This window comes from Ptychodera flava, chromosome 3 (genome assembly GCF_041260155.1).
Source record: "Ptychodera flava strain L36383 chromosome 3, AS_Pfla_20210202, whole genome shotgun sequence".
Lineage (NCBI taxonomy): Eukaryota > Metazoa > Hemichordata > Enteropneusta > Ptychoderidae > Ptychodera > Ptychodera flava.
This window is the reverse complement of record NC_091930.1, coordinates 40,471,069-40,537,423: the sequence shown is the minus strand read 5'-3', so window position 1 is coordinate 40,537,423 and position 66,355 is coordinate 40,471,069. Positions and strand designations below refer to the sequence as shown.

The following is a 66,355-nucleotide window of genomic DNA, read 5'->3' as shown; positions in this document are numbered from 1 at the left end:
CATGAACGTCGGTGTCAAGAGAACCAGGTATATGGCGCGCTACACTCGGCTGTGGAGAATCCAACTCCACTACGAAGTTTACCCCGTTGGGGGTGCAAACGAGAATTCCGAGTACAGGTATCAAGTCAAGCGAAGGACCTTTCATAGGTCTTCTTGTTATGTGGGGGTTATCTCATTTGAAAGAGGATTCATACCTACCCGGCAATCAGGAGATACAACAACGAAGTTTGCGTAGCACCGGTAGGCCTACACAAGCTACACCATGTGAAGTGTTCCGTATCCACAGACCTATAGCAATATCCATTTTGATGGATTCTTACAGTATGCAGCAGAATCCATTAGAGTATCCATCATTATCCAGTACTGAGAATCCAGCACCGGAATACATAATGGATTCTCCCCAGTATCCAGCAAAACTAAGGCTGCGGGGAATACATGCCAAAATCCATTTGGATACTAATGGATTCTAGTGTCACAATGCATTGTGGGTCTAAAAACACAGACCTGGCTAGATTTTGAGAATCCATAAAAGTATTTATGATGGATACTAGCCTAGCCAGTGTAACGGAAAGTATGACTACTGCAGACACTTTTTTATGCTGAGTGAAAGCGTTGCAAAAGTTGAAACACCTAAAAATATTACCACTTGTAAATTCGTTTTGCAATCAACATTGGCAGTGTCAAAAACGCTTTTTCCTAAAGATCCTATACACATACAAATAAAACAAAATTCCAAAACTTAATGTACGTCAAGAACTACAACGTTAACGATAGAGGACTATGGCCTTTCATGATCAATCATTTGAGTCAAGACATGGATTGCTTTTATACTTATCAGCTTGAAACCCCCTCTCCCGATCAAATTGACCCCTCTCCTGCTGCAAGTTTACGTTTATCGATACCAGGTTTTGTTCGAGCTCGTTACAATTTGAGACGGTATATAGTGGACGGAATCGTTCATTACCATCTGTGTAATAAAACCAAGCAAATATGTCATCGTGACGACGAGCTATACTCTCAAGAACTTGCGTCACATTGCCGAAAAAACTAAGAATATCGCAGAAATGTAGAAGCACAGTCCCTCTATCCCTCTATAGAGGGACTGTGGATAGAGGGACTGTGGTAGAAGTGACCTTTACTAGCTCACTGGATGAAAATCCAAATTTAACATTCTTTATGCAATTGCATAAATTTGCATAAAGTTGGTCAGCTCCTTTACGCCCCTTTATGCAGTGCATAAAGGTGTGTAAACATGGTGTCAGTGGTGGTGCCTATATGCATCTTTATGCACTTGTATAAAAGGGTTTAATGGCTTACTAAAATTATGTACCTTTATGCAATCCAATAAAGTTGCATAATTTTACGTGTGAGGTAAAGATTGTAAAACAACACTGAGGATGACAATTTACAGTCTCTACAAATTGAAAAGGACTATATATGTTAAAGAATAGCTGGATGTATAGTGAGAAACATATAATCACTTCCCTGGGCCACGGTCCCGGACCGTGCCTGGGCTCCACAGGCGTGCTGTTTTCTGGGTAGTTTCTATAAGTGTAGTTTATTCTGCGTTTCGACGTTCTCTTCCGTAGCCTACGGAAGAGAACGTCGAAACGTAGAACTACACTTATAAAACTACCCAGAAAACATCACGCCTGTGTTCAATTCTTATCATTTTGCAACTGTCTTTTTATCTTTTGACTGAAATAAAGCTTGCGTTTTGTATACCACAGTATATGTTGCTGCAGTCATGACGAAAATAGTGATAGGTCAGGCCATGGAGGTACTACTACCTCCATGGTCAGGCTATGGCAAGTCATGCAGGGCTCTGATTCATTGCTCCATTGTCTCAAGGTGTAAATAGCCATATGTCATTAGCATATCAGGAAGGTTGCTATCGATATCGCCACAGCAGTTACACATGGGATACTTCCCTTTTCGTCACACATCATTCATTCAAATGACAAATGTGTGGAGTCAGTAGACGACAGCCTATCTTGTGATAGTATTTGGTAGCCGGTATCATGACAGTTTGTGTTCGTGTCGGCTACACAGACGATCTGCCCTCTTGCGAGTTCGACTTTGTGAAAAAAAGATATGACCTGCGACCAAAATTGCTTATTTGACACATAACCAGGAGACCTGCATTACATTTTGCACCGGTATGTCATGAAGAAAATAGTGATAGGTCAGGCAATGGCAAGTCATGCAGGGCTCTGATTCATTGCTCCATTGTCTCAAGGTGTAAATAGCCATATGTCATTAACAACAATCAGGAGGAACCCCTTGAATGTATAAACAAAAGCGGTTTTCTTGCTTCAGTCACTGTTGCTAGAAAGTTTAACTGAAAATAGACTTTGTTCAAGTCTGAAATTTGCATCAAATTCTTGTAAACTTGTTTTCTTTTCCTTAACTTGTTAAAAGTTGATTGAACGCATTGTCATTGAGTTCACCCGAATCACATTTGCAGGATCGCTGTCAGCCCTACTGCACTATGGATGAAAAAAGGAATGTTATAAATTTGAAAGATTTTTGTGATGCATAGAAAATTATGAGTGAAGTTTGTGTGTGTGTGTGTGTCCCTGGACGTACCACAGATACGTCCATGGAGTGTCTTGGCCGTCCTGATCATGCCACAGCTGAAAAGGCCAGCGTCGACAAAGATAAAATAATAGGTGTGAAAGGGATTATCAGGCCCTCCTGTACCCTTACATTCATGACTGCACAGACTCCACTTCTAGTGCGTTCTACAACTTTTAAGAACGTCTACAGTAAAAAAAGTAACTTGAGTAGTTTTGCGTGAAATAAAGATGACCGTGATATAGCCGTGATTAAAACAGCCTTTGTTTGCTGTCTTACTCGACCTCAGCTGACTACCATGGCAAAAGTCGGAGACTGCTGAGACGGGAAGGCCATTATCAAATTTGAAAATTGTGAATGTATCGGTCGTTTTTTTATCCAGATGATTTAGTGTCCTTTTCGATATTAAGTGGTCGAACCAAAGCCCCCGGTACGCACTCTGTGGTCACAATGCATATGCAGTACAGTCAGGGTGAAGTGTGCAACACAGACAAGGGGAATTATTTGTTTGTGTGTGCAACAAGCATTGTCAGGGCAGGGACTTCCCTAATTACCGTGGTCACGGTCCCTCCACAAAACCGTACCGTGGTTAATGTCGGAATGTGGAGAGTTGCCTGATGTCCTCCCACATTACGTGTATGGCATAATGTTATGAACACTCTGGTGCACGAATGCTTCAATCGTTGTTTGTGTGCAGAGGGTCTGTAGCTTGACGAAAACCCTATGATACAACTTGTCATTTGCATCGTGCGGGTTTCGCATAGTTACTATCAAATCGCCTGTGCCCTGGCGAGTGCATAGCAATTATCCGGCGAATCGACTACCTTTCAAAATCGAACAACGAATGTTTTAAAATAATGAGTAAAATTAAATGCTGAACACAGAATCGACAATACTGAAAATACTTTGCTGTAGCTGATGGCATCAGTAATTTGAAATACGCTCAAAGGGAACCTACTATAGTCATAGTTTCCGTATGAGTAAATCGGTACAGCCAGCCATCGGTAAGCATGAATGTGAAAAGATACATCAATGCTGTAAGGTCAAATTATTTTGCTCTTGTAGGTAAGATGTGTCCTTTTTTTAATTTTTTCCTTGTGCTTCCTAGTGTACCAAGTATTTTCTGGTCAGATTTTAGAGTTGCAAACGTTGTATCTCATATAACGGTATGACCGCCAGGTTTGTCTATTGGGTATGTAAGTGTAAGAGTATCAGGGATAGACTTCTCCAAGTCTGTGGGCATATAAGTATCAAAAAATAATAAATTGAAGGACTAAACATCGGCAAACCGTTGTGTTAATGGTAGGCTATTGCGCAGATCGTGGAGTGAACGCCGCCTGGTCAGCAAGTAACTCAACTGAAGAGAAAGCGCGACTGGGGGCCAGTCTACACCTGGGACTGTGTTCCGTTAATAAATCCTGGGCTAAAATTTAATTTCCTAATAGTATAAAACAGCATCTAATGTGCCTATCAGATATCATGAAGTTTGACGCTTGATTGTAAAATATTAGTGCATGTTGCTTTCTAATGCTGAATTCTCATTGAGAAAACAGAAAAGTATCAGGAACTTATTATGCTTTTCATATGCGCTGCAGGGGTACAGTGATTAGTACACTTTGCAAAACAGACGTTCAATTTACAGACATCAAAATGTTTTTATATATTTCTGATATATTAAAGTACAGCGCCCGGAGCGCCCGCTGAAAAATATTAACATCTGGATATCACTGATATATATGTCTGATATATGAAAGTCATGCGGCTGAAGGGAATGCTGAAAAATAAGTTCGATATTTTATTAATGCGCTCGAAGGGCGCACCGACAACATTTTAAACATACAGATATCTCTGACATATATGTCTGATATATTAAAGTTTCGTGCTAGCTTGAAGGGGGCTCTGAAAAAGTATTATTAATATTAAAGTTAAGCGCCTAAAGGGCGCGCCATGAATGCAACTGAATGATGAAATTTGTCGCTTGCACGATGCATTGTAGGCAAGTTTGAGTCCGTGTCAAAATTCTAAAACAGACTGAACCCCCTCCCGAATTGGACATTTCAAAAAACATGGTGACCCCCTATCATCATAGTCAAAAACGGGGTGACCCCTATGAATCCACTGCCCCCCCCCCGCCGAATAAACTGACCAGTCCCTTTAGTTGACTTTAGCAATTATGACTCTCAAAGGCAGGCACGTTTATAATAACGACTAAGATCATAATCTTTCGCAAAATGCGCTCGTTCTTCATGCAGTCTCATAACGATTTATAGGGTTGTCATCGATATCGCCACAGCAGTTAAACATGGGATACTTCCCTTTTCGTCACACATCGTTCATTCAAATGACAAATGTGTGGAGTCAGTAGACGACAGCCTATCTTGTGATAGTATTTGGTAGCCGGTATCATGACAGTTTTGTTCGTGTCGGCTGCACAGACGATCTGCCCTCTTGTGAGTTCGACTTTCTGAAAAACAAGATATGACTTGCGACAAAAATTGCTTATTTGACACATAACCAGGAGATCTGCATTACATTTCACACCGGTATGTTTTTGAATATTGCCAATATACTCTTCGCCAGTGGTTTAATTCACCAAAGGACCGTGCTTCAACCATATCAAAAATCGACTCGGAGGCGAGTCAAGGCTGTTCAGTGGCAATGTTAGCTTCACCGCTCGAAAGTTATTCTCGAAACAGGACGGCAGCATTGGTCAGGGCCGGATTTCGCACATTATATGGAAAGCTGTGGTTATTTCTTCGAAAATATGTGATTGGACTGCATACTTCTTCTTTGGGCCTTGGACTTTCGCCGCCGAAACGTCAATTAGCAAACAAATCACAAGATAGTTCAGTCACATGAATCCGTAAATTTTGATGCATCGATCTATCGTGATGAATTCTGAACTAACGCGCATTAATTTCAGAGTTAGGGGAATTATTTGTACTAGTTTCGAGAACTTATAATATCAGTATATACCATTGATATAAAAAATAGACCGTACTGCTGCGTATCAAATCAACTTTTAGACGATGAACTTCGAAGTTTTACATTGTACACATTTTTATATTAAAAACACTTTTCCGGAAAAGCGGGTGTATGGGAAAAGATACCGCGACTGTAGCGACTATTGCTCAAGAAAATGTCTTTTCCACTTTCTGCATTTACCTTCGTGGTCATTAAATCCAACGTCAAGTCATAGTGAACTCTGAGCTCAGTCCCGCATGTAAATTGCGACCGTGATATACGATGATGGATTTCATAAAAAGTGCTAGAATTTCGCTTTTCCCGTCAGTAGGCCTACATGTACAGGTTGGTAGTTATTATATCAGACTGATTTCAAACCGTGTTCATATTTCCCAAAGTTTTAATTAGGCCTAATAGCTGCTATATTTTGACCATCTTGATAAAGATCTCGCCACCGGAATATTCATGAAGGTAAAAAATGCGTAAATCGAAATCCCATTGTGTACATGCTGAGAGGTAAACTGCCAGCTAGCAGCCTGTTGATGAAAATTGACCCCCTAGCTAGCTCGTAGCCTGCTGCTCTCTTTCTTTCTACCTCCATGCTTTAGCCGGCGAAAACGAATATATGGTTCAGATAGCAATATTTTTATTTAACGAGAGCAAAAAAATAACATTTTCTTCAAGATTGAGTGAAAAGTGATAGTTATCAAATTCTGTGCAAAGTTCGTTTCGTGAATATTTGAGCACTTGGGGAGCCATACTCAGAAGACGCCATTTGTATGGATAGCGTCGCGTCGCCTACTCAACGTTGCGTTGCGTCGTCTATATATTTTAGTACTGACACGTCCCGCCGGTGTCTAGGAATGTCCACTAAAGACTCTAATCTTGAAATCCTGGACCGTCTCGACGACTATGCGGTACGTTTGAATCTAGTGCCAGTGTGGTGATCGCCAAAGAGTCCTGCATCAGCTGAACGTTCTCGTGTAAGCTTACAATTTACCAGGTATGTATGTACAGTTTGTATAGCTATTCACTTATTCTTGACCAGCCAAAGTGTCTGGGATACGTCTACTCCTTCTGGTATAAACGTGTCCAGCAAAATCTGTATCTGGCAAAGTATCGAACGTTTGTTTGTTTAAATCATCGATATTCCTGATAATTTCAAACGAATAATGAACATCGAATTTCCGGGTCACTTTATGCTAATGAGTGTTGATACCTGTCAGGGACTGGACAAAAATTACGGGCGGGGGGATTGATTGGTGTTTTTAGAGGCCTGTGTTGGCACCAGATTGTCTCACCAGAAAATTTACCAACCAGATTACAGTTTCAATGGAAAACAAAAGGTAGTCCTCCTACATACTTATTCTCCTCCTACATACTTAAACAAAGGCAATCCCAGGGATCAGCAAAAGTGCCTTATAAAATGGAAAATAATGACCCTTCAAAAAGTGTTAGCAAGGAAAAGATTGTCCCTCCAAAATTTTCATGTGCCCTGTGAGTCACAGTCTGTATAAATGATATCTTAATAATTGACATATAAGTTCTCATTTAACTTTGAACTGTTAAAGAATACTTTTAACCTTTACAAAAAATCACTAGGGTGAAAGTCCAATATCACATTTGTTGTTCACATCTGTTCTTTCAACCAATATTCTCATTGTGCACACCAAACATTTATATAAGCACAGATTTAGCTTGTGTTGTATTTCAAAATACCTTTTCATATTTTCTTCAGGACCAGAATGTACATGTTTAGTGAATCAACATTCCGGTGAAATTCCAAAATCAATTTCTTGCACACACATTCACTAGTAACCAGATCAATCTAATCAAGTGCATTAACTGTGTTCAAAATAACACCTGTCCGACAGTCCGAGACTGGTTGTTTTTCTGCAGGACTTGTAAAATAAAAAAGTTCCCAGTCTGGCGGACAGGTTGACTTTAGCGTGGGGAGTCTTCTTTAAAACTATGTCTGCTATTTTTTCTCTGGGCTCCCATTCAAATTTTATGGCAAGACAGTTTTCTTTCCCGTAAATTCATCCTACTCAACAGCGCATAACAAAAATACTTAGGCACAAAAAGCAATCGCAGTATCAGGACTGGTAAGTTTTTGGCAGGACAGGCAACTTTTTGAAGTTACCAGTCCTGGTGACTGGTTGATTTTTTCCACAAATTTCGAACACTGGCATTAATTCAATAATTAAGCATCTATAAACACACAGATATAGCTATTGATTTATTGCAAAAAATCATGGTTTCCTCATGGACTACAATGTATATTGAATAATCAAAAATCAAATTTTTTGTACACAGATGTATTTTGCATCCAAATTCCAACTACTAGAATTACATAAATTATCAAACATGGATAAATGTACATATAATGCATGTTGCATAGGGGAAAACTGTCAATATTTTGCCTAACAGATTCCAATGTATTAAATTTGATATTTTTTTGGTAAAGCACTGTATTGGCCACATCTTCAATGATCTTGTTTTCAAATAGTTTCAATAGTTGCGCAAAAATGGTAACCCTGCCCCAAAGGCATGCATGACAATTCAAAATGCTTTTTTAAAAAATGGACCCCAAAAAAGGCCTTACCCCCTGTAATTTCTGTTCAGTCTCCATGAAAAGTAATCCAAGGAACACATGATTTATACGCTCTATTGTTTGTTGAACCTCTACTCAAAATGGCTGTGCATGAAGGTTAATATAAGATAATGAAGATTTGCTATCCTTTATTTTCTTTTGAACTGTAATCAGTTGAATGTTGGCCGATTTTTTAATTCAATCCCACAAGTCCACTTATTCAAGCTCAAATTTATGTATGTACAATGGCTCAAGGACAGAATAGGGCCCATTGATATTTTTTGACCTTTTTTTCTATAGTCATAGGAGACATTACATTTAATGATTTATGTTGTCAATTTATTTCCTTTGTCACAATAATAGTATTAATTTAGAAGGTTATAAATAATGCAAAGTTACATTACATGACGACTAGCATGTTTAACCCTTTGCACCCTGACCCCCTGGTACTCTATGACGTCATCAGACATTTATGTCTGAGCCGGGTTCAAAGGGTTAAAGAACCACTAGCTGTAAGTCTTGAAATTTGTTTACGTCAAAATACATGTATCTCCCCATTTTGTCCTGGTTTCTCTGAATTCTACCCTATAGTATTGTTTATGTAACTTATGTGACAAATTATCGATATGTTGGACTTGCACAACTCTACAAATTGCTAAGGACTGTGATTTTTACTTAGCGCACCGGTAGGACTTCTCCGAGAGTGCCCCCGCTTTGCAAAACATAGACAATTGCTCATACACTGCAGCACAAGAGAGTTACCTGTACGACCACGGATAAGGCTAATTCACGTGCCGCGAGCCAAAGTTCAGTTTGCATGATTAGCATTTTAAGCTAGTAGAAATAGGTGAATTTTCACTCTAATTCACTTTATCGATTAATCTTCACTGTTAAATCACATTTAATGAGGCCTTGTATGTGCATAAAGTGGTGACCTGTGATATGTGTGTTCACGAATTCAACCTGTGCTGGCCGGTAAGGGACTGGAAAAAATTTATAGGGAGGGAGGGCGAATTTTTCAAAACGATGCTGAGAAAAGTGACTCTCCCCATCGTTATGCTGTCCCTGTACGTGCTATAGTCAACATCAATAACATTTTATTTGACAGATCTAACTAATTCATAATGTGACGCCTCACCCCACCAAATATGAAGGCTATTGCACATATACTGGCAAATAAGTTAAATTGAGGTCAGAGGTCATCCTTGTTACTTTATATTTTTGCTGTAAACTTTCCTCCCATGATGGCCGTCCAGCAAAAATCAGAACTATAGCCATATTTGCTGGGTCAAATTTCATCCTGGTCGCTTGATGTTTTAGCAGAAATCTTAGTTAACATAATCAATCATCTCTTTCCACTAAACTTCAGACCTCCACCTCTGTTAGCTACAGTGTTGGGTATTGAAATTGTTTAACATTTCACACTACCGGTATGACTGAGGTGAGCCCAACTTCACTGCGGGAATGTATGAACTACATGCATTAGCATGAACTCTGTGTGACCAAACAATTCAGAGGATGTTGCGCCTGAGTGGCGCATCAAATGGTGAAGTAAGGGCCATTCAACATTTTATCGCATGAATTGCACAATGCTCTGTGCATTACATTGGACTGCTTTGTGCAGTTTGTGTGAAAATTTCAGTGCAGATATGCACAGTATACAGGGTTTTTGCTTGTATGCACTGTGATGGGATTTAATGTTTGGGCAAATATTTAATCACATTGCAATCTTTATCTTGTCCAAAATTGCATGTACTGTCCCAGTATGTAGTTAATAATAAGTGTATACATCACCAAAATTAGAACATTCTCACAAACTTATTTTGGCTTGACGTTAAAATCATAAAAAACAATGCTAGAAGATACAGCTAGTGGGGGCTTAAGTTCACATGAGATTAATTTTAATCTTACCTAAACATGATATGTCATTTTATTTCTGTTTCTGCTGAAAATGAAATGTGGTGTTACTTTCAACATGCACATTTTAGATATTGATATGACCATGGATGTAAAAAGAGTCAATTTTTCATCAATGGTCTGACAGTCTACCAGCTCTGAGATACTGCAGGAATGCATAGTGCAGTGTGAATCCAATGAAGTTGAGCCTTTTCAGGCAATGAAAACGCTTGATATATTTCTGATTCAAATATGTGTTGATGGACTGTCAGATTAATATGGTGATTCATCGTCATTATTGTCACGTGAAATCTGATGATTCATCATCTGTGTTTTAAGATAATTTAATTTTTCACAGTAGAATTTTTAACTCTCTTTATTTATTTCCTTGCAAGTTGCAGGTCCCGTGGAGGTATTTATTAGGCGTTGAACAAATAAGAAAAGTGTAGTGCCCCAAGGAATGACAGAGTCACACGAAAAGGCATGCCAACAACTGAGAGAATATGAGAGGTATGTACTTCATACACATGTACAAAGTCTGCACTGATAAGTTTTTGTTTAAAGTTGTGAACTTTGAAGGACATGCTAACCAAAGCACCAGTGTTGGTGAATTATGGTACATGAACATGGTTAAAGGGGAAGTTCACCAAGGATGATTTTTACATATGTGCTAGCTTTGTGGTCACTTACCCCGGAAAAGCTATTTTCGCCATTTATAACTTGCACGATTTTTACAAAAACCGATAGAAATAGTACAGGAAGTTGCCCCTGTAATTTGAATCATGGGAAAAAGCGCCAAGCTTGGAGCTTGCATAATGTGATAAGGAAGGCACCATTTTCCCATGGGTATGGCATTGTCCACTCACCCATGCTTAAACCAGGCTATGCGTATTTACATAACTTTTGTTTATACTGAGTATCCTTGCATAAACGATGAATCACTTATAATAAATTGTCCACTGTCAGATTTTGTGTTGCTGTTTACTACTGTGTTACTGTGAGTGGACAATGTGGGGGCCATACCCATCCGAAGATGGTCCCTTCCATATCACATGATGCAAGCTCCAAGTTTGGGGCTTTTTTCCCATGATTCAAATTACATGGGCAACTTCCTGTACTATTTTTATCATTTTTGTAAAAAATTGGGCGAGTTATAAATGGTGAAAATAGCTTTTCTGGGGTAAATGACCACAGAGCTACCACATATGTAAAAATCATCCTTGGTGAACTTCCCCTTTAAGCAGAACCATTACAACACAAAGTAAGACAATTTTACTATAAGTTGACCGTTGATGTTTGGTTATATTTGCAGAGCACCTAGCTAACAGCCATAAGCAACAAAATCTGCATTTATAATCTTCTTTTGAAGATACAAATGTAATAGATAGTGATGCAGCTTAGCCCATGTCAAATTTTGAAATCACAATGAAATTGTGTAAACTCTGCAATTTTATATAGAGAAGCAGAGTGTTGAAACAACTTAAGGGGGCTCGTACATGAGTTCCAAACACAAATGTACATGACATACAATAATTGCATGGTCAAACCTAAGAAATGTTCTTTTTAACTCTGTCTCCCAACACTTGCCAAAATATTATTGAAGGAATCCTTGAAGTGTACTTTATGAACTTTGTACGAGAAACAAAACATCTAAACAATATCACAAGACAAACTGTCGTTAGAGAGTTTGTTGCAAATTGTGTAATGAAAGATGAAACAAGCTTCTGTTCTGATAACATGTTCCAGATTTCATGACATGCTCAAAAACCATAATTTTATCTTTTACTAAAATAGTATGAAACTATTTTCCTATAAACTTAAACCTAAACTACAATCCAGTGGAGACCGTGTCATCAGCGATGACTTCTAGATCAAGCACCAACAGATTAACTCTTAAAGGTATTGAATTTGATCCCAGGGCCTAGGAGTGGCACATCTAAAACAGTGTGTATCTTTGCATCAGAGGCGGAATAAACTATGAGTGTATCTATTTATCCAGGAAATCTTAATCTCGACTGCTATGTTTGTACCGTACGCACATAGAGCCAGTCAACGTTAGGGACACAAAAAAAACACAAGGAACAAACAGGCAGTGGTTTTGAACAAAATCAATGTACCCGGTACTTCAACATCAAAATATTCATACCTTGATGCACTTTGAACATGCTAGTAGCTCGTAACAAAGGACAATTGAAAGCCCATGGAACTACGTGTACAACTATAACAGGCACTCATGTAATTGGTGCACAGTGAAGATTTTTCAGATCAACAACTTTTACGGATGGTGGACTTACCTTTCCTACTGCAAGGCAATTGTTATCTAACTCGATTTAGCATGAAATTTTTTTATGGACTGTGAGGTATGTAAGAGTGCCTTCAACAGCATACTCCGAGTTCCAAAACCGAGTCGGACTTAAAAGTCCGAGTACTTGGACTTGCATACTCCTAGTAAAACTGCTTACTCGGACTTGTATACTCCGAGTACATGACCTACTCGGACTTGAATACGTCGAGTTATACTTGCTTATAGAAAAAAACAATGCTGGAAAAAACACAGGAACAGCATATACACTGCAGTGCATTTCCAGTCGCTCAGAGAAAAGAGTTGTTAACGCAATCTGTCTGACCTCTGATCCGATCTGTGTATCTTGTACAACACGCTCAAGTCATCGTCGAGTGTAGCTACCGTCACGCAAATTATGAGTTTGTCTTGTCTTTTCGTTTCATTACCGGATCAGATCCTGATTGATACATGACTTGAATTGGGTACAAAAACGTTTCAAGATCACCGCGATGCAGCGCGGCAAGTTATTAGAACACGGACGCCATAATTGAATGACCTGTCGACCTGTGACGTCATGGCCGTGGTTTGCTGGCGTAGCGAGGCCATGATAAACTTGCCCAAGCATTTTAGGCATATTATGTCTTGATAAAATAATTAAACTAGTAATTTTTCAAAATAAAATGAGCACAGTGCGCTCGTCTATGGTATGAACTGATGTGCGAGTGACCACTTGGTCGTAAATAATGACCTGACTTGACCTGTGATGTCATGCATTGATTTAAGTTCGCTGGACCGATTGTGATATCGAACTGAGTAACTGACTGGACTTGCCTGAAATTTATTGGTTTTTAATGCAAATGTTACGTCTTAGCATGGAGGTAGTAGAGAAGGAGTCACAACTGAGATAATTACGTTTATTACTATTGTGCACCATTGGTTTAATCCCTTTATGTCCATTGTTTAACACCCCTTTCCCGCCATCTGCGTTGCCGACGCTACCTTCGCAACCGAACCGAGTGAAATTAACCTGGGTTTGCTAATGCGACTCAGTTTCTCCACAGTGTCATAACACAGGCGCAAAGACTGTATCTGCGTAGCTTGGGTCAAGTGCGTCATGATAGTGTAAGAACCGACACGTTCCGTCCACGAAAAGTGAAGTTACAAGGAATTTAAGTTTTTCATTCTCAAAATCTTGGTAATTTTAACGTCGTTTTTTATATACTTTACATTCGATCGCAGGAACCTTTCCTTGTTTGAATGAAAGTTCTGATCACGAACTTTTCAATCATGTACTGAGTATGGTGCAGCGGACTGCAGCACTGCCGTGAGCGTGGGTTAAACTTGTAACGTTTCCCGGGTGTTTATGACGCGACGCCAGCGACGTCATAGGCGACGCTGCGACGCTTTTTTCAATGCATCGTACGTGTTGTTTTTGTATCGCGACCATTCATTAAAGTCATGGACGTAGCAGTTAAAAGCTATGCTTTCTTATTTAACCTTATCATTAATGCCAGTACAACATGATAAAACACGTCAAGAACCAAGAACTGGATCTGGAAAAAGTTGGCGTGTTAACAATGCTGCTCTACGATGTATGGCATTTTTTTGTGATGGCAAGCTATCGTCAACTCAGTCTCCGTCGCGCCTTTGCAGATACAAAAATTCCCTTCCTCAATTATCTGTTCCTCGACCTCTTTAACATTGTGTACATCAAAATCAGTGGAACGACTCGAACTTTCCGACGTGTCGCTTGGACACGTGACGCCATGTTTGAAGATCTGTCAACTGCCGAGGGACGGCCAAAACACCCGAACGACCCCGAACGAACTTAATCTTGTTCCTAAATCCGAGAAAACGCGTTCGCAAGTCCCGTTGGTGCTAATGGAGTAGTTTGTAAGGCAAACAGCGGCAAAACACGTGGTCCTTTTGATCTCCGCCTAGTTGTGACTCCTTCTCTACTACCTCCATGGTCTAAGTCATCTTTCAAAAACTTTGCGGCCGGCCGTGGCAGTAGCTTTCTTCTGAGGGTAAAATCATGGTCCCGGTCCCTCCTTGTGGAGGGACCGTGGTTAAATATACATGTACCATGCGCAACAGATTCGTGAAAATGTTGTTTTTTTTTTCAAAAGAGCAGATTTTCGACATATCGATCCGCGCTAGCCGTAAACTCTGTGAGTAATAAAATACTTTTTTCGACAGATCGTTTCTTGTCCGGCATGGCAAAATATGCATTTATAGGAACACGTATTACTCGGCGTATTCAAGTCCGAGTAGGCCATGTACTCGGAGTATACAAATCCGAGTAAGCAGGTTTACTCGGAGTATGCAAGTCCGAGTACTCGGACTTGCAAGTCCGACTCGGTTTTGGAACTCGGAGTGTATGGTTTGAGATACTCCTACATACCTGTGACTGTTGTAACATGGTGGCAAATCCTTGTCGAATCGACGACTGCTGCATAAACAGTCACTGAAGAATCTGTGCATGCATTTACAAGCACTGGATATTTTTACCATTTTTAATCGAAAACCGTTCGTATACGTGTATGACGGTGACAAAAACAACATAAGGAATCTTGCGTACATTGTTACTGATTACTTTGACCAAACAAAAATCACCCAAATGCTGAACGATGATCATACAGAACTCTTCAGGTTGCAGGATTAAATGGCCCCAAGCCCGATCTCAGTCAACAGTGCCGGGCTCGACCTCTACTCTATCAAACTGGACAAGAGAATATACTAAATTTACCTTGAAAAAAATTCAAATTGTGTATCATATTGAAAAAAATCTACTGGGCCACGGAGCGAATTTAAAAAAGCAACAAAACCCAACAGAAGCAGTGGAATGATCATTATTGTGCAAGGTCGCTGTATTATATGTCAGGGTAAAAAAATTGTAGCTTTGAAATTTCTGGACGGTATAAAAGGCTCAGTGGTACAAATGTTTATTCATTGTTGACATCGTATCGATCTGATTGACACAACAAATGTTTGATCGTGCATCCCCTCGTGATTGGCAGCTGTTTGAAAGCTTTCCCCTATTGTTCTTTGAATGCTTCGAACACGTCCACAGCATCGCAGCAGTTTTCGCATCAAAAATCAACTTAAAATGGATATAATGAGAGAATTTCACCAACAAGGTGATGCCACAAGTATTCACAAAAGTAATATGTTGGAACAGTGCTTTAATTTACACTTTGGTTGTTGAAAACTCCAGATTTTCGGGAGCATTCGTTGATTCTTTCACCATGTGCCACTCATGTTGGATTATGAATGCCTAGGGAGATAGGGGGTATATATAGGCTCCGAGTCCCCCTGCCTTTAATCCATACTGGCACCCATACGCAGTCAGTTCAGTCTTTGATTTGGGTGATTCCCCAGCATGACATGCCCTCTTTTTAGTTCAATATATGTAAATGTTACAAGGCACTGTAGGTCAAAGCTGCATGGTACAAAAATATTTCTACCTCAATATTCCATCCTAATTTGACAGATTTAATATTCTAACGTATATGTCTTACTGTATTAGTTCTCGACCAACGTACAAAGACTTGGTCCATTTGCTGAAGCATTAATTGATGATATGTTTTGCAAAATTAATAGTGGAAGCACGACCATACACCATGTGTCTTGGAGATACATTGATGTTAGTCTCTCCTAACAAAAACAGGAATATTTAGTAAGGCCAAAAAAAAAATAGTTTGTTTCTCATCCCGCGCGCGTCAATGTAGACCCGCCGCGCCAACCTTTTTTTTTGCATCTCAAGAGTGAACGAAAAAAAAAGAAAAAAAAACTAAGAACAAATCAAACCGTTCAGATCATACCAAAGCAACACAAATATTTTATGATATACAAAACTGAACTAGACAGAACATTGAACATCACACAGTGCTGTAACATTCCATTCAGAACTGTACACTATGCATTGAAAGCTATCAAAACTGCATTCTGCACTAATAGTCAAAAAGCAGCACTGTTGATATGCTAAAAAATTGCTGTGCATTTATCTCTGCATGCATTCCTATGTTCTCATGTTGTAAGGGCGTTGTTGTTGATGGTTGAATAAAAAAAAAAGTAGCAGCAAAAAAAACCCGCGTCACCGCATCATTTTGCAAGATGCATAGGATGAGAAACAAATATTTTTTTTTTTGGCCTAAATAATAAAATAGGCAATGAATCAGTGAAAAAACATTTTTATCTTCATATTTGTATATTATGGCATAAACTTGTCAGTTTGATGTGCAACAGTACATAGATGACCAGTTTATTCATCAAGGGAGCATTCAGTTATTACAGCCAGCACAATTTGATGGGTTGGGGTTCACTTTAATTGTTAAAAAAGTAGTTTAAGTGTTCAAAACATTTTTTGGGAGATAAAATGATTCGCTGCATTATTTCACTCTCGGTAGTCATTTAAGTGTAAATCTGAACAAAAGTATAATTATCTGCCACATAAACATCTTGCCTTGGCAACTCTGAGGCTTGTCTTATTGTAAATCGAGCTCACTGAGAGCAATGAACAATTTCTATTACTTACATATTAAAGATATAGCAAGTTTTGTCAGGGAAAATATTTAACAGTGACCTGTTGACCACTAGTACTATGAAAATAGAAATGTTTAGTTGAAATTCCAATATCATTACTGTTGTCCACATCTGAACCTTCAAACACCCTATTTGAATCAAGTACATTTGTATCAATTGTCAAACACCTCAGAAAGCACAGAATGTGTTTGTTAAGCATTGTAAAAAAATTATTCATAGTTTTCTCATAGACTCCAGTGTATAGTGAATCAACATTTCAGTGAGATTCAGAAATCAAATTTCTTGCATACATATAAACTTTTAACCATTCTAGTCTAATGAAGTACTTTCAAATGAATTATCAAAGGTCTAAGATTTAAACAAAAACAAACTAAATGGATAATGTACAATTCTGATGATTTATTCTGTGTATCGTTATTTACAGAAATTGAAGGACGCAAACGGGGCTATCCAAGGACTAGCATGAAGCTGAAGACATTTGATAGTTGTGTGTGTTCTTCTGAGGACAGCGAGCATGACAGAAGTTGCATGGGTGGTGCCTTTATTCGGAGACACTTGCCATGGGATAGAGAGAGAAGTGAAACTGCGTACATTCTGGAAAAACACTTGCATCAAAGGAAATGCATATTGAGGCTACCTTGCATTGAGGGCGTGGCCCCAATCAGACCAGAGCCTGAGGATGAGGATGGTGGGCCACACAGTACTAGAGATTTCCCACAATACATCATGATTTGTACCAATGTAGATTCCCCTGTGAAGTCTACCATGTCTCCCATGTGTAGACAAATTCTGGACCACATGTAGAAATTCTGAGAACGTACTTTTAAAAACACCTTTCTTCTCAATTCCCATTGTAAAGGATTAAGAAAATTGTGCTTGATTGAGAGAAGAGAAAGGATTTTGTAAATTTTCCACTGATTGTGTCCTCAGCCATACAGAATAAAGTGATGGAAAGTAGGGAGAATTGTTGCACCTGTTTTATGAAACAAAAGGATATTGATTTTTTCCAAATAGAAAAGACAAAAGAAATTTACATGCTAACTATTTTCAGAGAATGACCCCTTCAGTTGGTAATAACTTGCTTCCCAAAACTTTGACATTTGTAGTACCTGAAGAATGTGATTTTATGGTTATTTAATGGTTTCTTTGAAATTTATACTGCAATATTTCAACGTACTTTTAATAAATATAATTAATCAATTATCGTGAGACTTCACATTATTGCTTTTATGCAGAACTGAAAAAGTTACAAGAAAACTAACGTCGTTGGTACAAATCGAGCAGCATTGTGGGTAATTGATTGTACTGTGGGCCATGAGCCGTTATACAGACAAATGACAATATCAACAGCACTGACAACTCATTACAGGACAATGTTTAACCTTTTCACCCCAATTCCCTGTAAACAGGTCCACACTCACCATTGATAACAATGGATTTGGGAGAAACCATGGTGGTGAAAGCGTTAATGTATAAGCATATGTTTTTGCATTTTCTTGATTCTGCTAAAAGCTCAATGATGCATTTTTAGTTTTGAACAAAGACCACTCAACTTTTGAATTTTATTGACTAGATACAGGCTGTACTCATGTTATTACACCGACGAGTCATAAACAGTGATTATTTGTATAATTGTATTTTTTGGGAATTTTTTCTATTCTTGGTCAAGAAATCTTCTCTGAGACCACAACTCCAATTGATTTGAAAGTTGGTGTGGAGGTTTTTAGGGTACAGCTCAGTAAGACTGTTTCAATTGTGGTGAAGTTTGCATAATTGTATATTTGCAAAATTTTTGTATATTTGGCAAAATTTTTACCATTGTCTTTTGCCAAGTCTTTTTTTTTTTAAATCGCTGCTACAATTGTACAGACGTTCAATGAATGACTTGAAATATTGGTTTCAAAAAGTCTGGTTATATTATTGTTTGTGATTTTTTTTCAGAAACCGCAGCTTTTGTTTAACACATGTGTCAATTATTGTAAATATTTCATTGGATTAGTATTATTCAGTGAATAAAAAGGACATTATTTTTTTAATTGCATAACAGTTGTATGAACTTAAATTGTTGATGTGTGTAGTGTAACATGTGAGTATGAGTAAAATGAAAGAATACTAGTATATCATGAGAATACCGGTAATACATTTAAATCAATAATGGTAGATATTGTGCATACCATCCTATGGCAATATGCCTGCACATAATTCTGTAAACACAAAATGGAAGAATGCAGAAAAGATATTAAATATCCGCGCTGTACATATATATCAACTTGGTCCTGTTTGGTTCCCCATAATAGAACTAACTGCCCCATATCTATTTTCTGAGCATGTCTATGCATCATTACCAGTGTAATTGTTGATAATTGCACTGAAGTAAGGCCTTTTGAAATGGATCTGTCAAAAATAACATAAAGGATACAGAGGCCATGTTTAGAAGCAGAATACAAGGTTATTTTGGTATACAATTATGAAAATAAAATGATGAAACAGTACAAAAATGTGCAAAAGGTTCAGGTTACTGTTTCAAGTAAATATTGATTCATGAGAAATTCAAAAAATTAAAAGGAATGACAGCAGAGCAGTGAAATTTTATTCGATTTCACGCAATGTACCATGGGAAAATTTAAGGCAAGAGGGTGGATTCCCATGATCACTAATTTCACGCAGAATCCATTGAAATCCTGCACAGGATTATTCAGGAGACTGTCTTATGGAATCCATTAAAATGCTGTAATGGATTCTGCTGTGGATTCTAAAAGTGTTCCGTATATAGAAGAATCCATAATTGGATACCTTAGGATTCCCTGAGTACCCACAATGGATATCTCTGGATTCCCTTGGATTCTGATTGAATCCATGGAGGAATCCACAACAATGTTTGATGGATTCAGGCTTTTTCACATAGTGTAGCCGTTGGATCTCTGCCATGACCGTGCACAGGATCTCTCAATACGTCCTTATGTGTAGCCGTGCAATTATCCTGCCAAATGCCGCGAAAACCCGCTCGTTTTGTCTATTGTGTCCTGTCATTTGACTATTTCTTGCCACGTATTACTAGAAGAAGTAAAAAATGGTGATCGATAGTGGGTCGTGGGCAAAGTCGTCGTTAGCTGGTTGTGGGACCGGATTCTCTCATATATCCGTGTACGTCAACGCGGTGACCTTCTCCCTTATCGAAGCAACAGCATCTCCCGTGTCCTGCTCTGGCTTGCCGATCATGGTCTTCAGTGTAATTTTTGTGGTAGGCATTGTGCTTGTTGCTGGTCTATATATATATATATATATATATATATATATATATATATATATATATATATATATATATATATATATATATATATTTTATATATATATTTATACAATGTTGATCATTATAGTGATGTATTTTTACTGTGCTGTACATAGCATTGTGTACAACCAGCGTGACCGCGCGCGATCAAACCCATTTGTTCACTGTGACTGCATGCAGTAAACTCAGCGACATAATGTGCAGAGTGTCTCAATGTTCGTAGCCTTACATGAGTTTATAGATAGAAATACACCACTGAAGTTCGTTTCCGATCTTAATATTTTACTATTGCATGATATTGAGTCTTACAACGGCGTTAACAAAGTGAGGGACCGCTCCCATCTCACTCCGATTGAAGTTGAGAAGACTTAAGTTTACTAATTAACATTTATGTTTATCAACAAAAAATCGCGCACGCGCAGCGCGACGACCACTGCGCTTTAAACGGTGAACTCAAAAGATTTTAATTTATCGCCTGAGACTTTACATTCGGGACCAATGGAGATTCATTGCGCCCGGTTCTATGAGAGTTGAATCATCACATGTCTTGTGGAAACTGTTCTTCTAGACAAGATGACCTGGCAATATTCTTCGTTAGCTAAAGGTCGTCACGTCAATCAAAAGTCAGAAATTTGACAGGTAATCCTAATATTATCAGCACAATTTACATACGGAAGCACGCTATATCGTGACAATGGATGACTCAGCGTTGACATTTCTGTAGCGCAGTCGTTAATCTCTTTCTGTCCTTCGATGACTGTGTTGGTATAAGTTTTCTATGTAGATAAACCATTTTGAGAATATGAATCATCGAATGGATTCGTATTACTACAAAATTACAGAAGCAGTGAATTGACTCACGGCCGGAACTAAGTTTCGCTTTACTTCTATAACAATGCATCTCGTGACAACGTCTTCACAGCTGCAAATTTAAAGGACATGTTACTTTGAGCAGAGGCAGTAGATCTGGCCCCTCCACTGAATTTGTTTTGAGCAATGGCAAACGGTTTCAATATAGTACGACATTTCGTCAAGTGTTATAGTGATGCCAAAGTAAGTACCCGTACTAGGTGCCACTTAGATTTGGCCTTGCCTTTCCTTCCTTTATAAAATTGAAATAAGATTGAAAATTATAAGATTAAGATTATAAGATTATAAGATTATAAGATTATAAGATTGAAAATGAAAAATTCTCTCCGGAAACTCAATACCAGAGAGCATGACGTTATATAATTACATGTAAAATTCATTTGATCCAACCAAGTCCAATATTGTTTCTAACTCAAATTAGTAACCATGCATTAAAAAGTTGACATTATCAAAACAGGGTGCGCCTTTTTACACATAAGTCAAACTTGAAGATGAAATGTGGCCACGTCGTGTCCTGCCGAGCCTGGCATTTGATGGAACAATTAACATGTGAATAGCATACAAACATGATAATCTCATATACGTGCGATATTTGAAATAAATGCTCCTATCGACCTAATTTTTGGATGACCAGTATATCTCCCTCCCCTATAGGGCTGCAGCTAACGATCACGTGATGTATGTGAGATTCAGAGACGCCCATAGACTGGCGTAGACAGTGTCTTAGTGCAGATTCGTTGCCAACAGTTTACGAAGTGTGCAGAGAGAGAGAGAGAAAAGTTGTAAACCTAAAATCTCTTCAGACATGGCAACATCAAAAACGTCTTATCTTGTCCACGGTATACCCGGCTGTATCGATTATGAGACAGCGAAGACGAAGATCGAACTCTTCTTCCAAAATCTACTGATGAATTCTGAAGTGGAGGTCGAATCAGTGAAACCTCACGTCTTGCCTACTGACGATAAGACTGAACAACGGATATTCATTGTTGAATTCGATGGCTCGAAAGGTAAGCAGAAACGCCCTAAGGTGGACAGATAGCCAAATTTCTACAATTCTTTTCTGATCTACCGCTTGTGGGGGCTCATTTTAAAGCTCTTGAAGAAATATAAACTTTTACCACCTTCGTTTTATTCGAAAACCCAAAATGCTTGGGACATGGTTGGCGGCCATTTAAATGCCAAATATCGCAAAATGTCGGGTTTTATTTCGCTTGTTTCAAACTTTGCACAGCTTAACCTCTGATTTTTATCGTTGATTTGGTTAGACAACCGTTGAAAGTTTCATTCAGGAAAGGTTGAGCATCAGTTAAGTCTTTCACTTTTGGGGCGCTTACTACCCTAAGGTAGAACGCGCCTCAGGGACAGATATTCGGACTGTCAAACTTTTACAATTCTTTTCTGATATACCACTTGTTGGAGGTCGTTTTAAAGGTCCTTGTGTAAGAAAATATTTTACTTGCTTATATTTTTGAAATTCGAACTTTATTTTTCTCCAAAGAGAATTGATGCCGGCCATTTCGAATTCTACATATCGGTAAATAGGTTATTTGTTTCTCTAGTACCAAAATTTGCATGGTGATCCCCGATTTTTATTCTTGGTTGTTAAAATGAACATTTGAAAGATTCACTGCTGAAAGATTAATTTTTTTCACTTTCGAGGCGCATACTGCCTTAAAGTCAAATTTTCTCCGATTTGAAACAATGTTTTCCTGTGATGATTAACTCGGTAATACTACAAATGCTGGATACGTTTTGATATGTCATCGTATTTATTTCGATCGCAAAAGACTGACCGCTCTGTTGATGTTCCAAATAAAACACAATATTCAATGTTTCAAATTACCCATGCGCAGCGGCTGAGCAGAACTTTTGCCGTAGAAGCTTTTATTTTCATCAAGGTAAACTTTGCAACTTAATTCGCAGTCAGGAGGATTTTCCAAATATTTACAAAAACATATTAAGAGAACTTTTTGTCACGTATTAAAGCACACTATATTCCGCAAGATTTATTTTATATGCTTTACGTTGTCAAGGGCCAGACTCGAAGTTGTGAATTTTGATCGCTCGTTTTATTACATATGTTTATGTGTAAACTGCAAGTTCTTGTTTAACTAACGAAGGGCGTGTTCGAAAGCACACTATTTATCTCGTCAACACAGTTTATATTATTGTAAAATGCACTGCCATTGGTAACATTTTGACTCTATTTCAGACATATCTTTACTTGTCTAAAGAGTAAATGCAATGAGGAGCTGAGTTGAGAAGCGTAATGTTTTTATTTCAACATTCTGTGCGGAGTACAAAAAGAAAGTCTGAAAGTAAGAATCACAATAAAGGACTTGACAAAAATACTGGGATGGGGTGTAAAAGGGTTTGACCCTAGATTTTTGAGGACATAAAACCTTGACTCTCCCCCTCGTGCGACAACATATCAATAATATGTACCTTAATTGACATATAATATCTCATTTGACATTTGACTTGTCGAAAAATACTTAAAACTTACAAATAATCACTTCCAACAACATATATATATATATATATATATATATATATATATATATATATATATATATATATATATTTATCACATACATAGACCCAGTTATCCCTATAGTGTGACATCACACTATAGGTATACGGTTTACAGGATTTCCGTATACCCCTACTTCTGACGTCAGAAGTAGGGGTATACGGGGTCGGCACTTTTTTCCTACTGAAACTGTTTGTAAGCATTCTCGTGCAGATGAAAATTGAGTGGGCACAAAGGAGTTTACTGAAAAATGCGGTAAAGGTAATAAATAGCGAAAACGTCAAGGCTTTTGGTAGCGATTGTGAAAGTTTGTCTGTTTTTTTTTTTCTACTGGGGAAAACGAGAGCGTTCACTGTCGTCTGCTCCCTATGTTTGCTACTATACCACTGTACTGTGCTATCTCGTCACGAGCCGTAACAGCCGAGTCATCGCTCAAAATCGACCAATTTATCACCGAACAAGAATCCAACATATAATATGATGTATCAAAATCAACATCTCATCCTGTCAGGTGACGGGTTAAATTTTTAGCATCGGCAAAGTGTTGTATTGCTGTTGAACTTCTGCGGTAGGCTGTAATAAAGCGAGAATGTTTACTGCAGTAACGTACGGCAAACGCAGTTTTCAGAAGCTTGTGCCACTTTGTCGACAGCTCGATAGGAGCCGCGGCCACAGTGAAGTATTTTCATAAGACACCAGTAAAATTGAGATCGAATGAACATTACATGCCAAATGTTACACGTTTCTTTTTGCGCTTTGTTTACTGTGATTGTTTATGATTTTAGTTTCATTCATAATTACAACGAACGATGATACACTTTTCCTCTCAATTTCAAACAACGTCCAAGGCGTTGAGAATATGCGAACGTACGATCTTCATAGGGCATCGTACTCCTCCAGTCCTCGCCAGTTTCGAGCAATATAACTTTCCTAGGTACAGTGTGGTTGCATAAATGACCAACAAGAACGATGTGATACAGTTCAATTGTGGTTTTATTCATATATTATGACCGAAGTCAGGAACTGACAGCAGTAAAAATGACGACTGCAGCATTGCACAGCGTGTTCGTTCGAATCGTAGGCCTACAGTGTAAACAACGTGTAAGCACCGCTGTGAACAGCAAGACAAGGTTAAATTTCGATGCATTATTTACATTATTACTTTACCTTCAAACAAAATAATACATCTGAAGATACTATATCGTCCTCCTTTCCCTTGTCCTCGCTGATAACGGCTATATCCATTCAAGTTTTGCGCGGAAAATCCGACAGCGGGAGACTACTCTGACGCATCGAGAGGAACGTGCGTCCGAATGTGAACGGAATCAGCTGGAGCCGTACCACTTCATCCGCCACGCCGACATAATAAAGGTCCAAATTACATCGCGCGGGAAAGTGGAAATAAAAAAGTGGGTCTATGCATGTGATAAATATATAATCTCCCAGTATTTTTGTACTCATGTGACGTCATCGTAGACTCGGGTTTCCCCAATAGCTGCTACCGGCTCGGAGGGATACTGCCGCTATGTTGGGGGAAACCCTCGTCTTCGATGACGTCACACTCTTTCGAAATACTGGGAGATTATATATATTATATATATATATATATATATATATATATATATATATATATATATATATATATATATATATATATATATATGTTTCTTGTTCAAATTTGCACTTTCAAAAACTACAGCCTAATCAAGTGCAGGCATATACATGAGCAGGTATTGATACGAGCACATATACACCTCTTTGAAACTTGGTGATAAATTGTGAACAGTTTTCTATCTGTGTACATACATACATACATACATACATACATACATACATACATACATACATACATACATACATACATACATACATACATACATACATACATACATACATACATACATACATACATACATACATACATACATACATACATACATACATACAAACATACATACATACATACATACATACGTAGCAATATACATACATATTGAAGCGGCTGTTTTAATTTTACAGGAGGACAATGCTTACAACTCCAGTTCATGTATTGTCATACCTTTCGAAACTTAATAAAAAACATTCATAGACAATATTTTAATTTCGAACAGAGGCTGTTCAATCAAAGTTGCCATCGGACGGCAGTGACTACGATATATTAATCAAAGGCAAGAAAGTGAGGTTAATGCTGGAAACTTTCCCTCAGGACTCTGACATCGTCCCGACGAATTCAACTTTTGCAGAACAGTCGTACAGAAAAGCAACTGAGCGGGTGAGTTGAAATTGTATACAATGTTGTTCTAACGTGCTGTCACGATTGACAAGTAGGCAAAAGGGGGAGTCAAAGACGGGACTGGTGCATAGCGTAGTCTGAAGAGCGTTAACAATTTGTCCAATCTTGACCTGACAAATTGATGTGGAAATTCACTGCAGCGAACAAAATGTGACAAAAAGGGTACACTTGCAAAGTCCGCTGTGCAAAAAGGCATTAGGTTAAAGTTGAAACCCAGTAAGATGAATGATGGAAAGCCAAATCAAATAGTCGTCCATCCAAATATGAATCAGTCACGCCACTTCTACAATATTTCAATACTTGACCTTAGTAAGGTCATATCATATGTTGTGTTTTGTTTGTTAACATTGGTATCCAGGTAATTCATACACACCTTTTGTCTGTGTGAATGGTGTTATTGTGGCCTTCCGCGTACTGGTCGATGTCTAAATCATTTCTATTTGCGTACCTTGCTGTAAGAAAGGCAAGATGAGCTCGCTGAAACTTTTAGTCCGCCGGATTGACGATTGAATTCTCAAGTTTCCCTCGCTGACATCTGTGAGAATTCGTCAGATCGTCATCACCAGTGTCCCGGACGATCACTTGGTTACAACAGTTATGATAACGAGCCATAAACTGGGATAGAGCAGTCGGAACTTGCAAGACACTGCTCTCAGGGTACAGCCAATGCTACTGGAGATGAAGACCACCGTGACAAGGAAGGTGAAGACCTGGACAGATCATCAGTTGAGGCTCTTATGAGAAATGCTTCGATGCGGACGTTAGCGGCACTGTGCTGTTACCACCTTATTGTCCTTATTCAAATGATTTACATCCTGTACATTATATTTAAGCAATAACCCCCGCCGCAGGAGGGTATACACGAGATTTTGGTACAATGCGCGACATATAGCACGAGCCGATAGGCGAGTGCTATATGGAGCGAATTGTACCAAAATCGAGTGTATACCCGACTGCGAAGGGGGTTATCGCTATTACATTATATCAACTTGCGTATACTTGTTGTCTTATTTTCATAACTCTAAGCGCCAAATGCAGAAAACGGACGTCTGAGAGATCGAACGTCGGAAATTCTGCGCCCGAGACCGAGCATTTTTATAAGTTGGGATTCCGTACAGGCAAACAATATCCTACGATAAATACGCATTACGTCCATATCGACATTGCATTTTATTCGCATGCAACACGAACGATACTTGCAAAAATACCTGCTGCACTCACACAGAAAATGGGTCAAGAGTTCAAATCAAAAGAAAAAAGTAACAATTTTTTTCGTAAATTTACATAAGAACAATAGTCCTGGCATTTTTGGCATACTAAAAATAGATTTGTCTCATTCTGTACCGCATACCGTCGCGACATTCAGTGGTGGCACTGCACAGTGAAGTTACAGGATCTATTTTTGATGGATAATTTGGACGTTAATTGTACCAGAAAACAAGCAGTTTTAAAATAATCCAGACGTGCGATGACTGAAACTGTGATGAACAGTTGTGCAGATTCTGAGTGTGTTGCCCGATGCAGGGAGAGCTGGACGCTGACACTGCCGTTGCATTTGATGTCAAATATCGTCGCAGTCGCCAGGAGTCATCCCATTGTTATTTTGAACTTCTTGGTCTACATCGTTAGGAACATCCCGATCTGTTATAGCCCAAACTTTGGTAAAGAATATCTGACACACTGTTACTGTGTGGAAGTGTCAATTTATTTGTGTATGAACGAATACTATCTTCATTTAAAGAGCGGTACGATACATTGCGTCTATGGCCGTTTATTCCTGCCAAAATTCAGGCTATGACATTTGTAATTACGACATGCCTTTCGCAATACGACATGCCATGACCAGATGCAAATGCGAAAATTTGGACACGCAGACTTGACATTCATAATTACGACATGCCATGATGAGGTACAAAATGCGAATATTTGACATGCAGACGTGACATTCTTAATTACGACATGCCATGATGAGGTACAAAATGCGAAAATTTGGACATGCAGACTTGACATTCATAATTACGACATGCCATGATGAGGTACAAATGCGAAAATTTGGACATGCAGACTTGACATTCATAATTACGACATGCCATGATGAGGTCACAAATGCGAAAATTTGGACATGCAGACTTGACATCCATAATTACGAAATGCCATGATGAGGTACAAAATGCGAATATTTGGACATGCAGACTTGACATTCTTACATGAAGAATGCGAGAATTTGCTATGGGGACATTCAATGCGAAGTTACATTTGATCATGCGCAATGAAGACCCGCGATGCAACATGCGGACATGCCATTATGCGATGCAAAATGCAGACATGCCATTATGCCATTATGCGATGCGAAATGCAGACATGCCATTATGCGATGCGAAATGCTGACATGAGGAGTAGAATCTTTGAATTAGGCTACCTTTTCCAGCAAACTAGGGGGTCACCTCATATCCACAATGCACCGGTGTATTCGCAAACATGGTCGGCCTCGAATAAACACCATCTTACGGTCTCTTGAGCTCCATGAAGGGTCTATGGTATTACGAACCGGTAACGATGGCCCAAAACTACTGTTCTCCGCATTCAAAGTCTGCGTCGCATTCAATTTTTTTCTCTCACATATGTCTCCGCATTCAAAGTCTGCGTCGCATTCAATTGTTTTTCTCTCACATATGTCTCCGCATTCAAAGTCTGCGTCGCATTCAATTTTTTTTCTCTCACATAAGCTTATGTCTCCGCATTCAAAGTCTGCGTTGCAATCAAATGTTTTTCTCTCACATATGTCTCCGCATTCAAAGTCTGCGTCGCAATCAAATGTTTTTCTCTCACATATGTCTCCGCATTCAAAGTCTGCGTCGCAATCAAATGTTTTTCTCTCACATATGTCTCCGCATTCAAAGTCTGCGTCGCAATCAAATGTTTTTCTCTCACATATGTCTCCGCATTCAAAGTCTGCGTCGCAATCAAATGTTTTTCTCTCACATATGTCTCCGCATTCAAAGTCTGCGTCGCAATCAAACGTTTTTCCTTCACATATGTCTCCGCATTCAAAGTCTGCGTCGCAATCAAATGTTTTTCTCTCACATATGTCTCCGCATTCAAAGTCTGCGTCGCAATCAAATGTTTTTCTCTCACATATGTCTCCGCATTCAAAGTCTGCGTCGCAATCAAATGTTTTTCTCTCACATATGTCTCCGCATTCAAAGTCTGCGTCGCATTCAATTGTTTTTCTCTCACATATGTCTCGGCATTCAAAGTCTGCGTCGCATTCAATTGTTTCTCTCCTAGATGGGCGTCGCAGTCAGTGATTTTGTCACCAACACATGAGGGCGCTGGCAAGTTTTTGTGAGCGTGACCCTCGCTCCATGACCCATGATTGCATCCGGAAAAAGTATCACTCTTTCAGTGTTCGTGATCGCGAAAAGCTCATTGATTTCGAAGGTAAGTGACAAAGTTATTCATTGTATTGTAAGCTTATGGGGTTAATGATCTAGCCACCGTCTAGCCCTGGATGTATTGGCAGTTGTGGGACGGGCTGCCGTTTTACATTCGGACGCTCACGTGGGATGATGATGGATGATGCGCCTATACTGGTGAGCAGCGTACCCCCTTGGCTAGATCATTAACCCCATAAGCTTACAATACAATAAATTACTTTGTCACTTACCTTCAAAAAGAGCTTTTCGCGATCACGAACACTAAAAGAGTGATACTTTTTCCGGATGCAATCATGGGTCATGGAGTGAGGGTCACGCTCACCAAAACTTGCCAACGCCTTCATGTGTTGATGACAAAATCATTGACTGGGACGACCATCCACAGGCGGCCCAATCACTATTAATAAAGCTTATTATTGAGTTTTTCTAAGTTTTCTCTGTGACTATCAGTCCCTCTCCTTTTCTTCATGCTCTGACTGATCGTAGTAAATAAAATAAATGACTATATAGCCTAACCTAGCCTCTTGACTCTTTATTTATTTTACACCCCATTACAAGGATGTTTATCTCTCATATACACATCTTGTAATTAATTAGTCAACACAACTAATTATGCTAATCCGAGGACTTATCAAGGGTTGGTCAACATTGGAAAGATAGAGATGTAAATAAAGGAGTTTTAGTAACCTTTCCTCTCTTTCGCGATGTTGACTAACCTACAAAATCCTGATAAGTCCACGGATTAGCATAATTAGTCATGTTGACTAATTAATTGCAAGATGTGTGTATATGAGAGATAAACGTCCTTGTAATGGGGTGTAAAATAAATAAAGAGTCAAGAGGCTAGGTTAGGCTATAAAGTAATTTCTTTTTATTTCCTACGACCAGTCAGAGCGTGAAGAAAGGGAGAAGAACTGATAGAGGAAACTGAGAAAAACTCAATAATAAGCTTATTAATAGTGTTTGGGCCGCCTGTGGCCCATTCAGGAGAGGAACAATTAACTGCGACGCAGACTTTGAATGCGGACACATATGTGAGAGAGAAAACATTTGAATGCGACGCAGACTTTGAATGCGGAGACATTGTGAGAGAAAAACATTTGATTGCGACGCAGACTTTGAATGCGGAGACATATGTGAGAGAAAAACATTTGATTGCGACGCAGACTTTGAATGCGGAGACATAAGCTTATGTGAGAGAAAAACATTTGATTGCGAAGCAGACTTTGAATGCGGAGACATATGTGAGAGAAAAACATTTGATTGCGACGCAGACTTTGAATGCGGAGACATATGTGAGAGAAAAACAATTGAATGCGACGCAGACTTTGAATGCGGAGACATATGTGAGAGAAAAACAATTGAATGCGACGCAGACTTTGAATGCGGAGAACAGGTAGTTTTGGGTCACCGTAAAAGAGCATCAGAGAAGTGCTTGTGTGGCCTTCTGTGGTAAGCTAGCAAGGACACCAGTTACTCAGAGTATACATATATGCCAAATGTCAAAATCAAGCAATCCGTTGAACTCTGATTTTATAAATCGCCATGTACGCTCGAGCATGGAGGTAGTAGGAGCATTCAATCTCTACTTCTCGATCTCAATTCATAACGTATGGATGATCAGTTTCACGATTTCTTCCAAAGAAAATATGTGAATGTCCATCGTCTTCTTTCTAACTCGAATGCTTTTGGAATAATCGACGACGATGTTGTCAGCCCTGTTCAGCTTGTCATTGGCGCCATTGATGTTCTGGCTAGTCTGGATGGCTCTGTGATGATGGTTTGAAGCCTGAGTACCGTTGTTGAAACCAGCAAATTCCCGAGGACGGCCCTCGTTCAGCATTACTGAGGATCAAGTACCAACTGTGTAATCAAATGTTTTGAGGGCTGCACGTAACATTTGATGGCATATGTGTGTGTTTGCTGGAAAACTGAAGCATGATACGTGCTGCCCTTAGATGTGAACAACTTACATATTATCCTCCTGTTGTTTGTGGCTGATATTAACAGTGATGGTCACTGTTGTTTGTAAAGGTAGCTTACTGTATTCAAGCGATGAAAATTTTGTATAGTGCATTAAATAAATTAACATGACCAGTATGCAGTCTATGAATTTTGATGTGAAAAAAGCGCCTGGCATATTTGAACAAGGAGCAATGTTTGGGACCATCTCTAATGAGACATTGATTGTACCTGTTGTGTACACTGCGAATAAAGTATTAATTGATGTGCAAGTGACAGCACTCTGTCTGATCCATGCATAGTATTTTTGCTATATATTTTACAAAGGGTGGATAGCCACAGTTATTAAGACTTGGAAGAACAGTACCACACAATTTACAATATCAATAAATATATGCATTTATTAACAATCGCTTAAACTTCATTCAATTTTCACAATACTCATACAAGTATGAGACAGATGGCATTTGTGACTCTACCTCAGTGTAGATCTATAAACATAGTCTTTCATGTATCATTGTGTAGCAAATAACAAACATGACTACATGAAGTCATACTGTACTGTTCCAATGAGTGAAAAAATTCTGACCAGTACAATAGATGGTTAAATGTCAAGTATTTCTTGTATATTTTAAAATTGAGTGCTGTGTCATGGTATCAAAATTATGACAGTTAAAAATCACACACTTACATGCAGTAAATTTGGCTTGTGTGTACTTATCATAAAATTGTACGAAGTGTGGTATTGTCTTTCTTTAGATATAGTAAGTGGTTAGTCTCACTTTCCCAGACTTTGTTTGCTGCACTGATATTGAAATCCAAATTTAATCTTTAAAAATCTTTATCCCAATTGAACTGAGTTTCCTTGTGTCATCCTTACTTTGAGCACTTTCAAGTTTGCAAAGGCATTTACATCGGTTACATTGTTTGGCAACCAGTTGGGTTTTGCGTTACACCTACCATTACCAGCGAAATCTAAATAACCATGACATGGTGTTCAGAATTCATCTTTACAAAAACCAAAAACCATTTAAAACTTTGCTCATAGTATCATCATTGCAAGCATCTGAAACCATGGCAACTGCCTGGGCCTGCCAACGCAGCTTGCAGCTTTAATTTATTATATAAGTTGTAGTATATAATATGAGTATGATGTGTACATTGCCAACAAAACTTTTATCTACTGATTTTTTGGCGTCTTGGTCTTTTGTCAACAATAAACGCACTAGCAATGGTGATAATCTAATGACAGCAGCCACAGATTAGCAACTTACAACTTGTTTGCTTTCCTTAGTGCAATAGGCAGTCACACTCATGATGAAACAGCATGAGATTATCACAGGACAAATACATGACACTATGCATGCAATTATAGCCTGTATAGAGGAAACTAGGGTCTGTGATACAGTGTCACTGAGTGAAGAGAACAACCTCAACAAGAAATCTTCAGAAAACCAGTTTTATAAGACCAAGACCCTTTAGGTTGATGGTATAAATCTTCATTGGCAATACATATCATACTCCAAACTATCAAAATAAACAACAACAACAAGAAACTTGTGGTGGGACCCATACACCCCTAACTCTGGTGGCAGTATGGGCCACACTTATACCCAGTGATATGGACTTTAAGTTTTACATGTGTAGTGATTTTAAACCAGGCTTAACTTATTCAAGGGGAAAACCTCATCAGTCTTGTTCTGCAAGCATAGGAAGCACAGAGTATGTAATGCCATAAACTGTCAATCACTAAAAACCTAGCAACATGTGTGAATTGGTAGATGTTTGCAATGTCTTTGTATCAGATATGGTTCAAATATATGTTTGCTCTTTACCAAAAAATGCTAAGAATAGGGATAGTATAAAGTGTATGATTTACTAGACTTATCACAAGGCCCGAGTAATTACATTCTTGGATTTGCATTCACACATGCACAGGTTTTTTGGAGGTTTCATGAACAAAGAACACTGTATTTGAATACCAGTAGGACTTTACCGTTTAGCTTTTTGCCTACAAATCTATGAATTTTAGCTACTACTCTGTGAATATGTGACAAGGTAACATATTGTAGGTACGGTATCTGTCGTAGTTATATTGGTATGCTTGTCTGTCTGTCCATCAACTGTGAAAGTTGAAAAGTGCTGTATTCATTACTCTGATAGTTGCTGTGAAGGTATGTAAGGGGATTGGACAGATTATTTTTTTTGTGAGCATTGGAGATATGCAAATGAGCTGTACAAACTGCAAAAATGATAAATTTAAAGAGACATTGTTCAAAACCTGCTCAAATAGCCTCGACATTTAGTGTCTATAACCTCAGGGGTGATTTGAGCAGATTTGCTCAAATTGCAATGAAACTACAAATGTTTTAAATTTTTAGGCAATTTTCTCCATTCTGAAAATTCACTTTCTTAGGAATCACCTGTGTGATTAATTAAAAATTTTTATGCACCTCAAATGCAAATAATTGACATGATACTTCTACATATATTTGCATGACATAACCGTACTGGAAGATCGACATCTGTAACACATGAATTTGATACAGTATTTCTAGACAAATCATACTAATTATGAAAGTTCATTAAATATGCAACATAGCAATCAATTGACTTGATACTGCTTAATGACTTCTCACAGTATTACAGTACTGAAAGATCAACATCTGTATCATGTTTCATTAAATTTGATGCAGTATTTCTGGACATAGCCCCTAATTAGGAAAGTTCATTAAATATGCAAATTAGCAATTAATTTGAATGACACCACTAAGTGTCTTTGCAAACTTATATGACACTGTGTGCTAAAGATCTATACCAAGTTTCATCAAATTTGCTGCAGTATTTCTATACATATCACCCTAATTACAAAAAGTTCATCAAATATGCAAATTAGCAATTAATTGATGGAATACTGACTGTGTGCTATCAGAGCTCTGTGTGACAAACATCTTCACAAAGTTTCATCAAATTTAGTGCAGTCGCTTTAGAAATAGAGCTCTTTTTCAAAAAGTCATTGTCAATGACATAGTCCCCGCTTTCTCAATAAAATGACCGTCACACGGCCATATTTGGTCAGATCGCAAAACAATTTGATGTGCATATGCCTGACATAAGGAGTAACCCTTGTACCAAGTTTGAATGAAATCGCTCCAGACGTCTCTGAGATATCTCCATGAACGGATGCACGCAAGCACACAACCAAAACTATAAGTCCCCCTGGACAGTATCCGTGGGGATATAACACAGAATCTTTCCCCACAATTTAGCAGCATTCTTCAGCAGTGACATGAAACAAAAGTTCAGCATTTAATTTGCAACAATGTAACTAAACATGAAAAAATAGAGTGCAAATGCATGTGTTACATGTAATTGCAAGACATTGGTGTCATATCAGTTTTAATCCATGTGCAATTGCTTTACCAACAAGTTCAAAAAGTTCCTGACTTATAACTGATTGTTTGAGTACTTGTAACAGATGTTCCATTTTTCCCTCATACAAAGGTTCCTCTGTGTTTCTTGTCAGTGTTTGAAATGTCAGGTGGAAGAACTCTCTGGATGGATCCCAAACATCCACTGCAGCCTCTTCCTTAATACCAGAAATTAATGTTACAGATGGATGAATGAAAAGATCAACTTTCTTCTCATAAATGCCAAACATTTGTTGAAATGGTGACTTGGCATCTTGGATGTAGTATATCTTTGGTGGTCTAGCATGCCCACTGATAGTTGTTTTCCTCCATTCTTCAAGTGTTTCCAGGGGTGTCATAGCAGAAGGTGTGTGTTTTGCAGTGTCTGAAGAAATAAAAAGACAAGTAACTTTGATTACATAACATTTGCATGATCTAAACAATTCCTACTGATCGTGATCCTAAAATGACTGTCCTGAGTGACAAGTAATCGTTGATGTCGCAGCCCCAGTTGTTAATGGCTACTTTGATTACATGATTACATTTCATGGTTTGTCACAATTTGGACATACTTACCAAGGTTTACCCCTGTGAACATTCATACCAACTTTCAAAAGAAGTGGACAAGCAATTTCAGATAAAATGGGGTTTTTTTACCAAAAATGGTGGAAATTTGCCTAAAAAATACAAATTATAAGACACACAACTAAGGTTACCCTTAGGTACATGCATACCAAGTTTCAGCCAAATCTGGCCAGTAGTTACTGAGCTTCAGCACTTGGCAGGATTTTACTTTTTTTTGACTCATTTGCAAAATTTTTGACATTGACATTTTGATATTTTACCAAATTCAAATCTCCACCCCAGGGCCCACCTGTACACAGAAGAATAAGATGGCAGGTGCTGTGGTTTTGAGGTTTTGATACATGCATACATACATACACACAGACATACTTACAGACATATACGTTGTTGAAATGGGTAAATACCTAAATGCGTAACTGCAGACAGACTGACAGATAGATAGACAGATAGTACCTACATACGTACATACATATATACATACATACACACACACATACATACAGACATACATACACACATACAGGCACACAGACAGACATTTCATGGTCAATTATTGACGAGCTACTCTAACATAAGCAAGCGATGCAATCTCTGCATATCAGAAAAGCTGCACATTATCAATACTGAGAAATCTTTGCTGTTAAACAAACAATCTGAGTTGGTTTCAAAATGTCGCCATCAAAACAAATATTATTTATCAAAGTTTAACACCACATACAAATAGAATGGTATGTCCCAAAGATTTAAAAGAAAGTGGGGTAAGGATCCTTTAACTTCATTTGTCTGATGATTGAAGGATGCATGGACCTTAAGTAATAATCTTTACGGCCCTGATACGAGTTTAGCAGGCCAAGGTCGTACGGCGGAAGGGCCCGAGTGTGAGGGCCCATATGCCGTGCGACTATGGTCCGCAAAACTTGTATCTGGGCCGTAAAGGTTTTATCATATACCGTATGGAATGATAAATATGTACTTAACATAATATTTAGTTGTTCTGAGGTAAAAATTTGTGCAATATCAAATATTCATTGCCATTTGTGTCAATTTTTCAGAAAAGCAATGGCCTCTTCACATAGTTGATTTACTTACATAATGACGTTATTTGTTTACCTGCAGAAGAACACGCAAAGCTTCATACATGAGCAACAGAGATCCAGGTTGTAATCAAGGTGTATTAAAGAAGGACAAATGCGTGATGTAAATTAGTGTCATTTGGCACGCACTTAGGATAGGCCTACGATGGATTTCACTTGACTTTAGAAATATTAAATGTCACCAGCCCGACTCCACTGTCGCCACTATACAATCTTAGCGAGCAGACGTTTTCCTAATCTTGCTTTGACTTTATGTACAAATATAACATTCCCGATAGCAACACGCTTGTAACAAGTATTGAAGCAGTTCATATAGTTCAACAGTGAACACGATTGCCCATATTTGGACGTGCAGAATTCAACGCGTTCATCCAAATTTGGGCACTGGGCTGCGGCGTGATACGTTAAAAAAATGCATGGATGTAAGGGTGCTTTCTCACGAAGCTTTATATAGGCACGTGAATCTAGGTATATGATAACAGATATTATTACTGTTACGCTGTACTTTGTGTACAGGGAAATGAATCATTTAGCTTACCACTTGTAGGTCCATGGTCTGTTGATGTTGATGCCATGGATGTAGAACCCATCACATCTTGAACTGAATTCATCGTGGTTTTCATCTGGAATATAAAATGGGCAAATGTCAATGTTTTGATGATTATTCTTCATTTTTCAATTCTATGTTGTACAGTATCTCACTGTCTATTTTACTTAGACTAAGAGTCCAATTTCAACCCAGTGTCATACTCAGCATAACTTTAGTTGGACACATACAAGAGGCTTGAACCGGTAAAGTCTACCACGTAGTCATCTTTGCAAAACTTGCATCATATGAGGAGTGTGAAAATAAACTTTCTTTGACATACATGTCGATGCGTGGTAGCTGGTGTGGAGTGCTGATACTGGTGATAAGACTGTGTGACTTTTTTGAGCTAATTTGCATATTTTCAACAATATTAAAAAATACTGCAATTATACGGTGTCACTCAAATTTGATCAGAATTGGTATATATCAGTTTGGGTACCAAAGATCAACAATAAATGTTGCTTCTATCTGTTCAGAGCAGGATAATTCTACGTTGATGTTATGACAATGATTTCTGCACAGTACAACCAGGAAAACAACAAGAAGTATTTAAACCAGAAAAACAAGAATAACAAAAGTAAATAAGGTCTGAAACTTAGGTACTGGAGGTCAACTTAGCAACATGCATAGCAGAAACAGCTAGCCCCTCTTAGTTGAGCATAGACAGTCTTCCCCTCTCTTGTCTATGGTTTGAGCAGGTCTGTTAATAGAACAGTTCATAAACAATGACAGGATATGACTCAAGGTCAGTGGAGTTAGCCTGTCTTTAAGTGGCATGCCATCACTCCTGCACATTTGCAGAATTTCCCTTTTTCTTACCTCATTTGCACATTTTTGACACTGACGTGTTCATTTGAACAACATCATATCTCAACCCCTGCATCTACCTGTACACCAAATACTGAGATGGTAGCTTTGGCGGTATGGTAGCCTTTGTGTGTGACGGACATACATCCGCACATACTTATCCACATACATACATACAGACAGACAGACGCCACCGACTCATCATGTAAGCTCTTTTTGGTATTTATATACAAAACCAAATATGAGCTAAAAACTAAAAAAAATATTTTGTCATAATCATATGTTCATCAACACAGGAAATATCAAGTCTGTAAGTACTACAGTTCCCCAGATATTTGAGTGGACGGACATCCTCACAAACAGACATACATACATACATACAGACTGACAATGGATGCCGGACGGATACCCATCCCAATAGCTTCTATAGACTATTAGTCTATCGTAGCTAAAAAAATATGTATGTATATGTTTTGCTTACTTGCCACTTATAGCTGACAAATCATAAAACACTTGATTGGAATCACGATGGTGATGTCTAAGCCTTCTTATTACTTCATCTCTGCCAACATTCCCTGCCAAAATTTCGATTATAATATCTGCTTTCATGTTAATCTGCAAAAAGATGAGGAAATGTATGTCGGTGGTTTTTCACAATCAAAACACTACACAAAGAAAATCTTTCTGTTTAATCAGTCAAAACATTTTGATAATGTTCTTGGAAGAGCAACTATAAAAAGAAAAACTTTCAATGGCATTCTTTAAAAATCCTTTTGGAATATGATCATCATGTGCCACTGACAAAACAGCATCAAAGTCAACATAGCAAATCTGTATCATACGTCTTAAAATCTGATGAACCCATTCTGAATATACATCCGTGTAGACTAGAAAGTAAAAAGATAATAAATAAACAATGTCACTTCTACTGTATTGTTGTATAATCAACATCTGTAGTGTACCCAATTTTATGTTTAGAGCTCGATGGCAATTTACGTCCAATTCTCAGATGACTGCGGTAGTTACTGTACTTTACCTAGCGCTGTGGACCACGTTGCCGTCTCCGAGTGGCGGCGCGGCGTTGTATAACTAAGAGAATGTCGTCGCAAAATTATAAAGACCAGCGACTGTTTTAAATCGAAATAAAACTATGCAATACAATCTGAAATATCGTATAGAAGTAAGGTTAGGGGCACAACACCTGCTCTTCAGCCACTTGGCGACTCGGCGTTGGGTCCAATTGACAGCTACCTGCCGACCGATAGCAAAACACCACCAACAGATTTCAGCTTTGGACAGTTTGGAAATTGTTTTCCAAATTTTTTGGACGTGATTGTAGTCGCCATTTTCATCCGTGAAACGGGCCTTTTTATACAGAGTCCGTATCTTTGTAAATTCAACTTCTCCATGGCAGCAGGTGCTTGCAACGCACTGCGTTGTCGCTCATCGGCCTCACTTGTACCAGCTCCAGGGCTCGGAGTTCAAGACTCGACGCCATGTTTGCAAATAGTTGAAAGACAGATGCATTGTGGATGTAAGGTGACCTCCTAGCTTGCTGGAAAAAAGGTAGCCTAATTCAAAGCTTCTACTCCTCATGTCGGCATTCGGCATCGCATAATGGCATGTCCGCATTTTGCATCGCATAATGGCATGTCTGCATTTTGCATCGCATAATGGCATGTCTGCATTTCGCATCGCATAATGGCATGTCCGCATTTCGCATCGCATAATGGCATGTCTGCATTTCGCATCGCATAATGGCATGTCTGCATTTCGCATCGCATAATGGCATGTCTGCATTTCGCATCGCATAATGGCATGTCTGCATTTCGCATCGCATAATGGCATGTCTGCATTTCGCATCGCATAATGGCATGTCTGCATTTCGCATCGCATAATGGCATGTCTGCATTTCGCATCGCATAATGGCATGTCTGCATTTCGCATCGCATAATGGCATGTCTGCATTTCGCATCGCATAATGGCATGTCTGCATTTTGCATCGCATAATGGCATGTCCGCATGTTGCATCGCGGGTCTTCATTGCGCATGATCAAATGCAACTTCGCATTGAATGTCCCCATACCAATTCTCGCATTCTTCATGTAAGAATGTCAAGTCCGCATGTCCAAATATTCGCATTTTGTACCTCATCATGGCATGTCGTAATTATGAATGTCAAGTCTGCATGTCAAAATTTTCGCATTTTGTACCTCATCATGGCATGTCGTAATTAAGAATGTCAAGTCTGCATGTCCAAATATTCGCATTTCGTACCTCATCATGGCATGTCGTAATTACGAATGTCAAGTCTGCATGTCAAATATTCGCATTTCGCATCGCATAATGGCATGTCTGCATTTCGCATCGCATAATGGCATGTCTGCATTTCGCATCGCATAATGGCATGTCTGCATTTCGCATCGCATAATGGCATGTCTGCATTTCGCATCGCATAATGGCATGTCTGCATTTTGCATCGCATAATGGCATGTCCGCATGTTGCATCGCGGGTCTTCATTGCGCATGATCAAATGCAACTTCGCATTGAATGTCCCCATAGCCAATTCTCGCATTCTTCATGTAAGAATGTCAGTCCGCATGTCCAAATATTCGCATTTTGTACCTCATCATGGCATGTCGTAATTATGAATGTCAAGTCTGCATGTCCAAATTTTCGCATTTTGTACCTCATCATGGCATGTCGTAATTACGAATGTCAAGTCTGCATGTCAAATTTTCGCATTTTGCATCTCATCATGGCATGTCGTAATTACAAATGTCATAGCTTAATTTTGGCAGGCATTCAACGCCATATTGCGTCTCGATTCCCGAAATATCAAGCAAAGTGCATGGTGCACTGTCGCCCTAATATTTGTGTGCATCACACCCAAACGTGCTGCTTCAGAGATGTCTTTCATCATCGATCCCAACTTATTTACACCAAGAGGTGAGTTACAGACCCATACCTTATCTTTGTATCAAAATTCGGTCTTCGGTCTTTGAAACAAAGTGGACTGTTTCGGTCTTTCTCGAGGGTCTATGGTTTACGTTCAAATACATCGACCGGACAATTTTCGAAATGCTGGTTTAGGGGCCCGTTTTAGCACTGCTATCAGTGCTAAAACAGTATTTTAGCATCGGTGGAGTGCAGTTCTCGTCCAATCAGAATGGCGCATGTAGCATGATATAATATAATTTTGATTTTGCTCAGTTTTTTTTCTTACCACATCAATCTCGTCTTGTCAGTCAACTTTATGTTCTTAATTTACTCCGTTTAAATTGCTTTGGTATATGTAATGATGGTCTCCCATGACAAATGGAGTATTTGTTTAATGAGTCACAGACCATTGGTGTCGATAACAAGACGTGACATGCTCATGATGCTGCAAATAATGTTGCAAGCATGCTTCATAATTATTTTGAAGAGCATGGTTGAGAAAGGATGGTTGCCATCGCCATGCAGATAATTGTGCTGGGCAAAATAAAACAAGGGCCTTATTATACATGACATATAGGGCTAACTTACATGATTAGATTCATTGTCATTTCTTAGCACCTAGTCGCACAAAATATTGACACCTAATTGGTCCACAACAATGACTCGTTATTTTCACTGATACATTGATGATATTGTAATGTTCCTGTGTTGGTACTTCTGACAGTAACGACAAAGGCGACTGTTTTCCTTTTTTAAGTGACTCGACCAAAAATCTTATCAATACCAAAAGTGTATCTGTGATTATTGTTTCGGTGAAATACGCCGGTTTTATCCTAGAAGTTATAATTACACAGTTGTGCAGCTGGTAGATATTTTATCAAGAAGTTCAAGGGTAGAGTAAGTAATATATTATGCAAGCCAGAGTTCTATTTATAAGTCCATAATCATGTAAATTCACGTGGTATCTATGGATAAGTTTTTTCCCCACAGTGTTTGAAACCCTATAGACTTAATTTATTTTCGATTTACCAAGGATAATCTAGTGTTGCGTATGTGAGAAAACTGGTCACAGATGATGAGCACTGCAGATCGTGTTTAGAGAAATTTTAAAATGTCTCCATCACCACAAGTCAAGCCATCTTTGTTGCCACCTTGTGGATTGAGTCTAGCTCGGTGGAGAGAGTTCCATAATAAAATTGTTCCATTTGTGAGACCACCACACAACAATGTAGTTTGCCCTGAGAAGTAGATCTAGTATTGTCAGCTGAGAAGTTACCTGCTGAAAGAGGTTACCTCATGACGACTTGTACATGATAAGTTTTAATACCGTTATTATAATGCACCCCGTCTTCTTGTGCCTGGCATTTCAGCGCGTTTCAGCTTTTTGAATGTCATCATATTGCAAGTTGATGTTTCAAGTTCGATATAGCGGTAGGGATGCAATTCCTTTTCATTTCCTTCAAAAATACATCGTTTTGTATTTCCAAATCGAGCCATGAAAGAACCTACTGGGTACCGCTCATTTTTTGTGTTGAACGTGCGTGTCCAGTGCAGTACAGAGTAAATGTATACAGTATACAGATTCAGGGCCGCTAATGCCGGACGATGCTCAATTGTTTCAAACTCAGTTTACATTTCCTTTTTTATTAGTTTTCTACACCTGCAAATTCACTGTTAATGCCAAAACTGTAAAATAATAGCAATAATGGATCCCCTCCCTGCCTATAATGGACTCCAGCAAACTTTGCACTCCATATTTTATTCGGCTTCGCCTCTACTTTATGCCGTGAAAAGTTTCCTTTTGTCCATTATGGACCTAAAGGGGGTACAGTATTGCTTAGATAGAAAGAAAATACTTTCTCAGCTTTTTCCCGGATATTCCCAGACCAATTTCACTTCACAATGACTCAGCCAATGGTTTCTTAATCTATAATCAGAACTCAGTTACTTGTTCTATGTTAGTTGAATTGTAAGCGTTATAAAATGGCAACTTCACCTTTAAGACTAAAGTAATTTATATGTATATCACAGATGTTACATCTGTTTAAAATCATGTCAATGCTGATTTGCCATGCACCATGGTGATATATTGTACACTATACTGAAAAAATGGAAATGCCATCACAAATTTGAATGATCTCCAACAGTATCATACTGTGATGTAAGCCTTTACAAAACAGACTTTAATGTGTGCTACTTCAACAGGAGCACTTAGGAAGCAGTCTTCAGTCGCAGAACGAAATTGAAGACAAGCAGGATGGACGCCACTACCCTACGCTAGCGAGAAACAAGTCTTGCCCACAGTCGCGCACGCCATCCAAAATGAATGAAGACGTCGTTTCTTCAAAAGGTGAACTTTTGTACGATAACGACGGAGAAGGTTTGTTGGTGATCATATTTTAAACTTTCTAATGCTTTGCTACCGTTTATAGGGTACGAGGCCGATACCATATTTTAGAAAGAAGACTTGCTCGAAGATGAAAATCAATGGTGTTCATCAATTAGCACGTCATGAAGGAGCTCTTTATATTTGCGTTGCTTCATTCCACTCACACATTTCGTATAATAAACTGAAGTGACAATTTTCAATGACGCCGTAATCAGCAAATATATCACCTTGTCCTTCCAAGCAGGTTTACCATTTGTGTGATATTTTACCTGGCGAGTTCTTTGTTTGTGAAAACAGGACACGATACAAGTGATGACGAGGCGATGTCCCAACAAACTACCATAGAAGTCACAGGCTTCAAGTCACAGACGAGTATGGAGCATTTAAAACTGTACTTTGCCAATAGGGATGTCTCGGGTGGTGGTAAAATACTGGAAACTAAAAAGACGAATGGCCGTTTGCATGTAACCTTTAAACATTTACGAGGTGAGCATACAAGAAACTTGGCTAGCCATGATAAGTTCATAGTATGGCACACAATGTTAAGTCCTCATCTTGTATTATTATGACTTGATCGTGGACATTTTACTATTCGTGGATTTCACCACTGTTAGGTGCACCTTAAATGGAAAAAGTAACAGTAGTATGATCGTTTCTATATCTTTTCAAGACTCGACTATATAATAACCCCATTGGTGGAAGGATAAATTCCACTGTAGGAGTAGAATGAAGTGACCCTTTGTGTGCGTTTGTCTTGTGAACGCACTAATTATCACCCCATAAGTAGAAGGGTATTATTACTCCAAGATATAAGGAACAATTTGAAATAGATTAACTCATCTCAGACAATATGCCTATGGAAATAGAAATTAAATTGATGATGATGATGATGATGATGATGATGATGATGGAGAGAGAGAGAGAGAGAGAGAGAGAGAGAGAGAGAGAGAGAGAGAGAGAGAGAGAGGAGAGAGCGAGAGAGAGAGAGAGAGAGAGAGAGAGAGAGAGAGAGAGAGAGAGAGAGGGAGAGAGAGAGAGAGAGAGAGTGAGAGAGAGAGAGAGAGAGAGAGAGAGAGAGAGAGAGAGAGAGAGAGAGAGAGAGAGAGAGAGAGAGAGAGAGAGATTTTCATCACTCAGGAAAAGGTGGCGGTCAATCATTCATTGCATAAGGTTGTAAGGAATGCAGGTGTCAACCTTAGGGTTCATCAGAGAGAACTATTAAGCAAAAAAAGTCTAACTGCAGCAGCTCTTGGATTGACAGTGATGGCAATCGCACTTGCCTCATGCTGGGAGTTGGGGTGGGCTTAAGGTTAGATGTAAAACAAAATATTGAAATGCTTGAGCCATTGTTAATTGAGCGATTGTAAAGCAACTTATGGTCGTGTTTGCTAGCGATGGGTCTGTCACCAATTTTATAAAAGACTTTCGAAGTACACAGATACAATGTGAACATAGACAAGTATGAGCCAAGTTACGTCGAGTTATAGGGCTTCTGTTATCAGTTTAACCAGAGCAAGAAGAACAAATTAACACTAAAAATTAAATTGTTAACTGATAACGCTGATAGTCTTTTAAAACCAAATGATGATGCTAGGTTTATTTTTCATTCCCTCTGTCATAAATACAGACGCGGATAGGGTCTTGGACGGACGAGTCCACAAGGTAGACGATGCTATATTATCTGTGAGAAAGGTAACACCATGCCGAAGAGCACCAATCAACAAGACGAGTTTTCTTCTTAGTGGATTACCTCCCGGAACTAACAAGGCAGAGAACGAGCTGCTGTTATACCTAGAGAATTGCACAGGCAAACAAGACCCGGCGTTAAAATACTCGGAAGGATACGAAAATGCAATGGTGACTTATCCGACTGAGATCCATGGTAGGTTTTCTTGTTCTTGTGACCGAAGTAGCATTTTTCCTGAAAGGTTTGCTGGCAAACACAAAATGTCATACAGAGATGGCCGCATGTAGATTTGTTCAAGTTAATGTTAAATCATAATACAATGTATTTTTGGGCAATCAGTTGACGACGTTCTTTGAAATGTTCGCAATGGGGTAGTTTACAATTTTTGGTCTTGGGCAATCTATCAGAAATACGTTATATTTGTTACACAGGTTGTAATGGATTGCCATACTCTGTTTTGTTGAAATGTACATAGAGCATATGCGAGATGGAAATTTTAATAATATAATTTCATTTGCTTTCAAAAATTTCAGTCTCCTTAAAAAGCGTTTGCGAAACAGAATTAAACGCATAGGTCCTAGTATATTGTTACAGCCGAGCTTTGTTTCATACAAAAACGCATAATTTGCATTTTGTAATTAATGACAATAATTTTTGCACTTATGCTTTGGTTTCAATCTAAATTAAATAAAATATGTGAACGTGGAAGTTAATGGTTTGATTTGCTTTCATATTATGCCCAAATGTCTCGATTTCTAAATCTTCTAGTCGGATACGTTCATTATTTTTGCTTAAGCAATTCCACTGATCAAAATGGAGCACATGGTCATGGACACTGCCACTTGACGTTGCTTAGGTTCATTTCAGTACTGTACACAGGACTATAAAATACCTTATTTATTCGGAATAGTTGCGTTATTGTTCTGTTAGTTTCATAACACTAGCCTGTAAAAGGTCATTCTTCATTTTTTTCAATTCCAGACTTTGAAAAACTAAAGCAGAAGATTGAACAAAAGCCATTCCGAAATGCCAGATTGTCCTGTGAAACTGTTCGTCATTCGAATTGTGTTATGGTGAGCAACCTTGCAGAGGAGACGACTGAGCCACTACTTTCGTTTTACTTTGAGAGTAAAGGGAGTGGAGGAGGTGAGGTAGAACGTGTAGAACTTAATAAGGAGAACGCCTCTGCCCTCGTGTACTTCAAGAACTTTATGGGTGAGTGAGTCTCAATGAATTGTCTAATGTTCATATGTATGGAATGATTTTGGTGTTTACTTACAACAAAGATAAACAATGATTTCGATCAATCATTCTCTGTTTTGCCATGACGTCCAAAGAAGTTGGTTGGTGCAGTTAATCAATATAGGACACTCGACAAGAACCCGGTATTGATTTGTTTTTTTTTGTTTGTTTTTGTGTTTCATCTTGTCATTGTTATACAAATGAAAGTATACCACTAGGATGACCTTTTCCTATGATATTAAGGGCTCGTGGTAGGACGACATTTTGTAACTTATGTGTTTCATATTTGTAGAATGTAAACTAACTTGTATTTGTTTCGTGTTCTTTGACTCTGCAGATGCATTGAACGTTTTGAGTAAAACGCATAAGCTAGGTGACACAATGGTCCACGTGGAATCGTTCTATGACTTCCTAGGACGAGGTATCCCAGACTCTCATACCCCTGATGTTGAAGCTGAAACTTCGACTGTAATACCGCTCACACCTTTACAGGTCAGGCAGCTTGCTATCTTAGACTTTCCGAGCATTGCAGAGAAAGATTACGCCAGTGCCAAAATTATTATAGATCACGAAATAGTTAGAATAGATGGTGACATGGAAAACGTGGACCATATCAAAACCATGGCATACAAGTTCCTTGCTGATGTGAAAGTCAAACTAGTGCCATCTTCTCCATTTGCCACATTTCTGAGTTCAGAGAAAGCGCGAAGTCAGCTTACCCGTGTATTGAAAGACAGTGGCGTTCTTGCTGTTTATGATTCCCAAGGAGGGGATATCACCATCTCCGCTGTAAATCAAAATGATCTCCATGCAGCCGCTGACGTCTTATATGCCAATGTCCATCAGAGAGTCTTGAATGTACCAAGCGAGTCGCATTCTTGTCTGCGCGGACCTGGTTGGCAGGTTTTTGTGAACAAGGCAGAAGAGAAGTTTGAGGTTGTGGTCGAATATTTTACGAGCCAGTCTGACAGAGTGACAATCACCGGATTTGTCGATCACGTCGACGGAGCTACGGCGGACATACAAAGATACTTCGACTGCAATACAACCATTGACAGATTCATCGATGTCGCTGGAGGAAAGGTTGAATTTATGTTCAAACATATGAAAGCTGATCTTGACAAGCTCACTGAAACTGGTATCGTGATCAAGAAGAAGAAAGACGAGAACCCTCGTGCTACTGGGGTGATTATACATGGTACAAAGCAAAACATTGACAACGGTGAAAAAAGTATCAGGGAGTATCTGGACGCAATCTGCCATGACAGGCGTTATATGAATGAGCCAGGAATTGCAAGACTTTTCCAGCAAGAAGGGGGTCAAGCACACATCCGCTTCGTGCAGGAACAGAACAGATGCATAATAGACGTTTCAATATGTAGGGATGGTCGCACTGGTCTTACAGAGGAAATAGAGGCACCTCAAAGATTGCACTCCAGTCTTACCACTGTCTGCCATGTTCACCTGTATGCTGGGCCAAGGGTACTTGTGATGAAAGGAGATATCACTAAGATGCGGGTCGATGCTATCGTGAATCCAGCTAATAATAGGCTGGACCATGGCGGTGGGGTTGCCAAAGCTATCATCGATGCAGGTATACACAACAAAAGACCTAAGGAATAAAATATAATCTATCACACAGCTCCGAATGTCAAAATCACGACATGGAAAGAGCGAGAGAGAGAGAGAGAGAGAGAGAGAGAGAGAGATATGAAAGAATGACTGTAGTAACGGAGGGAGTTATTCACAAAAGAAAAATTACACACAATTTACACACTCATAGGAAAACTTGCATATCAAGACTAACCAAACGATAAAGGAGGTGGCAGAAAGAGACAAAGAAACAAGATATCACGAAACGCGTGGAATTACGTAGACATGTCTTTCTATGTTATCAGGAGGAAAGATCATCCAAGAAGAAAGTAACAACATCATTGAAAATCGAGGGAAATTACTGGATGGTGAGGTAGTTTCAACGCAACCAGGCCGTCTGCACTGCAAACGACTCATTCACGCCGTAGGACCGAAATGGGACGACGGAATTGGTAAGGATTCGGAAAAGCAAAGGAAGGAAAAGAAATTGCTGCTTGCAGATGCTGTCACACAGAGCCTTGAAGAGGCAAGGAAATGGTCATGTAAATCAGTCGCTATTCCAGCAATCGGTTCTGGAATCTTTGGATTTCCCGTTGACGTATGTACAGACGTCATTGTAGAAGCCGTGGAGACATACATCCAAGAGAGTCGATTGGAGTTGATTGACGTGTATTTAGTAGATCTTGAAGATGAAGTCTGTAGTAAATTCAAAGAATCACTGGAAAGGTATACCAGACAAAGTGTTGAATACGCCGAAGGTGAGTTCTTGTCTTAGATAGCATGGATTGTCCCTAACTTGCGACACCATAGCCCTGCGTACAGGTCTGTGTGTTCCCGGGGTTATACGGCCTCCACCACAGCCCTGCAACGGTTAATGGAGATAACTGGCGACTCTGCGGTCCAGATCCGGACCGCAAAACGGTCTTTTTGGCCGAAATTCTACTCTATCGGGGCAAAATCCTTTCCCTGCCTACCTTTACTTCCTAACCAACCCCAGAAAAGATGCGATTAACTTCTCCTAACGTCCAAAACCGCTCGTTTTCTGAAACATAACGTACTCGACAAGTTGTTTACCCATGGAGATCGCCATTTTGAATCTCGCCAGTTATCGCTATGGACCGTTGCAAGGCTGTGGGGGAGGCCGTATAACGCCGGGAACACACAGACCTGTATGCAGGGCTAGCGACACCAATGCTCTCTTTCACTCATGCTCGTACTATCGTTAAGTATTCTACCTCTATTAGCATGCCAATTATTTCCCCTGACAAGTGAAAACATCGATGATTTTGAATATTTATATATCTCATTAAGGCTGTTATACATTGTTATGGTAAGCGTATCGTTAACTGAGATCTAACACTGAAATTTGCTTATCCGTAAATTCGCGACAACTTTGTTGCTCAGAGTCGTAATCCAGTCGATTCGCACAGCTTCGAAAGACTAAAGTGTCACCTGTTTTACTTCACAGGTAACCAACAAAGCCGGATAGGCTTTTTAAACGAGGGAGAAAATGATTGTAGCCAGCTGAAATGTGATAAAGGAAGCTTTGATAACGAAATAGCCACTTCAGAAGGAAAGGTCATTCGATTGGTGAAGGGTAATATTACAGAGCAGGTGGTAAGCATATTCTTATATTTACCGGCCTGTAGTTGTACTTTCCTTTGTTGATAGGCAGATGACTTGTTTAAACAGCTGCTTATATCTAATTTGTTTTACGATATATCTTTAGAATGAAATTGTATTGTAAATTAATTGGAAATGGTTTACTCTCAACTTGCGATATCAGAATCGCCACTTAAAATTTCCCCATAGCCGTTATATTTCTTGAAGTCTGCAAAAGGTGAATATTGTTACAGCTATGTTTCATGTAACAACCGTCTACACTTTACCATACATCAAATTTGCAGCTGCATCATGCCGAATTCTAATTCTACCTTCAAGAACACTGAAACAGAAATGCATATGGTTATGTTTAGAATGATTGCAATATCATATTGCCAGCATGGATAATGAATAACCTCACAATTATGGATCCAAAATTCTTAACCAGAACTTCTTGAATCCGAAGAGGACGAAAAATCTTCACTGTTGGGGAGACCTTCCATTAAAAATAGCTAGAATTCTTCTATTATGCTCGAGGTAATGTTTATAAATTCATTTTCAAGATATTTAAGTCGGGAAATTATGTCATTCTATATTCTCTTGAATATTAAGACTGACGTCATCGTAAGTACCACCGGGAAAGACATGAGTTTACAAAACGGAGGTGGCGTGTCACAGGCTGTATTGAGAGATGGGGGCGCAGTGATACAGAAAGAATTAGATGAAGTAAAGAGGCGAAGAGGAAACCCCGACGCCGGGCAAGTTTTTGTTACTAAAGGGGGTGCTTTGAAGTGCAAGGCAATGTATCATGTATTTTGTGGTCCTTGGACTACAGGAGGGAATGGCCCAGGGAAGGTAAGACCGAATGGAGATTCTGTTTCAGTCATATTTCAGCTATAATGTTTGCAAACGAATTTTCGTGTGTTTGAAGGTCCAACCTGGATTCGTCAACTGATATTTCGACTGAAACTCAGTCCCCTTTTGATTCTTTTGCATTAAGGTTGTCAGTGATATAATGAGGAAGCGTTCAATGAAGCCTGCAAGAGCAATATGAATTCCATCACTTTCCCGGCAGTCGGGTACTGGTGGATGCGGGTACCCGAAAGAAACAGTGGCCAATATTATGATAGAGGAAGCATTGAACTTCAGCAGGACCTATCCAAATAGTTCTGTCAATGATATACAAATAATTGTATATGACAAAGATCACTCCAGCGTTCAGGTGAGGGGCGAACAGAGGCAAACATATATCCATTCATCCATTCATATGTACGCACGCACGTACATACATACATACATGCAAGGATACATGCAAAGATACATACATACATACATACATACATACATACATACATACATACATACATACATATTACATACATACATACATACGCACGCACGACGCACGCACCACCTAGTACGTACATACTACATACATACATACTACATACATACATACATACATACATACATACATACATACATACATACATACATACATACATACATACATACATACATACATACATACATACATACATACATACATACATACATACATACATACATACATACATACATACATACGTACATACGTACATACGTACATACGTACATACGTACATACGTACATACATACATAGAGGGATACAGGAATACGGTATACTACCTACATGTTTGAAGTCCGGTATAGAAATGATCTCTCTCTAAAATGAGAGAGAGAGAGAGAGAGAGAGAGAGAGAGAGAGAGAGAGAGAGAGAGAGAGAGAGAGAGAGAGAGAGAGAGAGAGAGAGAGAGAGAGAGAGAGAGAGAGAGAGAGAGAGAGAGAGAGAGTTAGAGACAGACAGACAGACAGACAGACAGACAGACAGACAGATAGACAGACACAGATGAAGACAGAGACATACAGACGTACATAGAAAGAGAGTGAGATAATAAAAACAAATTGTTTTTGTTCTTATTCGTTCATTTTCTAAGGCCTTTCAAGAGACGTTTGCAAGACGCCAGTTATTGTTAAGAGCCCATCGACAATCGAGGGATTTCTATCATTCTGCTGAAGGTATACGGAACAGAATTGAATCGCTAATTCATCTTTGAACTTTATTAATTCATTCATACCGACGCAACTTTGAATGGTTTACTTAAAGTTAATGACGTAGTCATTGTGTCATTTATTCCTCGATTTGTTTGTTCGTTTTTTTTTGTTTGTTTTCATTCAATTTCTCTCGATTTAAGGTTAGAGGAATGGTATTCGACCTTTCCAAACAATGGATTCTGTAAAGAAAAAGTGAGCTTTTAAGGCTATTTAAAGCTCATTTTTTTCTTAAAGACCACATTATTGCGAATTGTTTGATGGACATTTTGTGATCACTGTTCTGTAAAGAGCACGTGATGGTCAATTTTCGTACCTCTAATGCATAATGAACATTCAAAGTGCGTCTCAAATGAGTTAGAGCCGTCATACAGTGTTGTTACGAACTCATATTACGGATTGGAAAAAATTTCAAGTCACAGAAAATGGCCCCAAAGGGCCCCAAACAACCATCGGAAACATATACTTTTGCAAAATTACCACAGCGGATTGAAATCCTATAAAGTTCAAACGCAAACACTCCATCGTTTGCAAAATATTTTAGAAAGCTTATTAAATTTAATGTCACACGATCCTTATGTAAAGGGTGATTGTAAAATTACAAATAAAACATCAGCAAATACGTACTCGCTGAACCTTAATACATATACAGTATGTTTTCAGGTTATTTATTATTTTCAATGCATACATATCCTGAGTACTTATATTTGCACTTCTTTTCAATCTTTTGTCTTTTGAGCGATAGCTTGCTCTTTCATTCATTCGTTTAATTACATATAATCGATTCATCCGTACTTTCAAGTTCATTTATTAATCCTTCTTTCATCTAAACAGCGTTAGGTATTCATGCGTTCTAATAGTTTTGAAATCATCCATCACTCCTGGGTCCTTTCATTCATAATCTATTTCAACCGAGCCTTCATGGAAATGTTTCTACGCTTAAATCGTTCTGATGTTCTATTATACTTTAAAGTTCCATTAGCTGTATCTTCTGGAGATTTTTCCATTAGTTTTGATTGAAATGATCACTTGCACATGTTGAATAGCCTGTCAAATAACATAGAATCGCATATTATTCGGAAACATTACATTTGTCCGGACAGAAATACAAACTCTGTTGACACGTGGATTGCAACATAGGCATTCTTCTGCACCTGCGCGAGCCATTTACAGCAATTTCAAAATCAATATTCATTACTTATGCCCGGTACTTACGTCGTAGTCAATTGTCCGAGCACGTTGCGTAGCCAGATGTCTGGCAATCCACGACGCAATGTTGTTTTGATCACGCAATAAACGTGAACTTGTACATATCGCGTGATCGCGGCGTCAACATTATCTTTGTTCTCCCCAGCACGCTGAGCATGCCAGACGTCAACAAACGAGCTTGGAAGGGCAACACGTTTGAACTAAATTAGCAGTTTTATATGGCTATAACATCACTAATCATGTTTGTTTCTTCGTAAAACAACATTTTGCAACAAATATGAGCCTCCAACATGGAATTTTCCGAGGTAAAAAATGGTCAAAAGTTACAAATAATGGCCCTTAATGATTATGTTCCTATAAAAAGGAGGTTTGTCTTGCCTCATTCACCTATCTTTGCCCAGCGTTTGCAGGATCATCTAATACAGAGTGACGATGTGTGTATGAATGTCGTAAAAACTACGTGTTAGTGCATGTTACCATTTTTGTTTATTGCCCACGCTTGAGCGACTACTTTACTCGGTTAACATTTGCTTCCGAGCAACTTGCAAGGATCAAATATTTTGTAGATTAGGACACAAAGCATCGACTAAACATATATATTTATGCTGTTTGTGGTCTTCAAACAGAAATATTTCAGCAGTATTCTTCCAACAGGGCTAAACCTCTTCAACCCAGAATGTGGCAGTGACGTCAGCATGACAATAGGGAACGTCCTCGTTGAAATCGTTGAAGGAGATATCTGTGAACAATCAGGCGATGTCATTGTCAACTACACTGACACCAATTTGACATGTGACAGTAAGTTATTCAAACCACGAATTATTACCTTACCTTGAATCGGCATTTATCACGGTGTTGAAAGTTTAACAATGGGTATCTTTGTCAACTTTCATTTGCATGACATATATTGCATGGTCGTCATGAAAGAATGCATTGCAAATATTAATATTTTCTAAAATTAACCATAGTTAATGAAATATATCTCGTTCTCTTCAGGAGGTGTTTCTAAAGCAATCATCGAAGCAGCTGGACCTGAAGTTAAATCCGAACTCAGAACCATCGGTATGCATGTTAATTTCCTTATTTTGTGATTGTGAGGTGCGATGTCAATACCCATTTTTCATTTAATAACGTCTGTATTACACTGCATAAAAGTTGACTTCTGATACTAATCACCTTGTACTATGACAGTTTGTTTGCTGGCCTGGAAGACTGACTGAATCCCTTACACAGCAAGAAAATGACAGGCTGATTGCTGTATATGCCTGTAACAGTGTCTGATTAGTACCTGTAATAGTCCCTCAGAAATAACCTGTTACAGGACCGGTGAATTAGTCAGATATCAGGGGTGTATATACAGGTCTGTATCAGGCCTGGTATTACAGGAATAAACACAATGATGTATTTTCTGAGTGTAGCCAGTGCTGTGATCACATGACTGAAATACTGGTTATAAAAAGTGGCGAGTCAGTTTAATGTACAGGGCCTGTTTTCAGAAAAAAATGGGCATTTGTGATGACAGAACTGTATACAGACATAATTGAGTGTTCATTGAAACATTGTTTACCCTTTTACAGGTATTCACTTTGCTGTGTACGGTCCTTTAAATGCAGTGATGGGACAGGCAGAAATTTCAGGCCCTGTCACATCGCTGTGTTTACAGCACTGTATCTAGCCATGCCAATACAGAACTGGCCACAGACCTGTACATCAGCACCTGTCACAGCAATGGAACGTCTTTACTGACATAGACCTGTACCACAGGGTTGTGTTAGGGTCTGTACAGGGGCTATCACCTAATCTTTTGTTGATATTGTGTATTGCGTCCTCATCAATAGCATATAATTGGTGAATATGGTCTTCAATTTGATTATTCAGAAACACCACGGGTTGGCGAGCTGTGTTGACCAGTGCTGGTAGTCTGAAATGCAAGAAAATAATACATCTTGTGCCAGATCCTGAAAACATAAAAGACAGTGTACATGAAGTTTTGAAACTTGCTGACATGTGCCGGTTCTCTACAGTTGTCATGCCAACGATAGGTACAGGTAGGAAAATACTCATGAAAGCTCCAGATTAATCATCACCAATCTCAAGGCGTCAAATTTGGTAAATTTGCTATCAGATTTGAACCAATAACGGACGGCATGTAGTATCTAGCGATGAAATCAACTGCCAAAATGAAGGAGACAGGAAGATGTAAAGATTCCGCCATTTTCTTTAATTTTTTAAGAAACAGTTTTCTAAAATTCTGAATAAACGATACGCACGCTGGAAGGCTAAGATTTTATTCATTCTCAAAGTCATTCAAATTTTTTGTTAACACTTAATTTCAGCTCCACATAATTTAAATTATAATCCCAAGGCAATGTAAGCACACGCGTAGCTTGGAAATTCACAGTGTATACATGAGAATATTTAACACAAAAATAGACAATCGTCCGCCAATACATTAACAAGTGGAGAAAATCTGTCTGCAAGAAATGTAACTGTAAGGTATCTCGATGTTTTCCAAGTTTGGGTTTTTAAAACAGTAGTATTGTGACACGCTTCATGCAGGCAGTATTCTTTTCAGATTGTCTCATGTATTCAATCACTTCAATTCTGTATAAGTCTGATTAAATATTTACATCAAGGATAGCATGGCACGATGGACTGCACCGCGATAGATAGTCTTCAGGCCGCAGGACTGAGCCGTAGTCTGGTCCTGTCGACAAGACAATTAAGTCCTGACACTTTTATCATATGCATGTCGAGTTCCCAGCAATGTTTTTTCATAAATCACGATATTTTAACCATCGAAGTAACTAGTTGCAGTTAGGATAACCATTTTATTACTCTCGCTCTTTCTTCTCTTGTTTGTGCAAGATATGACATGGTCTAGATTTAGGTCCTTTGTTATGATCATTTTGCCTTAAAAGTGTAGCATAGATATTATCAGTTGAATGAGCGCGAAATAGTGCAGATTTTGAATTACCACATAGGATACCTTCACAAAGATCCCAAGGAAATCGCCAAAAAAATATTTGGAGGCATCAAAGCGTCACCGAAACTAGAAACAGTCAACAGTGTTCGGATCGTTATCTACAAGCCAGAGATGATGGGTGTATTCAAGAAGGCAATGGAAGATTATTGTGATCCCTCACTTAGGAAAATACTGAAGAGGAAGTTGAGTGAGTGTGTGATTTGTTTTCGAAAAGCTTTTTCACAGCAAAAAATTTCCTTCGTTAAATGGCTGAATTAAGGAGGTTGTGTATTAATAACATTTTACTCATCCTAAAATTCTTCATTCATTTCCCACCGACAGGAAAAACATCACAGTAAAAAACCAGTTACCTGCAGGGATATATCCGTCTTAATGATTTAATTTATTTGGGTAAACCTTCAAACTTAAAGATGTAGAACAAGTAATATTAAGAATGCAAATCCTTTTGACAGTCTCGTATACTTATACACAAAATATATAACCATCAAGTTATCATTGAAAATGTCGAAAGTTATATGATGGGTACCCTGTACATTATTCACGATGTTGAAAAACGCTCATACGGAAGCTATTTTTGTCGCAGCGATACTTTCCAAACAGAATGTCTAATTTTTGACGTTGTTTATTAATGAAGGGAAAGTTGCAAAACGCAAAGGGAGACACATGGTTCCTCAACTTCACCGAAGAGATACAGGTGCCTCTGGAGGAGTGGAGCCTTTTCCTGTGGTCTGCTTTGACGTTTATGCTGGCACTCTAAACGATGTTAAGTCCGCATTTCAACAACTTCATAATTACGTCGAAAAGCAAGTCATCGAAAAGGTAAGTTAACAACAGTCTCCTAATTGTAGCCTTTAATTCGGTTGTGAGAATCGTCAACTTCACAACTATTTCTTCATTTAGAGCACATTGTTTATTGACTCAGGGATTTAGCATGGACTTTTTGTTTGTCCATTATCTAAAGGTTGTTAATGACTCTGATGTAAGTGGTCTGACAGACGGAGACATGGCGCAAATAAAGGAACTGGCATCATCACTACAGGTAAGGCTAGAGAATTCGTGATTCATGTTTAAGTTATGGAGTTTTAAGGTGTCAAGGAAGTAAGAAATATAGCGCTGGAAGTTTAGTATTTTATTTTCGGCTATTATGGAATCAAAGTTTCATGAACATCATAATTAATATACTAGTGAGGAGATTTTTGGTCCGATATATTTGCTTTTTTATTCATCACAAATTTTCTCCGTTTTGGGTGTAACTTTGTTTTACAGAAAAAAAATTAGCTATCCGTGTCGTTTCCACACTTATTGTTTCTCATATGCAGGCATCTGCAGAGGTAGTCGATACAGGTTGCGTTTGTCGACTCAAGTTGACAGGAATGCCAGAAGCTGTCATGAGGCTCAATGATAAAGTAACCCAGTTTCTCAAGCGAATGCAAGAAGAGCACCGGCGAGTGTCTGAAGCAACGGCGCTGGCACAGAACGTAGCTTGGCTGTACTGGAACGAGGACGGCTTTGAAGAGTACGAGGATGAAGTTGCTGGTCACATCGAGCAAGAGTATAAGGCCGGCAATGCTGACGCCTTTTTTGAATTGGATGAATGTTCATACCAAGTCTGTTTCAACTCCATGACAGAAATCGACTTGAGCGACGGATCAAAAGTTCCTGTTAGGAGAGATTTAAAAGAAGGTAAGCTAAGGACTTCACTCTGGTTCAAAATAAAAAAAGCCATGATTCGTCTTATAGTGCAGATGTAGCAACATTGTCAATAAGCACCGAAAATATATAATTTTCTTGATCATCAACCAAATTGTATTCGGCTCGTATTTTTTTAAGAATGGCATGCAGACTCTCAGAGAGCATCTGTGGTTTCTACAATGCTTATCTGTGTAGCTGACAACGTCATATACTTATTATATTTGGAAATCGGTTTAGTGTTTGATCGGTTGCTTAGAGTTAAGAAGAAAACAACTTCAGGGAAAATAAATGTCATTAACAAAGAAACCGTTTGTCACCACAGATGGTATTTCTCTTCCCAAGCATTGGGCTCCGATGCATGATTCTGAGGAAGTTAAGGAAGTGCCCCTCATCAGGTCTAGTGAAGAATACATCAGCATTGCAGATGAATTCAAGATATCGATGTTACCAACAGAGACAGAAATTGTAGAGGTATTTAAGGAAAACACGAAAGAACACAAACACAAATAAAGAAAAGGAAGAGTATTTCTGTCTATATGCATGCATGCATGTATGTATGTATGCATGTATGTATGTATGTATGTATGTATGTATGTATGTATGTATGTATGTATGTATGTATGTATGTATGTATGTATGTATGTATGTATGTATGTATGTATGTATGTATGTATGTATGTGTGTGTGTGTGTGTGTGTGTGTGTGTGTGTGTGTATGTATGTATGTATGTATGCATGCATGCATGCATGTATGCATGCATGTATGTATGTATATATGTATGTATATATGTATAGTATGGTATGTTGCACATTAGTAACCCACAACTCTTTAATGTTGAGTTATGAGGTTCAATGAAATCAGATGATTGGAGCCTCATTTCGGACAAGTTAATTCATAGGACATTTTAAAACTCATTGGAATTATTCTCTTTTTAGATAAAAAGAATACAGAACAGGCAGTTATATCGACAAGTGGTGCTCAAGAAGCAAACAATGCAATATAGAAGTATACCTGGGATCCAAATAGAGCGAAAACTCTACCATGGTACATCATTCGAAACCTGCGCCAAAATAAACGCCCAGGGTTTTAACAGGAACTTCGCAGGAAAACATGGTATGTTTCATTATACATTCAATGTATATGACTACTGGAAAGATTACTCAATACTAACCTTCATTCCTACTTTGTTCAGTGGATGAAACATATCTTTCCAGCATTATTTTTTCATGTAAATGGGCAATTCCAAATGATCAGTAGTAACTGTTGACACACTAGTAAATGAGTATAGAGTAGTTTCAAATTGATAATGCACTCTCTGCTGTCTCATTTTAACTAGCTGCCGTGAAAAATTGAACATTAAGATAAAGTAGTTTTATTAAAGATGAAGAGTGGTCTTTCTCTGGTTTCGAATCGTAAAACTTGAAAGTTAAGGGGAATTTACGGGTAGTTGCTGGTTACCTTGAATTTCTCTATTCTGCTTCGTAAGACGCTAAGCTGTCTGCTTCTATATGGCATGGGGAGAGAATGCACTGTATTACTCAAGATTATTAAATCTGAGCCAATGTAAGGAAAATCCTGCGCTATTTCAACGCTCTGTACTTACACAGTGCATGATGAAAAATCGCTTTCGACCGAAGGCGTCGAGAATATTGTGAGGGTTATCATCAGTGACCTTCGAGAGGCATATTTAAAGACACGGTGTGAATTTGTAATGTGTGCCTTTGTAATTCATTCATGTTCACTGTTCCTTGATTCCAGCCGCTGCTTACGGACGAGGATGTTACTTCGCCCTCAACGCTAAATACTCATCTGCGGATAGGTTCTCACCACGCGACACCAATGGTCACAAGCACATCTATGTCTGCAAAGTCCTGACGGGCGAGTACACCCAGGGGAGACGCGATATGCTGGTTCCTCCATCTAAGAATCATAACAATCCTACTGATTGTTACGACAGCGTCGTCGATAACACTACAAACCCCACAATATTTGTCATTTTCTACGATGCTATGGCCTATCCGGAATATCTTATTACGTTTAAATAATTCATTTAGTCATGTAGACGCTTATTATAAACGAGAGCCACTAGCAACTGTTTGATGATTTTCAAATTTCCCTTATAAATATCCTTTGTTGTGTTGCAGGAAAAGATGGTCGATATCTTATGATTATTGGCAAATTGGAAAACGAATGATTATTTTGCACTCATATATTTCCTGCAAAATATTCATGCATTTAATAATATAACCCGCTAATCAAAGTAAATCAACAACAAATACATGGCAAAAATCTAATTATGAAACGAAAGACAAAAAATAATGCACAATGACATTGGACCATCAGCACAAATAGCAGTGCTCTTATCATACTTTTCGGATTATATGCGCTTATTACATTATATTCGAAACAGCCTTACGCATCAACTTTGTATTACTTATTGTTGTTTTTTTACTCGGTTATAATTATATCTTTCGCATGTGCTTTAAAATGGACTTTATCGTATTGCTGCAAATGAAAACCATCTAAAATCAGGATGATTCAAATTCATTACAGGAATTTTTCACGCCTTTGTAAATCATAGTAAATAAGTCAACTCAACTTATTTCCAGACTCGAAATAACTTAAGAAGAAAACGTCATTTTTCAAACGTATTCATTATCAACATGATTGTATATCCTATATTGATAATTTGTTGAGGACACTTAACTCAACTGTGCACTGTAATACAATTGTGGGCGAAATTAATAATTTGTTGAGGGCATATATAAGTGTTATGAAACTTCACTTGAAGTTAGAACAATCAATATTAACAAACATTTTAAACCTATGGCTTGTCATTTGGTATTATATTATTCATTTCTGGTACCACAGTATCAGGAAAATTTAACTGTGTTTCAATGTTGCACATATGCTGTAGCAATTAATGATTAAATAAAGAATCAGAAAGCTACTGATGCATTGAGGGTCGAGTTGTCTGTTTAAACTTACTATTACCGCAACAAAAGTTTCTCTTAATAGGTTAAAATTGACTTCGGTAAGTAGTCCGTCAGAACGAACTTCATTGCAACAAAATGCAATAATATAGATAAATTCACACAAATAAGTTGCCTGTATCGCAGAATAATACACCTGAATTCACATGAATTCGTATGAATATAGGCTTGCTGAACGCAAGCAATGGATTGTTAACTGTGTTCATCTGTATAAGCGCTATTCAGGCAATAATCTGTGCTAATAAAATAAGTATTTTGGCAGGTTTGTTCGAAAAGACTGCGAGCAGATCTGTTTTGCAAGCAAAAACTGCATCAAATGATTACTTTTATTACTATAGCGATCACAAGCAAATGCATTTGTTTTGCACCGTGTGCACTGCAGTACACTGATAATTTTGGAAAATATTAATTCGTGGCATAAGTGATATACGTAGATGTTGATAAATTTGAAGTCACTAAGGCCTCGCACCACACTGTCAATCAGTCCCTTTTGACCTAAGCACCTATGGTGACGAATGATATCATGTAAAAGATTCTTAAGCTGCACTTGACCTCGATAATTATGTAGAATTCATTTCAGATTAGAAACTTTACTTACCATGGACAAGTGCCCTCGCTGCTCAAAAGTGACGAGATTAACTTCCTCTTAAAGGCAACCATAGCAACTTAGATCACATTCAAATAACTGTTCGTGGACTAATCAGTGTTTTTTCTGGCCATTACTTGGTTCAAAATAACTATGGAAAACTGCATGCACTAAGAACACTTTTCACTTAGATAACGTCAGTTTGATCAATTTTGAATTGCGTCGTTTATCATAACATATGTCAAGAATAATAGCCTTATTTCGTAGATCTCAACTTTCAAAGCTCGTAAATTTCTTAATAGTACAAAAAGTACATGTAATATCCAGGTCTATCAAGAGGGAACTCAACTGTACAAAAGTTTATAAGTTTGTACAAATTTTCAGAAGACTTAATGTTTTATCATAAGCAAAGAATAAAACTGATACTCATACAAAGAAGTAGGGGGAATATTTAAAAATAGATTGTCTGTAAGGAATAATTTGTTCTCAGAGATTTATCTTGCATAATGATTCTCGCAGCATCGTTATTCAAGAGCTTGCAGTATAAAATATGCAAACATATACCTTTGGTTTGCAAAATATGTGTAAATGACATGTAAGCTTTGGCGGCAAAGTATTCAGTGAACAAAATGTAAAAATGTAAAGAAAAAGGTACTCTATGTTTGGTTTAAGATCTTTAACGGTAAATTCTACTGTTGATTTGTCACAAAGGATAAAGGAAAGGCAAAAGATCACGAACATTAACATCTATTTTCAAATTTGTATATTTTGTAATGCTAAGCACTACTGAATCTGGTACGTCTGACTCTGGGTTTTAGTCGGAAGTTCTGAAAATTCGAACCTCCACCGAAAGAGGTCGCTCTAACATGAAGGATTACAATTTTCAAGTTGAATGACTTCTTCTTATGCAAATATGTTGTCATCAGATTCAATCTTGTTGGCAATCTTCTTGGAATTTGTTATGTTGAATTTTAAAATGAAAATAAAATGGAGAGTAACAGTAGTGAAACTGTGAAATGGTGAAGTAGCCGGTCGAGTAGTGGAATGCAAAATAGAATGTAAACAGAGATACCTAAAATCGAGTTGTAATTTGAATACAGAATAGTAATACGCAACTTTAAGAGAAATGTTGAGTTGTAAAATTTTATTCAGTATATTAAAAAACGAAAGTAGTAATTTTGGCTTGGTTTTGAACCATACATCTTTCTCATCTTAACAAATTTTATGTCTTTTTGACTTTGTAATAACCAAAATAAAATTCGTTTTTTAATATAATTCAATGATATAATTCAATTGATGAAGGAAGATGAAATTATGATTTAAGTGTTTGCCCTCGTGGCGATAACTGACCGGAAAAAACGAAAGTACGACCAGTAAACACCGGTTAAGTGATACATTTAGTAAAATAGGCCAGCCGCATAACATCACTTTTAAAATGATAAGAATGAAACAGGAAAGAAAAGATAAATCGAAGACAGATCATCATATAACCGTCGTTCACGTCACTCGGGACAGGTACCACTAGGAAGAGATTCATTATTTGTAAAACAATTTTATAAACAATGATTTAAGCAAAAATGATAGAAATGTAGGGAGGAAGAAAATACTGCGCAATGTGTGAGAAATGAGTAAAATTCACCGTTAATAAAACTCGATTTCAAGATAAGTCTTCAAAACACGTTCAAAACATTCAATATATTTTGCAGAGCGAATCTCTGGTGGCAGCATATTTCAAAAAAGGTGTATGAACAATATAGACCCTTTGGCCGTAAGATTTATATACTTCCCTTTCAACCTTGTATGTGACATTGACGTCAGCATGACAATAGGGAACGTTCATGTTGAATCATTCAAGGAGATAATTGTGAACTTCACTGACACCAATTTGACTCGTGACAGTAAGTTATTCAAATCACAAGTTATTACCTTACCTTTAATCAGCATTTATCACGGTGTTGTAAGTTTAACAATATATCTCTTGTCAACTTTTTATTTGCATGACATATATTGCATGGTCGTCATAAAAGAATGCCTTATAAATATTTGTATGTTAAAAAAATAATCATAGGTAATGGGATTTGTCTCGTTCTCTACAGGAGGTGTTTCTAAAGCAATCATTGAAGCAGCTGGACCTGAAGTTAAATCCGAACTCAGAACCATTAGCATGCATGCTAATTTCCTTATTTTGTGATAGTGCGGTGCGACATCAATACCCATTTTTCATTTAATAACGTCTTTATTACACTGCACAAAATTTGACTTATGATACGTATAACCCTGTACTATGACAGTTTGTTTGCTGGACTTGTAGACTGACGGAATCCCTTACATAGCAAGAAAACTACAGCCCGATTGCTGTACATGCCTGTAACAGGGTCTGATCAGTACCTGTAACAGTTCCTAAGAACCAAGCTGTTACAGGCCCGGTAAATTGGTCAGATATCAGGAATGTATGAACACGTCTGTATCAGGCCTGGTATTACAGGAATGTATACAGTGATGTAATTTCTGAGTTTATCGAGTGCTCTGATCACATAACTGTCAGGTTAATGTACAGGGCCTGCTTTCAGAAAAATGAGGCATTTGTGATGACAGAACTGAATACAGACATAATTGAGTGCTCATTACAACATGTTTGACCCTTTTACAGGTCTGTATTCACTTTGCTGTGTACAGTCCTGCAAATACAGTGATGGGACAGGCAGAAATTTCAGGCCCTGTCACATCACTGTGTTTACAGCAATGTATATAGCCATGCCAATACAGGACTGGCCACAGACCTGTATATCAGCCCCTGTCACAGCAATGGAAGGTCTTTACTGACACAGACCTGTATCACAGGGTTGTGTCAGGGTCTGTACAGGGGCTATCACCTAAGCTTTTATTGACCTGGTGTATTGCTGTCCTCCTCAATAGCATATAATCGGTGAATATGGCCTTCAATTTGATTATTCCGAAATACCGCGGGTTGGCGAAGCTGTGTTTACCAGTGCTGGTAGTCTGAAATGCAGGAAAATAATACACCTTGTGTCATATCCAGAAAACATGAAGGGCAGTGTACAAGAAGTTTTGAAACTTGCCGACATGTGCCGGTTCTCTACAATAGTCATGCCAACAATAGTTACACGTAGGGGAATACTCATGAAAGTTCCAGATTAATCATGACCAATCTCCAGGCGTCATATTTGGTAAATTTGCCACCAGATTTGAACCAATAATGGACGGCATTTAGTATTTGGCGATGAAATCAACTGCCAAAATGAAGGAGATCGGAAGATTTCAAGATTCCGCCATTTTCTTGAATTGTTTGAAACAGTCTTCTAAAATTCTCACTAGAGGGTATGCACGCTGGGCGCCTAAGATTTAATACACTCTCATATTTTCACCAATAAATAAATGTCATTCAAAATTTTTGCTAACACCTAATTTCAGCTCGACATAATTTTAATTTTAATGCCGACGCAATTAAGGCATACGCATAGCTTGGAAAGTCACACAGTATACATAAATATACCTAACGCAAAAATAGAAAATGGTCAGCCCATACATTGACAAGTGGAGAAAATCTGTCTGCAAGAAAAGTAACTGTAAGGTATCTCGATGTTTTCTAAGTTTGGGGTTTTTAAAAGTAGTCATGTGACACGCTTCATACTGGCAGTATTCTTTTCAGGTTGTCTAATGTATTCGATCACTTCAATTCTGTATAAGTATGATTAAATATTTACATCAAGGATAGCATGGCACGATGGACTGCGTCCCGATAGGCAGTCTTTAGGCCGTAGGGCTGAACTTAAGTCTTGTCCTGTCGACAAGACAATAAAGTCCTGACACTTTAATCATATGCACGTCGAGTTCGTAGAAAATCTTTTACATAAATCACGATATTTTAACCATCGAAGTAACTAGTTGCAGCAAGGACAACTGTTTCTTCTCTTGTTTGTGAGAATATGAGATGTTCTAGATTAAATTCCTTTGTTATGATCATTTTGCCCTAAAAGTGACTTGTGGCATAGATATTATCAGTTGAATGAGCGCGTAATAGCGCAAAATACCAGGCTGGTTTAAAGATTTTGAATTACCACATAGGATACCTTTATAAACATGCCAAGGAATAGCCAAAATATTTGGAGGCATCAAAGCGTCACCTAAACATGAAATAGTCAACAGTGTTCGGAAAGAGAGTTTAAAAGACGTATATATGAGCATGTCTACACTATTCGCAATAGAAAATCCACTCCGGTCTCCGAACACTTCAACAAACCGGTCACAATCCTACTCATTTTCAAGTAAGTGGCATTTGTAAAATGAATTCTTTTACTGAACTTTCATACATTACTACACTTGAAACGCTGTCACCCATTGGAATCAACCGTAAAGAAGGGTGATTTCTCTTCTACTTTTCTGTAAGCCCCCCCCCCCGCTCTTTGTTCTCCAGTTAGGGGGTCTTGTTGCTCCGTCTCTTCAACATGCACCCCAAAGGGTTCCCTTGAGAATGACATTTCATTTTCCATCCAGACCTCACACGATCTAGGTTAGTAGAGTCCCTTCTCTATTTTACCTATGTTGATTTTCACATTCTCATTTTCATTCCTGTATTCTACATCATTCCAGTGTTTTTATTCTGAGTACTGTATTTTTATTGCCTTTTTTAGTCTTTGTGAGGATTTGTCATCATGATTTTACATTCCTGTAGTCGTTCCACCTTCCTTTGACACGTTCTATTTTATCCGCTTTTATCTATTAGTTTTTACCCTGAGGAAGGCAATCTGTGTATTGCCGAAACGTCGGTTTTATTAATAAAGATCGTTTGAAGATTGAAGAAATTGGTCGAGTACGCCCTTCATTTCTCCACACTGTGTCAAGACTTTGCTGTACTCCCACTTCTTCCTGATGACTTCAATAGTTGCAGTTGGACTGGAATTCTGTTCGGATAGTTATCTACAATCCAGAGATGATGGACGTATTCAAGAAGGCAATGGAAGATTATTGTGATCCCTCACCGAGGAAATAGCTGAAGAGGAAGTTCAGTGAGTCTATTATGTGTTTCCATTCCGAGAACCTAATTCACAGCAAAAATTTCCTTCGTTAAAGTGCTGAATTAAGGTGGTTGTGTTTTAATCACATTTTACTCATCCAACAATTCTTCATCAATTTCCCACCGATATGAAAAAAAAATCACAGTATATACCAGTTAGCTGCAGGGATATACCCGTCTTGATGATTTAACTTAATTGCGTAAACCTTCAAACTTAAAGATATAGAAAAAGTAAAAGTAAGAATGCAAATCCCCTTGACAGTCCCGTATACTTATACACAAAATAGTTAATAATCATATTTGACCATCAAGTTAAAAATTGAAAATGTCGATAGTTCCATGATCGTCATTACACCGGAAAAGCCATCGTGCATATATGTGTACCCTGTACATTACTCAAGATGGTGAAAAACGTTCATACGGAAGTTTTTTTTTTGTCGCAGCCACACTTTCCTCACAAAATGATTAATTTCTGACGTTGTTTATTAATTAAGGGAAAGTTGCAAAACGCAAAGGGAGACACATGGTTCCTCAACTTCACCGAAGAGATACAGATGCTTCTGGAGGAGTGGAGCC

At 38.4% G+C, this 66,355-nt stretch overlaps 2 protein-coding genes and 3 long non-coding RNA genes across 6 annotated transcripts; 4 read left to right on the top strand and 1 right to left on the bottom strand.

Annotated features, from left to right (window-relative positions):
* The first annotated feature begins 6,303 nt into the window (after positions 1-6,303).
* Positions 6,304-18,903, top strand: LOC139130016 (uncharacterized). Of its 2 annotated transcripts, none has more exons than XR_011551747.1 (3): positions 6,304-6,544; positions 10,432-10,540; positions 17,284-18,903. It is a non-coding gene; the product is annotated as an uncharacterized lncRNA (long non-coding RNA). The 2 variants fall into 2 exon arrangements; XR_011551746.1 differs by having other exon boundaries at positions 10,426-10,540.
* A 15,705-nt stretch (positions 18,904-34,608) lies between these two features.
* LOC139130015 (uncharacterized) lies at positions 34,609-39,446 on the bottom strand. Its single transcript, XR_011551745.1, has 4 exons — positions 38,933-39,446; positions 38,213-38,346; positions 36,874-36,958; positions 34,609-35,041 (listed from the first exon to the last, which is right to left on the bottom strand). It is a non-coding gene; the product is annotated as an uncharacterized lncRNA (long non-coding RNA).
* Positions 39,447-42,882: 3,436 nt separating this feature from the next.
* On the top strand, positions 42,883-44,928 carry LOC139130039 (uncharacterized). The gene is made up of 3 exons (XR_011551756.1): positions 42,883-43,052; positions 43,359-43,547; positions 44,689-44,928. It is a non-coding gene; the product is annotated as an uncharacterized lncRNA (long non-coding RNA).
* An 810-nt stretch (positions 44,929-45,738) lies between these two features.
* Positions 45,739-53,622, top strand: LOC139129301 (protein mono-ADP-ribosyltransferase PARP14-like). Its single transcript, XM_070694938.1, has 8 exons — positions 45,739-45,963; positions 46,328-47,584; positions 47,889-48,341; positions 49,052-49,200; positions 49,798-50,040; positions 50,186-50,224; positions 53,087-53,285; positions 53,484-53,622. Exons 1-8 carry the CDS (start codon positions 45,819-45,821, stop codon positions 53,576-53,578), a joined length of 2,580 nt encoding a protein of 859 aa, XP_070551039.1. The 5' UTR covers positions 45,739-45,818; the 3' UTR covers positions 53,579-53,622.
* A 768-nt stretch (positions 53,623-54,390) lies between these two features.
* On the top strand, positions 54,391-60,108 carry LOC139130038 (protein mono-ADP-ribosyltransferase PARP14-like). The gene is made up of 8 exons (XM_070695758.1): positions 54,391-54,535; positions 55,472-55,660; positions 56,108-56,292; positions 56,435-56,512; positions 56,793-57,156; positions 57,488-57,636; positions 58,101-58,278; positions 58,924-60,108. Exons 1-8 carry the CDS (start codon positions 54,493-54,495, stop codon positions 59,208-59,210), a joined length of 1,473 nt encoding a protein of 490 aa, XP_070551859.1. The 5' UTR covers positions 54,391-54,492; the 3' UTR covers positions 59,211-60,108.
* Positions 60,109-66,355: the final 6,247 nt, after the last annotated feature.

Excerpts from the sequence above, each read along its gene's own strand:
- LOC139129301 (XM_070694938.1), top strand. The coding sequence starts at position 45,819 with ATGGTGAGCAACCTTGCAGAGGAGACGACTGAGCCACTACTTTCGTTT. Across the intron at positions 45,964-46,327 it reads GTACTTCAAGAACTTTATGG|ATGCATTGAACGTTTTGAGT; the intron begins GTGAGTGAGTCT and ends TTGACTCTGCAG. Across the intron at positions 49,201-49,797 it reads GTAATATTACAGAGCAGGTG|ACTGACGTCATCGTAAGTAC; the intron begins GTAAGCATATTC and ends TTGAATATTAAG.
- LOC139130038 (XM_070695758.1), top strand. The coding sequence starts at position 54,493 with ATGTGCCGGTTCTCTACAGTTGTCATGCCAACGATAGGTACAG. Across the intron at positions 55,661-56,107 it reads AATACTGAAGAGGAAGTTGA|GGAAAGTTGCAAAACGCAAA; the intron begins GTGAGTGTGTGA and ends TTATTAATGAAG. Across the intron at positions 58,279-58,923 it reads GAACTTCGCAGGAAAACATG|CCGCTGCTTACGGACGAGGA; the intron begins GTATGTTTCATT and ends CCTTGATTCCAG.